Raw genomic sequence first — 51870 nt, forward strand, 5'->3', positions numbered from 1 at the left:
TCGACCCTGCAAGAAACTCCCAAAGGGAGGCCCGGGGCTCTGCCTTTCAGAATCAGCCTGCATCTGTGCAGGATTCCTGTTAAGTCCCCCCTTCAATATATATTAGTAGGGACAGACCTGAATTGCTCCACAATCTTCTGTCAGAAATACCTCTAGCTTCATCGGAGCCCCTACCATACAAGCAGAGTTTATTTCTTATGATGGACAGCTACAAGGTAGCACTAGCTTGAGCAGATGAGGGGCATTTATTGTAATGATAAAAGGATGTCTCCACAAATGTGAATCCCACTGGGTCCTAGGAAGGGTCTTGAGGTGGGAGCTGGAAAACCTTCAGGATTTCTCTATGACTCTGTTTGTATCATTCTTTTTCTTGTATCATTCTTTTTCTGCTTGTATCATTCTTCCCCCCCCCCCCCCAACGCACTGGCCTTCTCTACTTCTCCAACCTATTTCACAAAATATGGCCATCCCAATGCTCCCTTTCTCCCTTACTCCTGTCAGTCTTAGACACTAATACTTTACACTCTAACACTGAACACAGTCAAATTAACAAATCAGGAAACCACCATGTCTCAGTTCAGAGTCTCAAAAGAGGATCTGATTGGTCTGACCCGAGTGCTGTATCTACCACAGAGACCCCTGCCCATGGTGTGGCAGGGATGGGGGCATAGCACAGAGGGGACTGCCAGGGATCTGCTCTCTGGGCAGTGCAGGCAATTCTTAGAAAAGTGAGATTAGGCAGATATTCCAGCAATTATCCTCTACCATGGGGATATTTCCTTTTGGAAAACTCAGCACACAACTCACAAAGTCCCTCCTAGTACTAAAACACTGCGACTAGATGAGTGCCTCTTTCGATCTTAAGAACTTTTCCTCATTTAGCTTTGAATCTCCCACAATGGGTAGTCTGTGTCCTCAATAGATGGCTGCTACTGTATTTCTTTAAAAATTCCTCTAAAAGCAACAAACTCTCCTGATGCAATGAAATCTTTGAATATCAATATTTATGTTAAAAGTAGATGGGGAAAAACTCAGTTGAGGAGGAATTGAAGATAAGGAGAGATATGGAATGCCCAAATGTTAGGGTGTGTGCTAGTTAGATATTAACCAGAAACTTGAATATAACAATATAATATAAACAACTAAAATGTCCGTATTCACATCATGGTATAAAATCTCTATGTATTGGTAATAAATCTCATAATGTTGGAGTAGAGGAACATGTTTCAGAATGATCTTGGCACAATAATATTTACAAAAATGGAAAACATACAGAAGACCATTCTATATATTGTTCATGAGAATATATGTATAAATATACAAATATCTGTATCTATAGGTTTAAATATATATAGATATGAAGGGATAAAAAATGGATTGAATACACGTCAAGTCATAATAATAGTCATAGCCAAGGGAGGATGTTTGGGAAGGAGGATTTATTTTTAATTTGTAACTGTCTAGTATATTTTTATTTAAAAAAATGTTTAACGCTCTAGTATATTTTTAAATGGATTTTTAAAAGGACAGCATATTCATATCGTTTCCTGAATAACTTTTAATGAAAAGTATGTACATAGGAAAAGAATTGGAAGTGAAATGCCACAATATAGGTGGTGAGAATGTGGGTGATTATTTTTTCTTTGTACTTTTTCTGTATTTTTAAATATCTATTTCCATCAACATGCATAGATATTTTAAAAGTATATTTGGGTGAAAAAACAGTTGTAGATTAAGAGCAAAAGTATGATAATATTTATGTAAAAACCCATAAACAATAAAAACAAAACATCAGTTCTCTATAGGTATCTATGTGTGCATATGAATATATGCCAAAAAATCCACATAAATTCACAGCAAAAAATCCAGAAAGATAGATACTAAGCTGGTTACCTCTGTGGATGGGACTTAGGGTCAAAGATAAAAAGAGCATTTCTTATCTGCAAAGTGTGAATATTTTGCAATATTCCACTTACTATTTGAGTAACTAAAAATTAAAACTCATAGCATTTCAGAGTAAACTGCTTACACCAGCTCCCCCTGTTTGGTTTTCGTAGCCCCTAGGGCGAATTACTGCTGAAATCCATCATTTCTACAGAGATACGTGGCTCCTGAGGTCTCCGGGTTAAACAGCCGACCCAGAACACAGATTCTTAAGCTGCTTTTCGCTCTAAACCCTATTTGAAACGAATCTGGGTGTAATTGTTGGAGCAAATGTTTTCTTTTAAAATATATGACACATTTAAAATAAGTCCATCAAAATCAGGCAAAGCACTAGAAACGTCAGTGAAATTTACTCAGTAAAGTATTAAGTAGCTTCCTGGAACAGCACACCGCGAGCAGGGTAGCGTGGCCGAGCGGTCTAAGGCGCTGGATTAAGGCTCCAGTCTCTTCGGGGGCGTGGGTTCGAATCCCACCGCTGCCAGGATGTCTCCCTTTTGTCTTCTCCGCCTTGGCGGGGTGTCCGTTTTCTGTTCTTTTGCCGGATCGTCAGCGCCCCCTGCTGCCAGACCCGGCCAGCGGCCGGCATGAATGGAGCGGCGAGGAGGCGGGTCTGCGCGCGTCGGGGCGGGGCATTGTGGGTAAAAGGAAGCGTGAGGCCCGGCCCCGCTCCCCCCACGTGTCCGCTGGAGTTTCTCCACCAGCAACATGGCCGCTGCCTAAGAGAAGAGCCGGGCCGCCGCCGCCTCTGCAGCCCGCGGGTACCTGGGCCGTTGCCGCCGCCCGCGCGCGGCCCCCGCGGAGAGGTGAGTGGCGAGAAGGCAGCGCACGACTGGTCTGGAGTGGGGCCGCACTCGCGAGGTGGGCCTGGGCTGCGTTGCCGAGTAGGCCGGGAGGCCCGCGCCGCGCCGAGCTCAGGGGCTGGGGGCCTCCTGGGACTCGGGCGGGAGGGATGGGTAGCCGGCTCCCGTAGACCCGGGCCAGCCGCGGGCTCCGACCTCGGCCCGGCCCGGGAGTCGGGGATGTCGCGGCCGAGGCTGCCCGCGGTGACTCAGGGTCCAGCCACCGTGCTCCGCCCGGCCCAGGCGGACGTCCTGCGAGAGCACCTGTCCGAAGGCAGCCGGTGTCCCGCCAGCGCGGCGGCTAGTGGCGATGGCTGCGTGGTGGGCGTGCGAGGGGCCTGACCACCTGCGAGGGAGGCGAAACCCATTGGACAGTGTGGCCCGGGGCTGGCGGCCCGCCCCTCCGGACAGGGCGGGGGGGTACCCAGGCGTGCCCCGGCCCCCTCCTTGGCCTGAGCCAGAGCAGCCTCCGCCAGGCCAGGCCCGGCATTCTTCATTCACCTATTCAGGCCACCATTCAGCGTTCATTGAGAGCCAGCACGGTGCCGCGGGTACGGCCCTGACCGTGGGGTTGGAGGAGGTGTCTGTCAGTAAGCAGTCGAGTCAACCCGTACATAAACAAGGTCGTTCAGTTATGTCAGCTTTAGAATCGGAGGGCGACGAGGAGGTCTTAACAGTCGCCAGCGTTTCTTCATCTGTGAAATGGGGATAATAAAATTAGCTGCCTCGTAGGGTTGTGGGGAGGGCTAAATAGGGTGAGACGCCAGGAGCCCCAGCTTGCAGGGTTTGATTTGTGGCGGCGTTGTGCTCTCCGACATTGGAAGAAAACATGTTGCCAAGTAATAACAAAGCTCTCCGCAGGTTACATTTATTACCTTACTTAATCCTCACCGCAGCCCTTGGGAGGTTGGTACTTTTAATATCCCCATTTTAGGGATGAAAATTGTGAGACTTTTCCAGTCGAAACAATTCTCAGCGGGCCACGGATTGGAGGTAGTTGAGGTGGGATTTGAACCGGTGGCGTCTCATTCTGAGAACCCAGGCTCTTACCCACTATCCCATACTGCCTTTTATTGAAAAGGTGTGCAGCATAGTGGTTAAGAATACGGATGGTTGACATCAGCCAGACCTGGACTTCCTCTCTGGCTCTGCTATTCTCCAGCACAGTGACCTTGGGCAAAATTACCTACTCTCTGAATCTGAGTTTCCTTGTTTCTTAACTGGGAAGGATGAGTCTTGACTTAGAGGACAATTGAGAAGATGAGAACATGTGTGAAGTCCTTGGAGAAGGGTCTGATGCTAGTTAAGGGTTAATGAGTTCTTTTCCTCCAGACTAACGCATTAACCCAGGTGGAAGCTGAGGTGTCCCAGAGTGGGGAGATGTCTTGCCAGAGACACACATAGGCATTTAGAATCCAGGCCTTGAGACTGTTTGCCCTTGGGGCCCTTTCCTCTTAACTGCATTGTACTTTTTCTTTTCCCTCCAGTAGCTAGAGAGACTGTGGAGATGCCTCTGCATTTCCGATTGTCTGACAGGTTAGATTCCCAGCTGCATCGGGATGCACCCAGGTGTGGCACTCAGGTATTTACTTTGCTGTGAACCCCTCCTTCCCTCCACCTGGTGTCCTTGTCTCCTTTCTCTTTGTTGGCAGCTCCCTCCTGGGGGAAATTTCGTGTGCTGAAGGGCACAGGTACTGCCACAGAGTACCATGATGGCCACAGGACACCCAGGTTGGTCACAGGTGGTCACTTCAGTTGGAGAAGCTTGGCTTGTGGCTGGGAGGTCTGTTTCTGCCTGGGTCACAGCCCCTGTCTGTCTGCAAATGTCCGTGAGACCCAAACCATGAGTCCACCAGTGTCTGGATGGGGTGGTGAAGGGTCTGTAACTGCCTGATTTCATGCGCTCATTTATTTGTTCTTTGTACGGTATTGAGCGTCCACTTCATGTCAGGCACTGTTCTAGGTATTGGGAGAACAGCATGGGTTTTAAAAAGAGATAATAATCCTTATAACAACTTGATGAAGTAAGTATGATCATCTCTGCTTTACAGTTGAGGTAACTGCCAGGCCCCTGTGGAGCTTACATTCCAGTGCAGGAGGCAGGTAGCACAAACGCAAACAGACTAGATAGTTCCAGACGGTGAGAACCATGAAGGAAAGAAAACAGAGAGAGGTGGTCGTGACTATGAGCTGGTTGGGAGGGGCTCTTTCAGGTGGGCGGCCAGGGAACTTCTCCCCATCTGGAGGGGGTGGGAGGTGAATATCTAATGAAAAGCAGATGTCATGCAAAGGTCTTGAGACAGACTGGGGACTCACCGTTTGGAGGCCCAGCAGATGGCCACCTGGCCATGTAGATGGTGAGGGAAAGACAGGCGTAAGGCCTTGAGACCATGGAATGGAGTTTGGATTTTATTCTATGTGGCAGGTGAAGGGTTTTGAGCAGGAGAATGAGGTGATTTACTCTTTTGCAAGGACAGCTGTGGCTGTTTCTGGGCGGATTGGAGGTAGAAAGGAGGAATCTCAGGGAGACTTGTTGGAGCAGTAATTTTCGATCACGGATCAAGGTTTATTAGTGAGTGGTGCCTGTCTGGCTCAGTTGGTAGAGCCCGGCGGGGTGTTGAGTTCAAGCCCTACGATCAGCACAGAGATTACGTAAAAATTTTTTTTTATTAGTGGGATGTGAAACCACCTTGGAGGATTGTAACAAGCATGTTTAATTTTAAAGAACGAGGGTAGAAAACCTCACTGCATCACATCTAACAGGGGCACTTAAGCTTGTGTGAAACCTTGATTTAGTTTTGTAATGGTGTGCGTGTTCAGGGTGGCTTATATGCAGTGGATTTCTTTTTTTTTATTTTTTAATTAACATATAATGTATTATTTGCCCCAGGGGTACAGGTCTGTGAATCACTAGGCTTCAACGTTTCATAGCACTCACCATAGCGCATACCTTCCCCAATGTCCATCACCCAGCCACCCTATCCCGTCACCCCCCAGCGACCCTCAGTTTGTTTTGTGAGATTAAGATTAAGAGTCTCTTATGGTTTGTCTCCCTCCTGATCCCATCTTGGGGGCCCCCTGCCCTGCTTTTAAATCCTCATATCAGAGAGATCATATGATAATTGTCTTTCTCTGATTGACTTATTTCGATTACATAATACCCTCTAGTTCCATCCATGTCATTGCAAATGGTCAGATTTCATTTCTTTTGATGGCTGCATAGTATTCAGTTGTGTGTGTGTGTGTGTATATATATATATATCTCACATCTTTTTTTTTTAAGATCTTATTTATTTATGTATTTATTTGACAGACAGAGATCACAGTAGGCAGAGAGGCAGGCAGAGAGAGAGAGAGAGAGAGGAGGAAGCAGGCTCCCCGCTTGAGCAGAGAGCCTGATGCGGGGCTCGATCCCAGGACCCTTAGATCATGACCTGAGCTGGAGGCAGAGGCTTTAACCCACTAAGCCACCCAGGCGCCCCTATATATCACATCTTCTTTATCCATTCATCTGTTGATGGACATCTAGGTTCTTTTCATAGCTTGACTATTGTGGACATTGCTGCTATAAACATTCGGGTGCACGTGCCCCTTCGGATCACTACGTTTGTATCTTTAGGGTAAATACCCAGTAGTGCCATTGCTGGGTCATAGGGTAGCTCTATATTCAACTTTTTGAGGAACCTCCATGCTGTTTTCCAGAGTGCCTGAACCAGCTTGCATTCCCACCAACAGTGTAGGAGGGTTCCCCTTTTTCCGCATCCTCGCCAACATCTGTCATTTCCTGATGTGTTAATTTTAGCCATTCTGACTGGTGTGAGGTGGTATCTCATTGTGGTTTAGATTTGTATCTCCCTGATGCCGAGTGATGTTGAGCACTTTTTCATGTGTCTGTTGGCCATTTGGATGTCTTCTTTGCAGAAATGTCTGTTCATGTCTTTTGCCCAATTCTTGATTGGATTATTTGTTCTTTGGGTGTTGAGTTTGATAAGTTCTTTTTTTTTTTTTTTAAATTATTTATTTGACAGAGAGAAATCACAACTAGGCAGAGAGGCAGGCAGAGAGAGAGGAGGAAGCAGGCTCCCCGCGGAGCAGAGAGCCCGATTCGGGGCTCGATCCCAGGACCCTGGGATCATGACCTGAGGCGAAGGCAGAGGCTTTAACCCACTGAGCCACCCAGGCGCCCCGAGTTTGATAAGTTCTTTATAGATTTTGGATACTAGCCCTTTATCTGATATATCATTTGCAAATATCTTCTCACATTCTGTCAGTTGTCTTTTGGTTTTGTTGACTGTTTCCTTTGCTGTGCAAAAGCTTTTGATCTTTTCTTAATTTTTTTAAAATGTTATTGTTATTTTTTTAAGGCTTTTGATCTTGATGAAGTCCCAATAGTTCATTTTTGCCCTTGTTTTCCTTGCCTTTCGTGATGTTTCTAGGAAGAAGTTCCTGGGGCTGAAGTCACAGAGGTTGCTGCCTGTGTTCTTCTCAAGGATTTTGATGGATTCCTGTCTCACATTGAGGTCTTTCATCCATTTTGAGTCAATTTTCGTGTGTGGTGTAAGGAAATGGTCCAGTTTCATTCTTCTGCATGTGGCCGTCCAATTTTCCCAACACCATTTGTTGAAGAGACTATCTTTTTTCCTTTGGACGTTCTTTCCTGTTTTGTCGAAGATTAGTTAACCATAGAGTTGAGGGTCCATTTCTGGGCTCTCTATTTTGTTCCATTGGTTTATGTGTCTGTTTTTGTGTCAGTACTATATTGTCTTCATGATGACAGCTTTATAATAGAGCTTGAAGTCTGGAATTGTGATGCCACAATTTGGCTTTCTTTTTCAACATTCCTCTGGCTATTCAGAGTCTTTTCTCATTCCATATATATTTTAGGATTATTTGTTCCATTTCTTTGAAAAAAATGGATGGTATTTTGATAGGGATCGCGCTAAATGCATAGATTGCTTTAGGTAGCATAGACATTTTCACAATATTTGTTCTTCCATGAGCATGGAACATTTTTCCATTTCTTTGTGTCTTCCTCAGTTTCTTTCATGAGTACTTTATAGTTTTCTGAGTACAGTTTCTTTGCCTCTTTGGTTAGGTTTATTCCTAGGTATCTTACAGTTTTGGGTACAATTGTAAATGAGATCGACTCCTTTTTTTCTCTTCTGTCTTGCTGTTGGTGTACAGAAATGCAACTGATTTCTGTGCATTGATTTTTATATCCTGACACTTTATTGAATTCCTATGAGAGTTCTTGCAGTTTTGGAGTGGAGGTCTTTCGGGTTTTCCAAATAAAGTATCATATCGTATACAAAGAGTGAGAGTTTGACTTCTTCTTTGCCAATTCGGATTCCTTTTATTCGTTTTTGCTGTCTGATTGCTGAGGCTAGGACTTATAGTACTATGTTGAATAGCAGTGGTGATAGTGGACATTCCCTTCTGTATTCCTGACCTTAGGGGAAAAGCTCTCAGTTTATCCCCATTGACAGTGGTATTCGATGTGGGTTTTTCATAAATGACTTTAATGATAATGAGGTATGAACCTTCTATGCCTACACTGTGAAGAGTTTTTTTTTTTTTTTTTAAGATTTTATTTATTTATTTATTTGAGAGACGGAGATCACAACTAGGCAGAGAAGCAGGCAGAGAGAGAGGAGGAAGCAGGCTCCCTGCTGAGCAGAGAGCCCCATGCGGGGCTCGATCCCTGGACTCTGGGATCATGACCTGAGCCGAAGGCAGAGGCTTAACCACTGAGCCACCCAGGCGTGTGAAGAGTTTTGATCAAGAAAATTGCTGTACTTTGTGAAATGCTTTTTCAGCATCTGTTGAGAGTATCATATGGTTCTTGTTCTTTTTTTTTTTTTTTTAAGATTTTATTTATTTATTTGACACAGAGAGATCACAAGTAGGCAGAGAGGCAGGCAGAGAGAGAGGAGGAAGCAGGCTCCCTGCGGAGCAGAGAGCCCGATGCGGGCCTCGATCCCAGGACCCTGAGATCATGACCTGAGCCGAAGGCAGCGGCTTAATCCACTGAGCCACCCAGGCGCCCTCTTGTTCTTTTTTTTATTAATGTATTCTATCACATTGATTTGCAGATGTTGAACCAACCTTGCTGCCCAGGAATAAATCCCACTTGGTCATGGCGAATAATCCTTTTAATGTACTGTTGGATCCTATTGGCTAGTATTTTGGTGAGAATTTTTGCATCTGTGTTCATCAAGGATATTGGTCTATAATTCTTTTTGATGGGGTCTTTGTCTGGTTTTGGGATCAAGGTAATGCCTCATAAAATGAGTTTGGGGCGCCTGAGTGGCTCAGTGGGTTAAAGCCTCTTCCTTTGGCTCAGGTCATGGTCTCAGAGTCCTGGGATTGAGCCCCGCATCAGGCTTTCTGCTCAGCAGAGAGCCTGCTCCCCCCCACCCCCGCCTGCCTCTCTGCCTACTTGTGATCTCTGTCAAATAAAGTAAAAAATCTTAAAAAAAAAAAAAAAAAGTTTGGAAGTTTTCCTTCCATTGCTGTTTTTTGGAACGGTTTTAGGAGAATAGGTATTAATTCTTTAAACATTTGGTAGAATTCCCCTTGGAAGCCATCTGGCCCTGGGCTCTTGTTATTTGGGAGGTTTTTAAAGACTGCGTCAATCTCCTTACTGGTTATGGGTCTGTTCAGGTTTTCTATTTCTTCCTGATTCAGTTCTGGTAGTTTATAGTCTCTAGGAATGCATCCATTTCTTCCAGATTGTCAAATTTGCTGGTGTATAGTTGGTCATAATATGTTTTTATAATTGTATTTCTTTGGTGTTGGTTGTGATCTCTTCTCTTTCATTCATGATTTTATAATTTGGGTCTTTCCTCTTTTCTTTTCTTTCTTTCCTTTTTTTTTTTTTTTTAAGATTTTATTTATTTATTTGACACAGAGAGAGAGAGAGAGATCACAAGGAGGCAGAGAGGAAGGGAAACAGGCTCCCTGCCGACCAGAGAGCCCGATGTGGGGCTCGATCCCAGGACTCTGGGATCATGACCTGAGCCGAAGGCAGAGGCTTTAACCCACTGAGCCACACAGGCGCCCCTTCTCTTTTCTTTTTGATAAGTCTGGCCAGGGGGTTATCAATCTTATTAATCCTTTCAGAGAACCAGCTCTTAATTTAGTTGATCTTTTCTACTGTTCTTTTGGTTTCTATTTCATTGCTTTCTGCTCTGATCTTTATTATTTCTCTTCTCCTGCTTGGTTTAGGCTTTCTTTGCTGTTCTTTCTCCAGCTCCTTCAGGTTTGGGGTTAGGTTGTGTACTTGAGACCTTTCTTGTTTCTTGAGAAAGGCTTGTATTGATATATACTTTCCTCTCAGGACTGTCTTTACTGTGTCCCAAAGATTTTGAACAGTTGTGTTTTCATTTGTTTCCATGAATTTTTAAAATTCTTTAATATCCTGGTGGACCCATTCATTCCTTAGGATGCTCTTCAGCCTGCATGTATTAAGTTCTTTCTAAATTTCCTCTTGTGATTGAGTTCTAGCTTCATTGTGGTCTGAAAATATGCAGGGAATGATCCCAGTCTTTTGGTACTGGTTGAGACCTGATTTGTGACTCAGGATGTGATCTGTTCTAGAGAATGTTCCATGTGCGTTAGAGAAGAATGTGTTTCTGTTTTGGGATGGAATGTTCTAAATATATCTGTGATGTCCATCTGGTCCAGTGTGTCATTTAAAGCCTTTATTTCCTTGTTGATCTTTTGCTAGATGATCTGTCCATTTCAGTAATGGGGGTGTTAAAATCCACTACTGTTACCGTATTACTGTTGATGTGTTTCTTTGATTTTGTTATTAATTGGTTTATATAATTGGCTGCTCCCATGTTAGGGACATAGATATTTAAAATGGTTAGATCTTTTTGTTGGCAGACCCTTTAAGTATGATATAGTGTCCTTCCTCATCTCTTAATATAGTTTTTGGCTTAAAATCTAATTTATCTAGGGGTGGGGGTGGGAGGTTGGGGGAACCAGGTGGTGGGTAGTAGGGAGGGCACATATTGCATGGAACACTGGGTGTTGTGCAAAAACAATGAATACAGTTACGCTGAAAAAATTAATTAATTAAAAAATCTAATTTATCTAATATAAGGATTGCCACCCCAGCTGTCTTTCGATGTCTATTAGCATGGTAAATTGTTTTCTATCCCCTCACTTTAAATCTGGAGGTGTCTTTGGGTATAAAATGAGTTTCTTGTAGACAGCATATTATGGTTGTTTTTTTTCCCCCCATTCTGATACCTTGTGTCTTTTGATTGGGGCATTTAGCCCTTTTATATTCAGGGTAACTATTGAAAGATATGAATTTAGTTGCCATTGTATTGCCTGTAAGGTGATTGTTACTGTATATTGTCTCTGTTCCTTTCTGGTCTGTTACTTTTAGGCTCTCTCTTTGCTTAGAGGACCCCTTTCAGTATTTCCAGTAGGGCTAGTTTGGTGTTTGCAAATTCTTTTAGTTTTTGTTTGTCCTGGATGCTTTTTATCTCTCCTTCTATTTTCAGTGACAGCCTAGCTGGATATAGTATTCTTGGCTGCATATGTTTCTAGTTTAGTGCTCTGAATATATCATGCTAGTCCTTTCTGGCCTACCAGGTCTCTGTGGATAAGTCTGCTGTCAGTCTAATATTTCTACCATTGTATGTTATAGTCCTCTTGTCCTGAGCTGCTTTCCGGATTTTCTCTTTGTCACTGAGACTTGTAAGTTTTACTGTTTGATGACAGATTGTGGACCTATTTTTATTGATTTTGAGGGGGGTTCTCTATGTTTCCTGGATTTTGATGGTTTTTTCCTTTGGCAGATTAGGGAAATTCTCTGCTATAATTTGCTCCAGTATCCCTTCTGACCTCGTCTCTCTTTCTTCTTCTTCTGGGATCCCAATTATTCTAATACTGTTTCATCTTATGGTATCACTCATCTCTCGAATTCTCCCTTTGTGGTCCCTTAGTTGTTTGTCTCTCTTTTGCTCAGCTTATTTGTTCTCCATCATTTCGTCTTTTATATCACTAATTCTGTCTTCTGCCTCATTTATCCTAGCAGTAAGAGGCTCCATTTTTGATCGCACCTCATTAATAGCTGTTTAAATTTCAACTTGGTTAGATTTTAGTTCTTTTATTTCTCCAGAAAGGGATTTTATTTCTTCAGAAAGTGATTCTCTAATATCTTCCATGCCTTTTTCGAGCCCAGATAGTACCTTGATAATCATCATTCTGAACTCTAGTTCTGACGTATTACTAATGTCCGTATTGATTAGGTCTCTAGCTGTTGGTACTGCCCCTCGTTCTTTCTTTTGTGGTGAGTTTTTCTGCCTTGTCATTTTATCCAGGTAAGAATAGATGAATGAGAGAACAAAATACTAAAAGGGTAGCAACAACCCCAGAAAAATATACACTAACCAAATCAGAAGAGACCCGAGACTGGGGGAGAATGGAGGGGGTAAAAAAGAAAAAAAAATTTATATATATATATATATATATATATATATATATATATATATATATATATTAGACTGGTGAGTAGAACAAAGCCAGAAGCTTGATTTTGGATGTATTTTAGTCTGTTAGAAGAAACTACCTCCCAAAATCTTAGAGAAAAACTCATATATATACACACACAAAAATAAGGGTAAACATGATGAAGGGATGGAATATGACTTTAAAGATGAAAATTTAAAAAGATTCTAAAAAAGGAATTGATAAGGTAAGATGTTGGTTGAAAAAAGAGAAAAAAAAGGAACCAGTGTGATCTAGGAGACTAGAACAAAGCCATGTGCTAGATTTAGGGTATATTTTGATCTATTAGAAGAAATTATATCCTGAAATTTAAAGAAAAAAACCCCTGATATGTATATTAAAAATAAGGTTAAATAAAATTACACTATAAGATACTATAATAATGAAAATTTAAAAATATTTTTTAAAGGTATTGATAAGATAAAATAGTTTAAAATATGTTAAAATAGGAAAGAGGAAAAAGTTTTAAAAATAGAATAAGAAAAAAAAGTTTTTTTAAATTTAACTTTGAAAGACTAAAGGATCATGGGAAAAAAGACATGAATTCTACGTGTTGCTTTCCTCTAGTGCTGGAGTTTCACAGTTCTCGTTGATCTTGGTCTTGCTGGATTTTTTTTTTTTTTTTTAAGATTTTATTTATTTGACAGAGAGATCACAAGTAGGCAGAGAGGCAGGCAGAGGGGGGGGGGGAAGCAGGCTCTCCGCTGAGCATAGAGCCCGATGCGGGGCTTGGTCCCAGGACCCTGAGATCATTACCTGAGCCAAAGGCAGAGGCTTAACCCACTGAGCCACCCAGGTGCCCCTTGGCTGGATGTTCTTGCTGATCTTCTGGGGGAGTGCGCTATTGCAGTGATTCTCTAATGTCTTTGCCCGAGGCAGAGTTGTACCGCCTTTGCCAGGGGCCAGGCTATGTAATCTGCTCGAGTTCGCTCTCGGGAGCATTTGTTCCCTTAACGCTTTCCGCTTTGCGTAGAGCTTTGGAGGAAGGGAATGAAAATGGTGGCCTCCCAATCTCTGCCCGGATTTGCCGAGAACTCCAGGCCCCACTCCTCAGTGCGCCCTCAGAGAAAAGGGGTCAGTCACTCCCCTTTCCCTGGTCTCCCACCATGCTCCATGCTCACTTGGCCTGTGACTGAGCGTTTCTGTCTCTGGTGCCCGACCGTGTTTGGAGTCTCCAAATCCAGCAGATTCCTACAGCGCGCTCCTGCACTGCTCCTCCCAGAGGAGGAAGAGGGAGTCTCCCCGGATCTGCCACTTGTGGGGTCCCTGCTTGAAGAGCAGTGGTCCAGCTGTGCCTTGGATCACGGTTTAAGGTAACCCCGAGCTGAGAGCTCACTGCTCGGCTCTATCTCTGCATCTGGCTTCCCCTCTCCGATACCTGGCAGCTCTGCCAAAGTCAGACACCCCTGGTTGTTCTGTGACCCCGTGGGTCCTGAGACCACACTGTCCCCGTGAGGGCTCCACCCCCTGCTTAGCCTCTGGAATGATGTCCCTCAGCGCAGCAGACCTCTGAAAGTTCTGATTTCAGGAATCAGGAGCCAGCGCCTCCCCCCGCAGTGTATCATCTCGTCACTTCGGATTCACTTTTCCGCACGACTTACCTTCTGGAAAGTGGTTGATTTTCTTTTCCTACAATTACTGCTCTTCTCTTCTATCGCCTGTTGAGTTTGTAGGTGTTCAGAATGGTTTGATGACTATCTAGCTGAACTCCTGGGATCTGATGATATGATGATATTTCGGTCTCTTGCTCCTCCGCCATCTTGCTCCTCCTCTGTGCAGTGGATTTCTTACTATAGGTCTCAGGCTGAAAACTTGGAAAGCCACTGAGTTGGATGATGTTGGTCAGGAGGATGAGGGGAAGTGAGAGCCCTGCGTTACCCTAGTCATGTTCACCGTGGAGAGAGGAGCCACAACTCCAGGTACCTCTTCCTCCCCAAGTTCCTCAGTGGCTGCGGGAGAGGTCAGCAGAGCCCAGTAACAGCTGAGAAAGCCAGTTTCTCAGGAATGATTGCGTCTGGGGAACCTCCCAGGCCACACCTCTTTGTACACATGACCTGTTCCCTGACTTGCATGGAAGTTCCCTGGCCTGCAGAGGGGCTGGGCTCCCTGCGCACCTGTGATCCTTGGCAGCCAGTACAGATGGGGAAAGGCCTGAGACTCTGCCATCCATCCTCCTCTTTCTGGCAGGAGCACGCACCTCGGACTGTCAGTTTAAGGCTTTTGATTCTCATCCTGTCTTCAAGCTTTAACTGCTGGGGCAGCTGGCTTCCCTCTGGTTTGCCTTCTTGCTCCCTCTACATCTTCCTCCACTCAAAAGTCTTTGGTGGCTCCGTGTTAAATAGCCTTTCTGTGGTTCATTTCTTCAGACAGCAGGTGTGGAGTGCCTGCTGCGGGCTCGGGGGAATAGCAAGGGACAAAATAGACCAGAATCTCTGTCTCCATGTGACTTACAGTTTAGTGGCAGTGGGGCTGGGAACAAAATAATAACGGAGGTGTTAACTGTCCTGTGGTGATCCGTGCTTTGGGGAAAACCAGAGCAGGGAAGGGAATTGTAGGAGGGTGTTGCAATTTTGGGTAGGTTAGACAGGGCAGGTCTTAGTGATGAGGTGACACGTGAACAAAAACCTGGAAGAGGTGAGGGAGGGAGCCATGAGGCTCTTGGGGTAGAGTGGTGACTGAGGCCCGAGGTGGGAGGAGAGGAAGGAAGGGGGCCTGTGGGAGATGAGGTCTGGGAGGTGAAGGGGCGGTGGCAGCAGTGGGTAGGCCATAAAGACTCCAGCGCCTGTCCTGAGTGGGACGGGAGGCCCTTGAAGGCAGAGGCGTGGCGAGCTCTGATGGAGCTTTCAGGGCCATCACTGGTGCTGGCTGTGGGGTTGGGTGAAGATCGTCAGGTTGCAGGTGGGGCAGGGAGATTATTTAGGGTGTTGGTGTCATGTAGGCAGGCAGTGGAGCTGGCTGGACTGGGGAGGCGGCCGTGGGGTGGCCGGACCCCAGACCTACCTTCACGGTGGGCCTGACAGGAGTTGCTAGTGTGTGGTGAGGGGAACAGAGGCTCGGGGATGAGGCTGGCATTGGGACTGAGCAGTCTGAGTTGGGAACGTGGATCTGGAACACATGAAAGGATTCCAGGTAGTACAGCTCAGGCAGAGGGCTTAGATGACCTTGAATCCCACCTATGGTGAAGGTATTACTCCCTTTTAAATATTGATTAACTCAGATGTTAAGTAGATAAGACAAAAATCATGATGTTCTAACCCAGAACTAGGGCCCTGGGGGCTGCTGGGCTTCTGAAGGTATCCACGTAACCAGCCCCTCCCTCTGGGACTATGAGGAGTCAGCCCCGCGGAATGATTTCCCCTCTGCCTGGGAGACATGCAGCCTTCTCCCCTCCAGGTGCTTGATGTGTTGCCAGTCCCCTGGGATCCCTCCTACCGTCTGGTGTCATGGCTTGTCCAAATCCTTCTCTCCTTCAGGGTCTAGCCCAGATGCCCCCTCCTACTTCCCGGCAGAAGGCCCTTCCCATCCCTTGGAGCTCCCCAACTGCTGGCTGTTCCCTGAAGTCAGATAGCCTGGCTGGCCTGGCTTTGAAGCCCAGTGCGTCGTTTGCTTGCCCTGTGGCTCTGGCTAGCATGTGCACGGCATCCCTGAGTTCCAGTACCCCCTTAGAAAATGGGGACAGTCGGGCCACCTTGCAGGGTTGGTGTGTTGAATACATTAAAGTCTGTGAAGAAGGTCATTTGTGTCACACACACCAAACAGAATCCTCTCATGGGGGTTGGGCTTGAAGTCTGCTTGAAAGTCAAATACCAGAGACCGAGCCCCCTGGAAAGTCTTGGGACTGCCTGCTCTTCCTGCTGGACGCCAGACTCTTCCTTACTGGTTCCCCGTGGCCTGGTTAGTGCTCAAGTGCTTGCGTCACAGCTGTGGACCAGCCAGCCTCCATCCCCCGGCCTGACAGTGACCTTTTTTCCGTGAGTGGTCGAAAAACCCTTAAAGCTGGTCATTTATTCTTTCCCGTGGGTGTAGCTGACAGTGCTGCCTTGGTGGTTTCACCTTCTTGTTTGGTTCTGGCCACTGGGGTATAGAATGGGCCGTCTCTTGTTTGTTGATTCCAGGAAGGCTGTGGAAAGAAGGTCAGTTTCTGTTTGTCTTAGGCTCCTCCCTCTCAGAGCAGGCCTGTGGCAGCAGAGACACCCAGGGGTGTTGGCGGGATGGCTGACTGACATCTCAGGCCTCTTACTCTCCCTTGCAGATTGAGTCTGAGGATCGTGCGACTGGCTCCCCCTTAGTATGGCCAATGAAGAGGATGACCCAGTCGTACAGGAGGTAACTGCTGTTCCCCACACTCTGCCGGGGCTACCAGGGAGCAGTGCCCGGGTCCAGCGCTGCAGGAAGCAGGGCTGAGGCTCTTCCATCCGTTCTTGCACTGGTCGGGCATCAGCTGGCATCCTAGGGACCCCTAATGCAGGCTGTTCCCTCTGCCTGGAACCCTCTTCCTCCAGATAACTGCCTAGCTGAGGCCTTTGCTTCTTCCCAGTCTCTGATCCAGCATTTCCTTGTCAAAGAGGATTCTCTGACACCACCCCTGCCCCCGAACCCGCCTCATGAACACCCTCCCTGCCCCCCCCCCCCGGCTACATCTTGTGCTTGGTCACAGCACTCCCTGTCCCCTCGACATAATCTCCTTACCCTAGAATGTAAGCTTCATGAGGGATTTTGTTCTTTGACTACTGTGTCCATAAAGCCAAGTTCAGTGCTTGCCACTCAGTAGATATCCAGTGATGATTTGTTGAATGAATGAATGGGTTCGACAACTCCCTCTTCTTCCTGGGCCTACCCAGAAGTCATTCAGCAGTTGTTCGCTGGATCCACTGTGTGCTGGGGGCTATGACAGCTGTGAGCAAGGCAGTGTCCTGCCCTCGGGGAAACTTAGGATCTGACAAAGAAGGAGACCCAAGATGCAGATGGTGGGGAGGTAGGTTCCAGAGTCAGCCCAGATCCAGACACATCCTAGAGCCTCTGGGCCCTTGTACATGCTGCTCCTTCCACCTAGAATGCCCTTCACACAGGCTTCGCCTGCGCTGATGCCCTTCACTCCTCCTTAAGGCCTGGTGGTGGGAGAGAACATGGTTCACACGAAGAGCCAGAAAGCAGGGAGGTAAATGCTGCACGGTGGGGCAGGGGTGGTTAGTACTGAGAGGAAAGAGTTGGGGCGGATCATTCTCAGATGGGCTTACAGACCACCTTGAGGTGGGTGACAGGTCAGTCCAGGGGAGGTGGTGGAGGGCACAGGGAGGAAGTGCAGCAAGTGCATAAGCTCTCCTCTGCCCCGCCTCATCAGAAAAGCATTTGCTCTGGCTCTAGGATGCATTGTGATCTGAGCAGCCCCGGCGGAAGGCCCATTTTTATTGGGTTGCAGCGGACCTAGCAGGGGGCCAGGAACTCTAGCTATAGAGAGGGAGGCTGGAGCCTCGGTTCCCTCTGTTTCTAGCGGTGACTGAGCCTCCTCCCCCACACTACCTCTAGGAGCCATGAGCCCTAACATCCAGGGAGCAGGGGCAGGGCCGCTCAGGCCAGGCACCTGTCTGTCTCCTGTTTAAATCTTCTTCCCTTTTTTCCAGATCGATGTGTACTTGGCCAAAAGTCTGGCAGAGAAGCTCTATCTGTTTCAGGTAATGGTGAGACCAGAGGGTGAAGGGGCCTCCTAGGGTGTGGGGGTGGGGGGTGGGGGGTACTGGGAAACCTCAGCCTCGCTTAGGTTTCTGGACGCCAGAGTGCAGAACGGGTGGTGGGTTGGGGGTGTTCTTTTGGCTTCTGTGGGCCGGTAGGTCAGTGGTCTCTGATACCGACGATGGGGAAACCAAGGCCGCCATGAGGCAGAATAGTGTCGTGGTTCAGGCTCTGGGGAGCGGCAGGCGCGTTGAGGCCCAGTGCCATCGTGACTTAGCTGTGAGTCCCGGGCAAGGTCCTTAAGCTGTCTGTGTCTGTTTGCTCGTTTGCAGAGTGGTGGCAGTTACACTACCCCCCCGAGGCGTCACTGCGCAGGTTTGAAGGACTCGTTGCAAAGTGCTCAGAGCACAGGCCAGCCCAGAGCTCAGCTCTACAGTCCATTTTAGAACAGTTTTGTCCTGTGTCCCTCATTCCTGCCTGCATCCCGAGGCGGCTGTTAAGCTGTTCTCTCGCTCTGTGACCGGCCTGTCCTGGACATTTCACGCACACGGAATCGTGGCATAGGTGGCTTCTCTTACTTAGTGGCATGGTCTCAAGGCTCACTCATGTTACAGCACGTGTCGGTACCGCGCTCCTTTTTATGGACGATGAGCTTACCCACACGCTGGTGGCTGGCTGGGTCGGTTCCCGTCTGGGGCTGTCATGAACAGTGCTGTGGCGAGCATCTCGCACAAGTTTCTCCGTGGACAGGTGTGGACAGGTGTTGTCGTTTCTCTTGGGCACATCCCTAGGAGTGGAATTGCTAGATCTGAAGGAAACATTGTTTCTTGTTTAAAGGGGCAGGCAGACTGCATTTCCAACAAGAAAGTTACGGTTTTAAGTGTTTTGTCTCCATGTTGCGTATGAGAAGGTGAGGCCCAGGGAGGCCAGCTGCTGCACACGGGGCCCAGGACGGGGCAGCAGTGGGGTTGCTCAAAATGTGAGCTGGGAAGAGAGGCCCGGCTGCCCCTGCCCCTGCCCCTGCCCCAGGGTCTCCCTTTACAGGCTCTGGGGCTGGGAGCCTATCCTTCAGGCCTTCCGAACTGGAATCCTTGACTGCCTGCAAATGGCGGGGAGCTGGCGGTGGTGACGGTGACCCCGTGTGTGTTCGCGGTGGACCAGACCCTGTGGCAGTGTCCACTCTCTTTGCCTCATTCCCCGCCCCCGGCAGCCCGGTGAGGTGAGGACGCTCACGCTGCTGGTGGTGAGGAGCTGGCCCAGGTCCATACATTGCAAGAGGCAGAGTTGGGACCAGAACCCGGGCCTGACTCCAGGACCTTGCCCTTTACCACCCCCCCATCCCAGCCTCAGATTGGAAGGTGGCGGAGCTGCAAGGGCTCAGGCCAGACCAGTGGGGCTCCAGACCGTAAGCTTGGCCCGGGAAGCAAGGAGGGTTTGCTGTCTGAGCAAGCTTTTAGGAAGTCACCTTTGCCTTGGGCCGGAACGTAGCAGAGCCAAAGGGCCCCCACACAGAGGGTTCACTGTACGCGCTGCCACGCCTCCAGCAGGCTCCTTCCAGAGTGTGTTGGGATACGGGCACCGCTGGGCGCAGCTTCTCGAGGGCGGGTCCAAACTGTGACTCATCCGTCCACTAGTGTCCATCCGGCGCCAGAGAAAGGGACGGTGTCTCTGTGAGGACTGTTGTGGGAAGATGTCCCCAGCATGTTCAGAACAAACAAGTGACTTCAGAGCAGTATATTTAAGTGTGACATGAAAACGGCTTCTGGCACGGTGACATTGGGGCCCAGATGGGGCTGAGTGGGTCAGTGGCAGCGTTTTATTATGGAAAAGTGTACAGGGTGGCGGAGAGAGAGTGGGCTAACGTTTCCACACCCCCGTTCTCCACCTGCAGCACGGCACTGCTCAGGTCTTCCGTCTCGGCCGCCCGTGGTCTCATGTCCCTTGCCCTTGGCGGGATGTCCCCTGCCTAAACCTCACTCTTGCCTGCCCGGCAGCGCTCTGTGGATTACCAGAGAGGGGCCGTTTGGATTCCTGATGCTTAGCGCTGTTCCTTGTAGGTCAGAGGCCTTCGAAAATTGCCTTTTGGAAGAAAGCTGGGTTGAGCCGATATGAGGGGGACACAGGTGGAGACCAAGAGGTCTCTGCTTGGTGTTGATCCTTGGCTAGAGCCTGGGTTCCCAGCTCTGGGTTGGGCCGGCCTGGGCAGGGTGGACTGACAGCTCCTTTCCCCTCCCCAGTACCCTGTGCGTCCAGCCTCGATGACCTACGATGACATTCCACACCTTTCAGCCAAGATCAAGCCCAAGCAGCAGAAGGTGGGGCTGCCCTCTGACGGAGGAGGGGAGGGGAGGGGGACACAGGTGGGGGCTGATGCAAGTGAGGGGGAGACAGGCCCTTTGGGGACTAGAAGCCCAGAGAAAGAGCAGTTGGAGGGTTGGGAGGAGAACCAGTCACTTGAGCCTGGAAAGCTGAGGAAGGAAAGTTCCCGGAAAGAAAGGGGGTAGGCAGCTCCAGAGAGGCCAAGGGAGAATATGGCTTGGTACGAGTTAGAGACTGGGAATGGGGGGCTCGTGTTCACAGGGGTAAGGCAGGGACTGCCATGTAGCAGCTGCGATAAGCTCGAAGTGCCTCGAAGGGATGGGGTGACGGGTCGGGAGCTCTGGACACGTGTCTTGTCCAAGGTGGCCGCAGCGCCAGCCCCCCATTGCCACTTGCACTGACTTTTCAAGAGAAGTTGGAAATGAGAATTTTTATGAGAAAAATCTCTTGAATTTTAAATGTTGGCACCTAATTTAGATTTTGGAGGGTAGAATGGGGAGGACAAAGAGAATTCTGACCGTCCCCCGCCCCCCCCCCCAAAAAAAGCACTGTGGCCTTTCTGTTGAAATTAGGCTTTGTGACCTTTGATGCAGACTGAACCCTGGGGTCCCTTAGGGAGGGATGCGTGCCCGGCCTGCTCCTGGGCAGGGCTGGGATTGGCAGGGACTGGGGTCAGGACATTGGCTGTGGCCAGGTTGGGGGTGTCCTTGAGTTCCTCATAGCTGGTGGGGGTGCTTGATGCCTGCAGGTAGAGCTTGAGATGGCCATCGACACCCTGAACCCCAACTATTGCCGCAGCAAAGGGGAGCAGATTGCACTCAACGTGGACGGCGCCTGTGCAGATGAGAGCAGCACTTACTCCTCGTGAGTCCCCTGGGCCCAGCCTCCTGGCTTTTTGGAAAATGTTTTTCCTCCTGAGAGGCCCTGTGATGGGAGTGGGGGCTTGACCCACACCCTGTCCTTGGGCCACAAACCAGGCCTTGGGTTTTCTCTTCCCCAGCCTCCCTCCTGAGGCTCACACATGCTGACTTGGGGCTTTGATCTCTGTCCCTGGATGTTGAATTCAGGAGGTGTCTGGGGTGGAGGAGGCCGTGCCTGCCATACCCTGGGCCTGGAGCTTCCTTCCCCTGAAGTCTGTTCTCCCTGTGCTCCCAGGAAGCTGATGGACAAGCAGACGTTCTGCTCCTCCCAGAGCACCAGTAACACAGCCCGATATGCTGCCGCACTCTACAGGCAAGGTACCTGCGCTGGGCAGCCAGGCTGCCGTGGCTCTGGGACGCCGCTTTGTGGGAGGGAAGCAGGATGGGGGCTGGGGTGGGGAGAACCCAGCCTGCTGCTTCCCGAATGCTGGATGCCCAGAGGGGCCAGGCAGATTATAGAAATGACACTGTCGGGGGCTGGAATAGGCCACCTCTAAGGACTTCTGGCTTTTGATGTTGCCTGACCCGATAGACGCAGTGCTTCCAAGGTCACTGTCCTCCTGGGACACAGACATACAGCGTGACTTTTGAGACCGGTTTGAGAATTTTGTTTTAAACACAAGGTACTTGCGGGGCTTCTGGTGGAGCCTCCGACTCTTGATTTTGGCTCAAGTCATGATCTCAGGGTGCTAGAATGGAGCCCCGCGTCAGGCTCCACGCTCAACAGGGCGTCTGCTTGGGATTCTCTCTCTCCCTCTGCCCCTCCCCTTACTCACTCACTCATGCTGTCTCTCTGTCCCTCTCAAAAAAGAAAAAAAATACAAGATACTTCCGCACGAGCAATTTTACTCTTAGACAGCCTCTTCCCAAGAGAAACGAAACGTCCACCCACACAAAACTTGTACGCGGATGTTCGTAGCAGCATTATTCATAGTAGTGACAAGGTAGGAACAGTCCCTAAGTCTGTGAGCGGATGCCTGGATGGCGAGGTGCACTAGGCCGTGCTATTGAATGGTGTTTGGCTACATCAGGAGTGAGGTGCTGACTGTCCCCTGGTGCGCATGAGCCTGGGAACATGATGCCCGGTGAGAGCAGCCGCTCACAGAAGGCCGCGTGGCATAGCTGTCCCGGTCAGGAGGTGTCCCGGAGAGGCAGGTGTAGAGACAGAAAGCAGGTAGTAGTTGCCTGTGGCTGAGAGCAGTGTGGAATGGGGAGTGACTGAGGGTGGTTTGGGGTTTCTTTCTGGGGAGATGAAAACGTTCTTCGCGGGGAGTGGGGGAGGGACAGAGGTAGAGAGAGGATCCCAAGCAGGCTTCACAATCTCATGCCTCTGAGATCATGACCTTAGCTGAAATTGAGAGTTGGACGCTGAACAGACTGAGCCCCCCAGGTTCCTCTGAAAATGTTCTTAAACTGATTGTAGCGCTGGTTGTACAACCGCAGGGATACAGTAGAATACACTGACCGGTGTGCTTTAAATGGTGAGCTTTGCATGGCGTGTGAATTATATCTCAGTAGAGCCATTAAAAAGTAAGTATTTAGAATTCGTAAAGCAGTAAGTAAAACTAATTTGAACACTAAGGAAACAACTAGAATGGACTCAAAGTAGCATCAAATAACTATAGCCTTCTTTTTTTTTTTTTTTCTTTAAGATTTTTTTATTTATTTATTTGACAGAGAGAGATCACAAGTAGGCAGAGAGGCAGGCAGAGAGAGAGAGAGGGAAGCAGGCTCGCTGCTGAGCAGAGAGCCCGATGCGGGACTTGATCCCAGGACCCTTAGATCATGACCCGAGCCGAAGGCAGCGGCTCAACCCACTGAGCCACCCAGGCGCCCCCTATAGCCTTCTTTTTTGAACCCGTGTCTCAAGCCTTGCACCTGGGCTGTTCGTTTCTTTTTATTAATTTTTATTATGGTAAAGTGTACATAACATGAAATGTACCATTTTAACCATTTTTGGGAAAGATTTAGAGAAAACGTGCTTCCGGGGCAGGGGGTGGGGGGCGGGGAGTAGGCTGAGGAAGAGGAGAATCATAAACTGACTCTGTGCTGAGTGCGGGGCTCAGTACAGGGCTTGATCTCACCACCCTGAGATCATGACCTGAACCAAAACCAGTCGGACGCCTGACTGACTGCACCACCCAGGCACCCCCATTGTAACCATTTTTTGGTGTGCGGCTCAGTGATATTGAGGGCGTCTGCGTTGCTGTGCAGTCGTCACCATCGTCCATCTCCAGAACTTGTGCCATCTAGCCAGACGTATTGGCCTGTCCTTTATCTTCTGAGTCTCTTGTGTTGTTTTTTAGGATTCTTTCTCCCATCCTAAGTTCATAAAAAGGTTCTCGTAAAAAAAAAATACTAAAAAAAATTTTATTTGACAGAGAGCGAGTGTGCACAAGCAGGGGGAGGGGCAGAGAGAGAAGCAGACTCTGCCGAGCAGAGAGCCGGATGCGGGGCTCGATTCCAGGACCCTGGGATCATGACCTGGGCCCGAGGCAGACGCTTAACCGACTGAGCTATCCAGGCGCCTCTAAAGTTTTTCCCAGTATTTATAGTATTTTATACCAAAATTTTTAACATTTCTGAAAATTATTCTTGTATGTAGGGTGGTAAGATGATTCCTTTTTAATTTTGTAAATTCCAGTACTATTAATGAACCGTGTTCTGTTAGTGTCAGGTGTACAGTAGAGCGGTTCGGTGATTCTGTCCCTGACTCTGGTCCTCACCACTAGTGTACCCTGAATCCCCGTCACCTCATTCCCCCGTCCCACCCACCAACTTCCCTGTGGTTGCCATCAGTGTGTTTGCTGAGTGACGAGTCTGTGGGTTCTGTGTTTTTGTGTTTTTGTTTTGTTTTTTAAGTAGGCTCCTACCCATGCCTACCCAGCTTGGGCTCAAAGTCATAACCTAGAGATCGAGAATCTCGTGCTCTTCTAGCTGAGCCAGCTGGGAGCCCCAAATCTGTTCTCTGTGTGTGTGTGTGTGTGTGTGTGTGTGCGCGCGCGCGTGCGTGGTTCTTTTGTTTCTTAAATTCCACTTTTTTGTTTTCTTAAATTCCAATTCCATATTTAAATTCTTTTTTTTTTTTTTTATAAATTTTTTTTAAAGATTTTATTTATTCATTTGACAGAGAGAGAGATCACAAGTCGGCAGAGAGGCAGGCAGAGAGAGAGGAGGAAGCAGGCTCCCTGCGGAGCAGAGAGCCCGATGCGGGGCTCGATCCCAGGACCCTGAGATCATGACCCGAGCCCAAGGCTGAAGGCAGCGGCTTAATCCACTGAGCCACCCAGGCGCCCCCATATTTAAATTCTTAAATATGAGTGAAATCATACGGTATTTGTAGGACCATTTGCTTCTGTAGTCCTGACTGCGAGTGTTCCGCTCCCTCTGGAGTCCAGAGGCCCCTTACCAGAGCCTTAGCGTGTCATTTCTTCTCTTTCAAGCCCACATTGACTTGAGAGAAATTGATGGTCTTCACACTGCCTGCCAGTGCTTGGGTCTCATTCACAAGGAAAAGTCCTGACTGCGTCCAGGACCGTGTAGACACTCCCCTAGCTAGCCAGGCGGGGGTGGGGGGGGAGCCACATTTGCACTAGCAGACTTCTGAGCGGTTTGGATGGGGTTTCGACAAGCCAAGCTGGAGGATGAGGACGAGAGGCAGTCTGTGTGGGGAGTGGGCGGTGGGCATTGAGGGTATCCTTGAGTGGCCTGGCCGGGAAGAGCAGGCCGTGTTCGGAGTGGAAAAGTTGCCGTGTGCCAGAGCAAGCCACCGGGGGGAAGGGGTGGTGACCAGGGTCATAAGGGCCTTTGATGCTCATGGAGGAGGGAGTGCAGGCCGGCTTCAAGAACTAGCTTGGAGGGGGGCCTGGGTGGCTCAGTGGGTTGGGCCTCTGCCTTCTGCTCAGGTGGTGGTCTCAGGGTCCTGGGATTGAGCCCTGCATCAGGCTCTCTGCTTGGCGGGGAGCCTGCTTCCCCCCCTTCCCCCCGCCTACCTCTCTGCCTACTTGTGATCTCTCTGTCAAATAAATAAAATCTTAAAAACCAAAAACGAACTGTCTTGAAGCAGAAGAGTCTGGGTTCGTGCTCTGCTGCAACTGTGTGCTTACTGGGCCAGGTGAGGTTGGGAAGGGCCGCAGGCCTGGTGGTCCCAAGGCCCTGGGACTAGGGGCTAGAGCAGAGGGGGCAGGTGGGCAGAGGCCTTTAGGGGAGCGCAGGGCCCTTTGTGACTGCTGTGAGCAGTGGTTTGGCCCCAGCTCCCAGAGTCAAGTCCAAGGCCTTCTTCCTCTGCCAGGTGAGCTGCACCTGACGCCTCTCCATGGCATCCTGCAGCTGCGGCCAAGCTTCTCCTACCTGGATAAGGCGGACGCCAAGCACCGGGAGAGGGAGGCGGCCAATGAGGGTGAGCCCTGGACCCCTAGCCCTTCATTCTGGCTGCATCTTGGGATAGGTTGGCTGTGGGAATAACTGCAGGGGGACAGATTCCAGGATGCTTTGCAGCATCCCCGCTCTTCCCATGGGACGCCGGAGCACTCCCCTGCACCGCTGGACAACCAGACGTCTTCCTGCGTTCCACAGTGGCCCCTGGTGGGCAAAACTGCTGCGGGCTGAAAAGCGCAGCAATGACCTCTGTCTAGAAGAATTCCCAGATACCCCTGCCCGAAGCCTTCTGGGGAATTGGGGGCAGCACCAGAGGCTGCAAGCAGCGTCCGCTTTCTCTTGCAGCAGGAGACTCTTCGCAGGATGAGGCGGAAGAAGATGTGAAGCAGATCACGGTGAGTGAACTCTGGCCCCGAGGAGAGGGGGGTGCCGCCTGGGGCGGCAGCGGAGCCAGCTGGGTAGCTCAGCTGCCTGGAGGCTACATGGGGCGGGAGGGGCTCTGGGGGTGAAACAGGCACCAAAACAGGGGCCCATCCTTCCGAGCCTTCCTGCTGGGCAGCCTAGAGGGCTAACCTGTCTCCACCCTCCCGACTTGTCCCAGCTGAATACAGGATAGCTGCCCGGGGCTTCTGTAGAGCAGGGGCCCTGGGGCGTGGCTGGAACTGGAATTGGGTGGGAGGAGGAAACGGGGGCCTAGGAGGTCCAGGGGACCCACACAGTCTGTGCCATGAAGCCTGTGTCCCAGCGGAGCCAGAATCCCATGTTACTTAACCATGTAATTCTGTCTTTTCAGTGGTGCACAGATGCAACATTCCCCTTTTAATATTTATTCCTGTATTTCATACACTGTGAGAAGAATTTTGACCTTCCATTAATGGCTTGTAGAGTTTCCTCTGTGTAAGCACAGAAAGGTTAAAATGAGTATTTAAGGAAGAAGGCGTAGTGACATGGGCGGCATTCAGACATGGCTTAAGCTGTGAGCCTTTGCGCATCCTTGAAGATGGGGCGATACCGATGTGACCGCTGTGTGGTGGTGGGTGCTCGCCCTGTTCTCTCAGTAGCTTGTTGAATGATCACCCTCCTTCCCTTCTTGGGGACTCAGTTGGCCCTCATTTAACAAGTCATTCTTAGGCCCATGAACTTCAAAGACCCATGTAGAATCCCAGGATTCTGTGGCGCCTGGTCGGCTCAGGCAGTAGAGTATGCAACTCTTGATCTCAGGGTCATGAGTTCAAGGCCCATGTTTGGTGTGGAGCCCACTTTAAAAACAAAAACAAAAAACAAAGGATCCCAGGGTTCTATAATCCACCAGTGCTCCTGCACGGGTCCCCCTCATAAGAGAGATGTGAGGGCCCTGTTCCGTCGGGACACTAAGCAGCAGAAACCCAGATCTACCTGGCATGAGCCCCAAATGGAATGTATTGACCCCTGTTACTGAAAAGTTGAGGGGTAGCTTCAGGTATGGCTGGATTCAGGTGCTCAGACTCTGTCATCGAGACCTGGTTTCTCCCTCCATCTCCAGGTTCTGCCTTCCTCTCTTGGCCTCTTTCTCAGGCAGGGTGTCTGTCCCCAGTGGTACAGAGTTGTCCCAGCTCCAGGCTCACATCCTCCCAGCTTCCAAGACCCCAGGGGAAAAGAAACTTCTTTCTCATTACTTCTAACTAAAGTCCCAGACTGGACTCATTGGCTTGGCCAACCCTGAACCAGCCCCTGTGGCTAAGAGGATTTGGTGCTCGGATTGTCCAGGTCTGAGTCACGTGCCCACTCCTGTGGCTGGGAACGTGTGTGGGGGTGGGGGCCGGGGGAGGGATACTTGTTCCCCTGAGCTGAGGGGGAACTGGGCATTTCCCAAGGAAAGTGGGGGGCGGCTATTACCAGTGGGAGTGGAAATGGATTGGGTGCCGGGCAGGCAGAAGCAAGAGAAAGCTGCTCCCTGGCCTGTGTCGGCAAGTCAGGGACAGAGGGACATGGTTGGAGCTGAATTTAAGAGATGTGTGTCAGGAAACAAGGGGAGGTGGGAGTGGTGCTGGGCTCTCCAGTCTCCTGGGCGCGGGCCGGCAGCCTAGGATGGGTCCAGGCCTGAGGCCGAGACCCCCCGCTTCCCAGGTGCGGTTCTCCCGTCCGGAGTCGGAGCAGGCCCGCCAGCGCCGCGTGCAGTCCTACGAGTTCCTGCAGAAGAAGCACGCCGAGGAGCCGTGGGTGCATCTGCACTACTACGGCTTGCGGGTGAGCTGAGGTCCCGGCCGGCGGCTGACACTGGCCCGGACCAGGGTCCTGGGAGAGGAGCCCAGTCTCACCTGGAACTGGTTTCAGAATGAGTGAGAGCCACTTGGTGGTAGGGAGCCCGGGGAGAGAGGGTGAAGTCCTGGGGACAGTTTGTCCTTTGTTCCAGCCGGTCTACTTAGCGTATGTCCCCCGGGGAACAGGAGACTGAGAAAGGAGCCCACCGTTTCCTGGGGCAGCAGCATCAGCATCCCCCCCCAGGCTCTCCTCCAGTGAGCTTGCTGGCCCCAGGGCGGAGCGGGTGTTTGGTTGCACATTCTCATGCATCGTGGGTCCTGAATGTGGGCCCCTCGATGGAGAACCGGCTGTCTGTCGCAGGCCAGCTTCACCGCGTGTTTGCCGGGGCACTTTGATGATGCTTGGTTTTCATCTCGTGTGCTTAAAACCCAGACCTTGAAACTGTATTGGAGTAAGGGAAGTGATTGAATCAAAGCCAAAGATGCCGTAGGGCCCCCCGACATCTTTCTGGGGGAGGAGCAACTCCTGATTTCTCTGGAACTTCCCTGAAAGAGGTCCATGTGAACAGAGCCTTAGAGTCAGACTTCCAGAAATGGCTCTTTCCTGGTGTAGGACTTTATACAAATTACCTAATGAGATAAGTTGATGTATATATGCAGCCGTTAGACCAGAGCTTGGCCCGTAGTAGGTGCTGAGTGACTGTTAGCTGATCCTCTTACTGTTGGTGATTACTGGCCCTGTGTCCTAGGCACGGCACCTAAGGCATGGGCGCTGGGGCTGGAAACAGTTAAGGCCACCTCACAGAGGCCTTGGATGCCATGCTCAGGTGGTTAGTTGTGATTTTGTGGCTGGCCTTGGGGCAGGACAGTGGGCAGCTGGAGTGGAAGGTGATGCAGAGGTGAAGACTGGATGACAGAGGGGCCCGGGGGGGTGGCGCAGGCCCCGGTGTGGTGGCTGAGGGTCCTCCCACCCTGCTGCTTCCCCAACAGGACAGCCGCTCTGAGCACGAGCGCCAGTACCTGCTGTGCCAGGGTTCCAGTGGGGTCGAGAACACAGAGCTCGTCAAGTCACCCAGGTGGGACCGGCCGGGCCAGGGTGGTTAGCCCTGTGGGCTCCTGAGCCTACCACTGGCCCCAGTAGGGTCCCTTTGGTGTGGGGCCTTCCTGGAGACGTGGTCCCTTCTGAAGCACGGGAAATGGACAAGGGAGGGGGCCCGTCATCCTCTGGAGAGGGCCAGTGGGGGGTGGATGTGGGAAGAGATGGTCGTCCGCTCTCCGCAGGTTTGGGGGAAGCTAGGGGAGGGTGGGCATGGGTCTCAGCCCCCAGCCCTCCCCTGGGGAGGCTTCAGCCTAGGTGTATCCTGGCTTTGCAGGCGGGGGTGGGACAGGGACAGAGCCCAGGAGCTGCTGACCCTCCCCTCTCCCCTGCAGTGAATATCTCATGATGCTGATGCCCCCCAGCCCGGAGGAGGAGAAGTGAGTAGAGCTGGGCTGGACGCCACCCTCCCCACCCCAAAACTCCCCTCTCACCCCCTCCTCTAACCCACCGTCTCTGTTTTCAACAGAGACAAACCCGTGGCCCCCAGCAACGTCCTGTCCATGGCCCAGCTGCGCACTTTGCCCCTGGCTGATCAGATCAAGATCCTGATGAAGAATGGTGGGTGGACACCTGCGTCCCCCAGGGGGCCCTAGGCCTACCACCTCGTGGGGGAACGGAGTGTGGGACAGACTGAGGACTGAGAGGCAAGGCCAGAGGCTCCTGCTTTACAGCTGGGCCTTGCCTGGAAGGATCACACCGCAGAGGTGCGGCGGTTCCCTCAGCTGGGCTTGGGTTCCTGCTCTACGCCCCCTACCCGGCACTCCCCTGCTGGGTGAGCCTGCGAAGGCCGCTGACCCTGCTGCGTCTAAGGAACTAGGAGAGCTCCGGAGGGCTGACCTGCAGCTTAACGGCTTACACAGAGTCTTGCATGTGAACATGAGCTCCGTTCATTCGCTCGCATGACTTTGTGGCGCCCCCGCACACAGCAGGGACAGGTCTCCTTTCTCAGAGGACTCGGAGAGCCAGAACCTGTAGGGCAGACTTGAGCCCTGAGCCTCAGAGCTGAGTCCCGGGCCCCGGGCCCCCTCCGGAGCTGCCACTTCTAGGGTCTCCAGGAGCCTGAGCAGAGGGGCGGGCCCAGCTCCCCCCGGGGCCGCCGGAGTGCCAGGCCACTGGCCTTGCTGCGGAGGACGTGGGGCCTACTCCAGGCCCTTTTTGGGCCCCAGTAGTAATAGTTTTACCTTTTTATTTTTTTCCCCCACCCTGAGTAGGCTCCACACCTAATGTTGGGCTTGAACTCATGACCCTGAGATCTAGAGTCGTATACTATACCAACTAGCCAGCCGGACATCCTGTAATAGTCTTACGGAGCAGCCCTTGGGGTGTTCGCTCCAGGATTCTGTGAGTGCAGGATGCCTGCAGGAGCAAGCAATGGAGTCAGCACTTATTACCTGTCACCAGCGCTGGTCCTGTGCTGGGGGGGGCTATGAGAGCCTGAGGCTGCGTAGACTTGGGGAGGGGGTGCCCAGGCTCTCTTCCCTTGTCTCATGTCTCCTGCGTCCTCAGTGAAGGTCATGCCTTTTGCCAACTTGATGAGCCTCCTCGGCCCCTCCATCGACTCTGTGGCTGTTCTGCGTGGCATCCAGAAGGTGGCGATGTTAGTCCAAGGAAACTGGGTTGTGAAGAGGTAAGTTCTCTGTGTGGGAGTATCTGATCCATTTAAATTCAACTCGATGACTGATATTCTGGGTTTAAGTCTACCATAGCGCTGTCTGTTTGTCCTGCACTTTATATCCATTCTTACCTGCTACTGGATTCTTGTTTTATTATTCCATTTCTCCCTGCCAATCTGGAAATTATCCTTTCTGGGTTCCTCTAGTGAGTACCCTGTAGATTTCAGGGTGCATGGGTGCATTCGTAACTGACTGTGTTTTGTACAAGTTGCTGTTTTACCCTCACCCAGGACAATTCAGAGACCTTAGAATGTTATTTCTCTTCCTCCCAACTCATGGGCCATTGTGTTTATAGTTTTTAGTTGTATCTTAAAACCCACAGAACAGTATCCTATCCAGTCAGTATTCTTCAGATCTGCTCACATACTTTTTATTTTGCTCATCATGAGTCTCTGTCCGAATTCCTATCTGGGATAATTTCCTTCTGCCAGAAACCGCTAGGGTGTTTCCTGTAACGAAGGTCTGCAGGGGAGGAGCTCCCTTGGGTTTCGTATGGTCGGAGACGTCTGTTCCACCTTTGTTGTTAAAGGATATTTCTCCTGTGTGTAGAATTCGAGGTTGATTGTTTTCCTTCCACACGCTGACATGATTTCATTGCATTCTCATTCCTGTTGTTTCTAGTGACGAGTCTACTCTCTTTACCCTTGGTCCCCTCTGGCTCTTTTTGAGATTTTCTCTTGTGGCTTTCCACAGTTCATTAAGATGCGTCTGAGCGTGAGTTTCCTTTCACATGTGCTGTGGGGTTCAGAGCATGTGGCTTGATGCCTTTCAGGAGTTTCTCTCCTGTGATCCCTCCACCAGACTGTCACTTGCAAGGTGGGGAGGGACTTCTGTGTGGACCCTCCTTCCTGTCCCTGGCACTCAGTATAATGCCTGGCACACCTTAGACCCTTGCTTCTAAGTGTGGCTGGATTTTATGTGTACCTGGATTATGTTAATTTAAAATAGTGTAACATAAAATACGCTAATAAAGGCTCACTTTTTAGAAAGTGTGTGTAAGGTGAACAATCTGTCAAAATAGGAATTGTTCAAAATTCTCAAGTACTTCATTGTGGAAACGCCATCGTTTCGGTTAGTTGGCCAAGTGATTGTAAAGGCTATTCACGTTGCTGCCACCTGGTGGCACCCTTGCACTAGGAAACATGTCCAGGGTCTGTCAGTAGGTCGCAGCTGTCCTCTCCAGTCACGTTAAGTGTTTGGTTATAGAAGGCCTTTGGATGGTGCGTCACTTGTTAAATGGGACCACCTAGGTATATTTATGCTACGAATGAGCGAGAGCTAGGAGGGGCCATCCCATCACTCCCGAGGACACTGACCCTGAGATGCAGAGACTTGCCAAACGTCTGGCAGCAAGGCAGCCACCGAGCTGGGGTTGGAGCTCTTTGCCCAGCACCGCCTGTGGCCCTGGCGCTTCTGCCCTTTCAGCCTGGGGTCCGTCCCTGCGACCTGAAGTTAGGGCCTCCCGGGCCTCATGTGTTCTCTCTGCCCCCGTGCTTCAGGTCCTGCCGCGAGCCCTCACTGCCACGCCACGGCCTGGGGGTGGTGCTCCTTCCTCGTGGGTCCCTGTGTGTTCCTGTGAGGAGATGCAGAATTCACACATCGCTCACTAAATCTGTCCCCATGGCGTGCTCTGTGCCCTGTGCTCTGCTGTCATTCACACACCGTCCCCGTCCTCAGATATGTGGGGCGGACATGGGCACCATTACAGATGAGCTCACCGAGTGCAGAGACCCGGGGCACGCACCACGTTCGCCACTCGTTCAGTCCCTTCCTAGCGGCTCCCTTCCCTCTGTGTGGCAGTGATGGTTTCTGTCCCCATAGCACGTTTCTGGGAAGGGAGCGGACACAGAGCTCGACCTGGAAAGAAGAGTATTAGTTGGTTGCCAGGGAGGACTGAGGAGGGGAGGAAAGAGGGCTCCCAGCAGGAGTGGCGCCGGAGAGCAGAGGCTCCTCGGGCACAGGATGGTTGGGTGCGGGGGGGTGTATGACAGGGCCTGTGGCTGAACTTGGTCAAGGTTATACCTGTAATCCTCAGCAACCTGGTCATTTGCCCTTGGGCCCTCAAGTTCTCTGAGCTGGACTGCTGGTCCCATTCGCTCCGAAGGCTTCAGCCCCACTCATGCCTCGGGGTCCATCTAGGTCCCAGCCACTGACCCATCTTGCTCCCACTCGCACTGCCTGTCTGTCCTTTTGGGCAGGTGGTGAAGACCTTGTGTCCTGCTTCCCAGTTAGGCTCTCTAGGCCTCACACCTGCCTTGCATGTGGGACTCACTGTCTTCCCAGAGTCCCAGGCCTGTTTCCGAGCCCCTACCCTCCCTGATTGCCATGGGCCTTGGGGCTGGGCCAGTGTGTGCATGGAAGGTCGTGAAGGGCTGGGAGGAAGGACTCTTGCGGGGGGTGTACAGGAGAAGTGTTTCTTTTCTACATGTGTTCATAGAGCCAGGCTCCACGGTTGAAAGGGCAGCCCCGGGGGCAGCTGTACCAGCCCATGTTGGAGAGGCTGGGGGTGGGGTGCGGCGCGGCAGGCGGCGGAGGGGCTGAGGAATGGGACTGACCCACTGCTCCTGCTCTCATTGGCAGCGACATCCTGTACCCCAAGGACTCCTCTAGCCCTCACAGTGGTGTGCCTGCTGAGGTGCTTTGCCGCGGTCGCGACTTTGTTGTAAGTACCCAGGCTCTCTGGCCTCCGGTCTTCCGACGGGGATCGTGGCAGGGGCTCCACGGGCAGGGCAGGGCAGGGCAGGGCTTTCAGGACCTCGGTTCGGGCAACAGGGGAAGGGCAGGTCTCTGTGGCCAGGGCGAGGGCAGGGTGTGGCTCTGGATGTTTCTTTCTCTTTTGATTTGGAATCCTGGAGTCTTGGGCTTCATAAGAACGTTAGAGTTCCTTTGGCCTGGGGATTACAAACCAGAGGCCCTTAGGTGGACTCTGGCTAAGGAACATGTTTCATTTGGCCTGAGCAGTTTTTTTTTTAACTGTTCACTTGAGGGCACCTGGGTGGCTCAGTGGGTTAAGCATCTGCCTTAGGCTCAGGCCATGACCTGGGATCGAGTCCCAGATCGGGCTCTACCTGCTCAGTGGGAGCCTGCTTCTTCCTCTCCCTCTGCCTGCCACTCCCCTTTCTTGTGCTTTCTCTCTCTGTCAAATAAGTAAAATCTTAAAAAAAAAAAAGTTCACTTGAATTAATGTTTACAACTTAAAATCCTGGTACAAACCAGATTTCTAGCTCATTATGAATAATTGGGCAGTTCGGTACCACCAGGCCCAAACCCCCGAATGGCACCGACTTCGGGTGGGCCCGACAGTGCCAGCATCCCCCACGGTCCCGGGCAGGCTTGCTTCTCTTGTACGTGTTTCCCCCCTAATTGCTGTGGGTCTTGGCAACTCCTAAGCCAGCTCATTCCCCCACTCCGTTGCCCTGTCCTCATCCAGTAAGTCCTGGCCCAGGCGTCCCTCTCAGGGGCTGGGACCCTGGCAGCTGAGATCTGCACTGCCTCCCTTGACCTCAGCTTTGTGCTTCGAGTTTGGGGAAATCAGTCTCCTGAGCTGTCCGCAGTGACCGTGATGTGCGTAGGGCAGCCCCTAAGCTGTTCGAGAGAGGGGCCCTGTTTTCTCTTTGCCTGACTGGATGTCCCAGCTTCTCTGGACAGTTGGAGGCTAGGTGCCCCTGCACTTTTTGTGTCGGCGCCAAAGTGCAGCGGATATCCACGCCTGGGCTCACTCACCGGAGCCCGTGTGCCGTTTGCCTCTGCCCGCCAGCCCGTGTCCATGCGTGCGGACGCTGTCAGAGTCGGGCCTGGGAGGAGGCGGCTGGTCCAGTCTGAGTTCTTGTCGGGGACGGTCTTCCCTCATCCCAGGCCCCCTGGACAACTACAGGGCTCTGGGGGATGGTCTTCGGAGCAATCCGTCTCTGCCTTAACAGGCTGCCTTTTCTCCCTCAGATGTGGAAGTTCACGCAGAGCCGGTGGGTGGTGAGGAAGGAGGTGGCAGCCGTGACTAAAGTAAGTGCTGCTCTCGTGTGGAGGCCTGGGCCCGGCGGCCGCGGCGCTCGGCCTGCGGGCCTCACCTTTGTTGTCTCCCCCAGCTCTGCACGGAGGACGTGAAGGACTTTCTGGAGCACATGGCCGTGGTGAGGATCAACAAAGGCTGGGAGTTCATACTGCCTTACGATGGGGAGTTCATCAAGAAACATCCAGATGTGGTCCAGCGGCAGCACATGCTGTGGACGGGCATCCAGGCCAAGTAAGGGCTTGCTGGGCAGTCCACAGCCGCCTGGCCCCCCAGGCCAAGTGTGGGCCGGGGAAGGCACTCTGGGGCCCTGCATACCCCTTCCTCCACTCCGCATGGACGCTGCGGCTCGATCCCAGAATCCCCCGGCACCGGCCTGGCACAGCCCCCCTCCTGTTCAGAGCTGGCCTGTCTGTTCTGAGGAGCTGGGAGGGGCACCGCCGCCCGCCCCAGCCCGCAGGCTCCCAGGGGGCGTGGGGCCTGTGCGCTGTCGGGAGGGCGGCAGGGCTCCGCGCACCAGCATCTGCAGCCGCCGGCAGATCCTGCCTCGATGGCGGGGCTTGCTGTGGTGAGGCCGGTGACTGGGGACGAGGTGTAAAGTTAAGAGAGTTTGTTTTCTTTTCAGATTAGAAAAAGTGTATAATCTTGTGAAGGAAAGCTTGCCAAAGAAGTCAGATGGACAATCAGGTGGGCAAGGGGCCCCTAAGCCAGCCCTGGCTCCGGGAGGCCTGCTTTGCGGGGGCTTGTCAGGGCTTGGGCTGGAGAGGGGTGTGTGGCTCTCCCCACTGGGTGTCCTTCCTGTGCCGTCCTCCCCCTTCCCCACGGACCTCAGCTTAAGGCTTAGGCCTCGGGGACTGAGGGCTTCTGAACTCTGGGGCTGTGCTGGGTACAGGCCTTCCTGGATCAGCAGAAGGTGGCGGTGGGACAGGAACTGGCAGGGAGGGACTCAACAGTCACCCGTCCTGGTTTGAACCTCCCAGCGTGGGATTCTGGTTTTCCCCGCTTGTTTCTTTCCTCATGGCGGCGGCGGGAGCTCCGTCCCTCCTGGGTCAGGTGGGGGTGAAAGGCAGGAGTGCAGCACCTGCTTCAGCCCCGTCGGGCTGGCAGGGCTCGTCGCTGGGCGAAGGGCCCTTCTCTGCGCTGTCCCGGAGCCCCCACAGCAGCACTGCATCTCCCCACAGGGCCTGCCGCGCTGCTCTCCGGGGACCAGCGGGTCCACGTGGCCAAAAGCAAGGCCCAGCAGAACCACGCCCTGCTGGAGCGGGAGCTGCAGCGGAGGAAGGAGCAGCTGCGGGCCTCCGCGGTCCTGCCCGGCGTGCGGATCAAGGAGGAGCCTGTGAGTGAGGAGGGCGAGGACGAGGACGATCGAGAGGCAGAGGAAGACGAGGAGCCCATGGACACCTCTCTTGCTGGCGGCCTTCACAACAGGCTGGCCAACGGGCTGCCGAGCGGGCGGGTGGCCGGCGGGGACAACTTCAATGGGCACCCGCTGCCGGGCTGCGCCAGCGCCCCGGTGGCCCAGGAACTGAGGGCCTTCGTGGAGGCCACCTTCCAGAGACAGTTCGTGCTCACGCTGAGTGAACTCAAGCGCCTCTTCAACCTGCATTTGGCCAGCCTGCCGCCTGGCCACACACTGTTCAGCGGCATCTCGGACCGCATGCTGCAGGACACGGTGCTGGCCGCCGGCTGCAAGCAGATATTGGTGCCTGTAAGTAGAGCGCGCAGCGCGCCTCCGGGTGGGCGGACACGCAAGGCCGCCCTCTGCCCCTCAGGAGGGCTCCTGGCACGTGGCACCTTTCCCGGCCGGAAGGCAAGTGGGGTCCCTCTGGAGCGGCCTGCATCCTGCTTGCTTTGGGGGAACCAGTTGTTTGGAGGCTGCCTGGGAACTCGGGAGGAGCGTTGGCCTTGGTCTGAATTGGTTCTCACGGGTTGGCTTCGTGTGAGCTTGCGCCCCTTAGACTCTGCACCCTCTTCTGATGGGGCACATGTGGGCTTTGGTACCCTGGGCCTTGGGTGAGGGCCCACTGCGGTGTCCGAAGGCGCTAACCCCTTGCTTGGCCTACAGGAGGGCCTTGGTCCAAGAGGGTCCCTGTCAGCCCCGCCATTTTTCAGGACGAGTTCACTTCTGTCATTTCATCTTTGCAATTTGAAGGTGTAGAAACCGATTTTCAGAGAAGCGAAATGAGCTTGTGTGAAGGTCGTATACCCAGGAGGTGCCGGAGCTGGAAGCCCAGTGTAGCGGCAGCAGGGCTGAAATCTTTCCTCGTTTAACTGATGCGCGGCCCCTTTGACCCAAGCCCACGGCTTGTGCTGCCGCCCGGGCTCTGGCAGGCCTCGGCCGCTGGAGGACCCTGACCAGTGTGCTCAGCGTTTCTGCCGCTGGGCCTGCAGGTGGCAGCGTGAGCCACCCACGGCACCGGCCTTGCAGTGGGAGAAGTACTGGAGTGCTCGCTTCGGCAGCACATACACTAAAATTGGGAGAAAGGCAGGAGCGGAGGGCGTGTTGCAGACCATTTCCCTTAGCCGAGGGTGGGGAGGGCCAGGCTGTGGCTTCAGGAAGTGGTGCTGGGCTCTGCTCAGACCTGGCAGCAGGCAGGTCTGGTGTGGGACTGTGGCTGCCTGTTAAGGGAACATGGACATCTGCAGTTCAAGGTCAGAAGCACCTGTAGCCTCAGGTGATCTGAGGCAAAGGCCATCTTTGTGTGAGACTCACCACCTAGGACGAGAGGCCCTGGATCCCTTGCTGGCCAGGCTGTCCCAGGAGATCTGGCCCTTGTGGCAGAGAGCCTCGTTGGTGCAGTTTCCTATGGAAGGTGCCAGGGTATGGGGGCCCTGCCCTATTTGGAGCCACCCTTGCCCACCCAGCAAATGGGTCTAGTTAGCTCCAGGATCCCTTTGTTGGAGCTGGGCCAGGCAGGGGAAGGGCGCTTGCCCAGGCTTAGCTAGGCCGGCTTGGGGTCTGGGGTTGGATGGGAGAGGGACATGAAGTAGGCTGCTCTTAGGTAGCCCTGCCCTGCTCCTTTGTCTTGGTGGGACTGGTGTCCCCAGGAGACCGTGGCCCCTCTCTGCTGCTCGCGTTGACCTCCCTCTCCGTGATCCTGATGTAGGGACGCTAGAGGATGGTCCCTTCCGAGGAGGAAAAGCCCTCCGATGTGTCCAGCCTCAGGGTGCTGAGGTCCAGGGAGAGTGAGTAGACTCACAGTTCTGCCCCATATTAGATGTATGAGTGGACACCAAGTCAGCGCTGAGCTGGATTCTCCCCCTGGAGAGGGGGAGGCTGCAACACCTTGCTCCCGTCTCTCTGGTTTCTGATCATCAAATGAGATTGTGCAGTTCCGGTCCCTCTGGGGCTTTATGCAGTAGGAGCGACCACTGTTGCTTGTGTTGGGGGGTCAGGACTGGAAACCACTCTACGAGCTAGGCCCCCCTTTCCTTGGTCTGCCTTCGGACCCTGCTGAACCAAGTGGTGTGGGTTGCTTGGGAGTCGGGCAGGGCCTCTCACCTGTAGTGCCATAGCCCTTGAGGGAAGGGGCTGGAAGGAATCCCTAGGATACTCCTAGGGTGGTGTGGGGGTGGGAGTGCTTCTCAGGACACATTTGAGGGCTTATGTTTAGGGTAGGACGATACTGGATGTTGGAGCTGAGCAGAAACCAGATTCCCCTCCTTGTCCAGTGAATCTGGGGGTTCCTGCTCCATCCTACTGCGGCCCTAATGAGTGGTAAGAGCTGGAATTGGAACCCCTGGTCTCACATGGGCTCACTCCCTGGACGGGGCTCACGCAGAATGGGAGGGTGAGGGGCAGGGCGGGTGCACCAGCCGGTAAAGACAAACAGCTCATACCTGGGCCTTGGTTAGTTTCCCCCCCAGACTGCTGCGTCCCCCGATGAGCAGAAGGTGTTCGCCCTCTGGGAGTCTGGAGACATGAGCGATCAGGTAAGGTGACCTCTGCTGCTTTCTCCCCAAGAGCAGGGATTGGGGACGGAGGCCTTTAGGGAGACCCAGATCACAGAATGTACACTTAAGATTTTCCAGCCCCTCCCCATTTTACACATTTTGGCTCTATGTCTCTTGTGTGTTGTTAAAACAGGCTGGACCTGCCTGTCCTTTGAGTTAAAACGATTGGTTCCTGATTACCAGTGTAGGCGAACTTTATTAGAATCCTCTTTATTTATTTATTTGACAGCAATCACAAGCAGAGAGGCAGGCACGGGGGCGGTGGGGGGAAGCAGGCAGAGAGCCCGATGCGGGGCTCGATCCCAGGACCCTGAGATCATGACCTGAGCCGAAGGCAGCGGCTTTAACCCACTGAGCCACCCAGGTGCCCCTACCTGTTCAGATTTTTTTTTTTTTTTTCTTTATTTGACAGAGAGAATCACAACTAGGCAGAGAGGCAGGCAGAGAGAGAGGAGGAAGCAGACTCCCTGTGGAGCAGAGAGCCCGATGTGGGGCTCGATCCCAGGACCCCGGGATCATGACCTGAGCTGAAGGCAGAGGCTTTAACCCACTGAGCCACCCAGGCGCCCCACCTGTTCAGATTTTTAAAGATTTTATTTGAGAGCGGCAGACGGAGAAGCAGACTCCCTGCTCAGCAGGGAGCCTGATGTGGGACTTGATCCCAGGATGCTGGCAGAGGGCAGGTACTTAACCAACTGAGCCACCCAGGCACCCCAACATGTTTATAGATCTTTCCAGAGGATGCTGCCATCCAGCCGGGCTCATGAACCAGTGCCAGTCCATGTTTGTCAGGTGGCCTGTGGCAGTAAGAATCAGAAGGATTTATCAGAGCTCATGTGCTGGTTTAAGTTAGAAAGTGGTCCATTTTGTGTCCTGTCACCCCAGCAGGAAGGGTCCCGAGTGTCCAGTGAGCACAGTAGGAGTCAAACCAGTAGCAGTGTCTGTCTGGTTGTACTCAGGGACCCTAAGGTCCAGAAATTGTTCTTAAATCATGAACTTCCCTCATCTGCCCTTTTCCAGGTCCTACCCTTAAGGTGTGGGGAGAAAGTGGGGGCATCCCATCAGCAGGGGCCCCCACACTAGAGCAGTGCAGGGGCTCTTCCTGAGCCAGCCTCTGTGCTCTTGGCCAGGAGAGGCCTCGGAGTTTTCTAGTCCTCGCAGAGTCGGAAATTCCAAGAATTTGACCATTTTTTTCCCTAATGATCAGATTCAAAGAAGGGCTTATTTTTTAAAATACACGCGACAGAGCTTTCCAGCCCTGTCTTCACACAGCTGACTTAGATGGGGTCTTTCCCTGCTTAATTGTCAGGAAACACCAAGTCTAAACTGCTTGCCCTCTGCTGGCGCGTCCCTGGCTTTTCTTCCTCGTCCTGGGGGTCGCGGGATGACCGGTGGGTCAGGTGTATTCATCTTTAAACAGAAGTCCTGGGTGCGCACGGACTGCGGTGTGGGATTAGGGCCGTAGCTTTGCCTTTCTTGTTTGGGGAGGATTCTCTTTTAGGTGACTGTTTTCCGCAATAACTTATTTTTGCTACTAAAGCACCGACAGGTTTTGCTTGAAATCTTTTCCAAAAATTACCGGGTCCGCCGGAACATGATCCAGTCTCGGCTGACTCAGGAGTGCGGAGAGGATCTGAGCAAGCAGGAGGTGGATAAAGTGCTAAAGGTAGCCCTGCTCCGCGCCGTCAGCCCCTGGCTGGGGGCACCCAGGACTGGCTCCTCCCGGCCCCTCCCCAGCCAGGGTGTCTCTGCAACTGATGCTGGGGGGTGCGGGCAGAGGAATGAGCTGAGTGAGGTGCGGACGCCACCTTCGCAAAGACAACCGGGCCTCTGAGTCCCGACTCGCCTCCCCTTTAGAATCGTGTGCAGCTTGCGCGAGTACCTGTTTCCTCATGTCGTGATGACCTCAGCCATCCGGGCCGTCACCTAGAGCTACTTGTGAGGCACCTTCGTTCTGGGTCTGCTTAGGGACAGTTTTTGGGTTTGTTTTTTTTTAATCTTGTGCTTACCAAGCACATTCATTTATGCACCCCTTTTTGCACCCCCTGAGAGGAGGGGGCCCTGAGGCCCAAATGCTGCTAGCGCCGCGCTGTGAGGAGGCAGATCTTGATTTCCCGTCTGTGTTCTGTCCACGAGTCATAGATTGAGTTGTGGCGTTCTGTATGGGACGGAGTCGCCACCTTTCCTGCTCAATCTGCCCTTAACACCTTTCTCTCTCCCCTCCCAGGACTGCTGTGTAAGCTATGGCGGCATGTGGTACCTTAAAGGGACAGTACAGTCTTGACAATAGTCCCCAACCACTACCCAGTGAATCCAAGCCAAGGAAGGCCGGCAGAGCCAGCAGAGGTGGCGGCGGTCTCACGGCTTCGGAAGACACGGAGCAAGAGGACCTGACCGTGTCATGGCCGGGGCCTTGTGCTGTCTGGCGGACAGCGGGGGTCATCCTCAGCCGGGGGCAGGGGCAGCTGAACTTAGATCGCTCCCAGGAGAGAGGGCAGCCGGGACCTTCATTACAGTATAATTTGAAATTCCTGATGTATTTTGGTTATTATTTGGTTTCATTCTCATAATAAAGAGAGTGTATACTGACCACAGGCAGGCTGATGAAAATCATGGTTTAATATTTTACTTTTCAAACTTAATGCCAACAAGGTCTAAGTTGTTTGTTTACAAGATGAAAACCTCAAGGTTTTAAGTAATTAAAATGCCTAGAAGCCAATCTTTAGTCTTCGATTACCTATCTGCTAAGACTTCCGCCAGTTTCATTAAACCAATCGAATTGTTGCACTGCTGGGTGTCGGGCCAACTTACCTTTTAAGACAACTTTACGTAGCAGGCGGTCTCAGCTGCTTACATGAACCCTAGCAAAAAATCAGAATCAAGTCCCTCTATTAATGTTTGCGTAAGGAAGCAAACCAAACCAGGTAAGTATGGAACAATGTGTAAGTGAGGTTATCACCCTTTGATGTAAAAAATTTGTATTTTGTGTATTTTTAAAATAAATACGAACACTAACTTGGCATCATGGTGCTCCTGTCTTCTAAGGGTGACAGGAAGGCAGTATCGTGTGAGCTCTCAGAGCCTTGCACGGTTTCAGGGAAGGGAGCCGACGGACAGAGGGAGAACTTAGCGCTGCCCAGCAGGATGGCACAGTCATCTAAGATAGTAAAAACAAACTGGTAAAAATATATTTAGCCTAACATAATAGTTAAAATAGCAATATGTAATAAAAATGTTAGTACAAAAAAATGTGAACTACTCCATTTTCAAGATCTGGTACCTTATACTTACGACACTTGCAGTTTGGACCAGCCATGGTTTAAGTGTTCATTTGGGACATGTAGCTAATGCGACCGTAGCAGATCATGCAGCCCTAGAGGACTGGGGGCGGGCAAGATGTGAAATTCTGCTACCTAAACGGTAGGGCACTGGTTTGGGCACTAGAGCCACTATGTGAAGGTTTAGGTGATGGTCTGTGTATGCTGCACAACCAAAAAGAAAAACATCTAGTATTTGGTAATGTAGTTTAATAGGATGGTGGGACATTATGTTCTTGGTGCTGATTGTTAAACATAAGCCTGAAAAGAGTAAAAAAAAATTGCAGAGTTGGCTGAGAGCAGGTCTAGCTCTTGTGCTCCTGATGGTGTACAACAGAGATGGAAAGTAACCAAGCAATAGGGCTCATGGGGAGTCATGCCTGAAACACTCTGGTAAGGATGGAGGAGTTAAACACTGAAATCAAACAGGAAAGTGAATAAACATAAGGAATATAGGAAATAATTTTTTTAAAAAAAGTAAAAATGTAAGGTATACGAACCGATGAAAGAAACTGGATGGAAAGAAAATTACAACAGACCACTTATTAGGAAAGGCCCATGTATTTTCATGGTTGAACTATGATCACATCTTTGTGACAAACCCCATATAATGAGCCTCCAAATACTTCTGACGTAGTGACTTAAAACCTAAGTAGTAAATTGCAGCAGCATGTTAAAAACATAAGCACCTTAAGATGTCTTGCAAAGGGTAAGGATGCTGGGAAGGACTACCGCCACAGAAATGCAAGGGTTGTATGAGGACATGTACAATAAAGCTCATGCCATGAAGAAACCAGATGAGGAAAAAAAAAAAAATCGTCTCAGGGACTGAGATCTACAACTCATTCCAGACACAAGTTCTTAAAATAGGAGTAGATGGATTCTCATTAACCTCATTAAAAAGTTAACCCGCTGCATCAAACACCCCACATACTCCTTAGGATGGAGATACAGGGTTACTCACCATAGTTAAGATCCTGGGTATACAACTTAGAGAAATTAGATGAAGGACTACATTAAAATTAAAAACTTAACAAATTAGTTTTATCTAACAAAAAAGACAAAAAGGAGTCAAAACATTTATTCGGGGTACCTGGCTGGTTTGGTAAAGAGTGTGTGACTCAATCTTGGGGTTGTGAATTCAAGCCCCATGTTGGGTGTGGAGTTAAAACTTTTTTTTTCCTTTCAGATCTACTTTATTTATTTATTTATTTATTTTTTTTTTAAAGATTTTATTTATTTATTTGACAGAGAGAGAGATCACAAGTAGGCAGAGAGGCAGGCAAAGAGAGAGGAGGAAGCAGGCTCCCTGCAGAGCAGAGAGCCCGATGCGGGGCTCGATCCCAGGACCCTGAGATCATGACCTGAGCCGAAGGCAGCAGCTTAATCCACTGAGCCACCCAGGCACCCCTTCAGATCTACTTTAGAATCAACTAAAAGCTACTCTGAAAAACAGTCAATAACTGGAATCAATAGCTTTCCTATATGCAACTATAGTAAGAAAATATAACAGAAGTAGGGTGGCCTGGCGGGCTCAGTTGGAAGAGCATTCCACTCTTTGACCCTGGGGTCATGAGTTCAAGCCCCACAGTGGGTACAGAGATTACTTACATAAAAATAAAACAGTATAGGGGAACCTGTGTCGCTCAGTTGGTTAGGCATCTACCTTCTGCTCAGGTCATGACCTAGAGTCCTGGGGTGAGTCCAAGTTGGGCTCCTTGCTCAGTGCAGAGTGCTTCTCCCTCTCCCCCTGCCTCTCCCACTGCTTATGTGTGCGCGTTCTCAAATAATAAAACACATGCATACACAGATACATACATGTTTTAACAGAAAAGATAATATTCAGGAGGTGCGAACCTTTGAAAATCTGTAGCACCTAACTGATAAAAATTTGGGAAACAGACACAAAGACCACTGAACAACCAGAAAGCATAAACCCTTGTTTTTGGATTGAAGTCTCTGTGTTATAGTCTGTACTTAATTTAACCAATTTTTAAACTTGATCCCAATAACCATTTCCCGGCAAGAACCAGATAAGCTAACTTTAAAGGTCATATGGGGAAAAACGGGGAAAAGGAAATTCTGAAGGAGCAGTGAGGCAATATTCTCTTAACAGGAAAATATCAAGTTATAAGAGCAATTAAAAACTACCACAGAGAACATAAAAGCAAATCCTAGAATAGAAACAGGTTCAAATTCAAATTCACGTAGACCTTTAGTACTGATTCAGGTGATTTAAACTGATGGGAAATAGGTGAAATTTTGGAAGATTCTGGAAAGATGGTAGTGTGAGAAGCACCAGCTATCTCTCCTGACCGAGGCACCGATTGCACAGGCAGAATTTGTCTGATGCAATGACTTTAGAACAGAGTCTAAATAAAGGGTTGTAACTTCCAGGGAGATCCAGGACTGTTAATTGCTGACAATTTTGGTCAATTTTGGCTCCTAGTACAGAAGCAACCACCCCACCACTAGCCATACTCATGGAGCAGCTTGCAACATCTCGCAGGAACCTGCGTGGGCAGAAAGCCCTTTCGAATGTCAGCAATCAGCCCTGATGGCTGCTTCCGGTCAGAGGTGCAGAGGTGGCGGCCGCTGTCACACCACCCCCATTGTTGCAAGCCTCTCCAGTCGAGGCTGAAGTGACCGCCAGGGATCTAATGGACTGGCATGCTCCCCACCCCACCCTCTTCATTTTTCACTTTTTCCCCTTTGGGGAGGCACGAAAAACTAGGATATTTTAAAAAATGATCACATATACAGAGAAAACTAGAAAGTGACTATGCATGCCCAGGGAAAGGCTCAGAAAAGCCCAGGGAAGACCTTAAGTGTACACCTCTGATTCTCGGCACAGACACGGCCGGCAACAGTCTAGAGAAACAAAACAAGAACCAAGAAAACCAGCAGAACCTGGGAAAGGGTGAGAATCTGACTCTCAGTTACCACATTATCAGATTCAAATGTCTGGTGTTCAAAAAATCACGAGGCATACAAACCAGGAAAATAGGGGGCCCTCAGAGGAAAAAAAATAAATCAGAAACTGGCCCTGAAAGACCTAATGGCAGATAGAGTAGACAAAGACTTTAAGACAAATGTGTTTTAAAGATCTCAAAAGAAAAAGAGGATGTAGACAGTCAAAATGTGTGAACAAAATGGAAATGATAGAACTAAAGAGAAAAAATGATTCTGGGGCTGAAAAACAATGGAAATGAAAAATCCACTACAGGGATTCAAAGGCAGATTTGAACAGGTAGACGAATCAGCAAACTTCTATGATGGAAATTATTGTATCTGTGAAGGAAAGTGAGCAGAGCCTAAGGGACCTGTGTGACGCCACCAAAAAGACCAGTATCTACACTACGCGACTCCCAGAAGGATAGAGAAAGGAGCAGAGAATATATGAAGCAATAATGGCTGAAAACTTCTCAAACTTGATGAAAATGCGTAAGGTAAACGTTCAAGCAGCTCGGTTAACTCCAAGTAACAAACTCAGACCCACTGAGACACATTGTAATCAAACTTGGCAAAAGCCAGAGAGAATTCTGAAAAGCCACAGAAAAGCAAATCCTCACACACATGGGATCCTCAATAAGATAATCAAAAGCTGTCTCATTAGAAACTTTGGGGCCCAGAAGACAGTGGGTCAATAGATACAAAGAGGTTCACAAACGGTAAAACAAAAACTGTCAACCAAGAACCCTATATCTGGTAAAACTGTCCCTCCAAAGTGAGGGGGAAGTTAAGACATTCCCAGGTAACCAAAGTTGAGGGAGTTCATGACCACTAGATGTATCCTGCAAGGTGAAACTAAAGGGCACTAGACAGTAACCTGAAGCCCTATTGAGAAACAAAGATTTCAATAAAGGTGAATAAATGTCTAGACGGTTATAAAAGCCAATTTAACCATAACAATGGTTTGTAATAGTACTTTTTGTTTTCTACATGACTTAAGAGACTAATGCATTTGGGGCATCTGGCTGGCTCCGTTGATAGAGCATGTGACTCTTGACTTTGGGGTTGTTTGTTCAGACCCCACACTGGGCATAGAGCTTACTTTAAAAAAGAAAAGAAACTAATACATTTAAAGAAAAAAAATCAGTGTAAAAGTAGTATTATAGCAACTTTGTTTTTTAAAGATTTTTTTGAAAGATTTTACTTTTTTGACAGAGGAAGACAGTGAGAAAGGGAGCACAAGCAGGGGGAGTGGGAGAGGGAGAAGCAGGCTTCCTGCTGAGCAGGGAGCCCAATGTGGGGCTTGATCCAAGAACCCTGGGATCATGACCTGAGCAGACGCTTAACAACTGAGCCACTCAGGCATCCCTGTTTTCTTAAAAATTTTATTTATTCATTTTAGAGAGTAAGCGAGTGAACGAGAACACGGGTGGAGGGAGGGGCAGAAGGAGAGGGAGAGGGACAGAGAGAATCTCAAGAGACTCTGTGCTGAGCGCAGGGCCCAGTGTTGGGCCCAATTCCATGACCCTGAGATCACGACCTGAGCCAAAAGAGTCGGGTGCTCAACCGACTGAGTCACCCAGGTGCCCCCTGTAACTTTGATTTGTATATCCAAATCTGGTCCTCTATGTAATTTTGAGACTGATGCGCTGCCTACTGCGCTAAGGAGGCACCTTCTGGTCTTCTATGTAATTTAAAAGACGAATACGTTAAAAAATATATCCCTATAAGGGATGGGGTCAGAGGTGTAAAGGAACAGAGTTTTTTTGGTTTTGTTTTGTTTTTTTGTTATGGAAGATAAGCTGGTATAAATTCAAATTCTGTTTTAACTTTAGAATGTTAAATGTATTCCCCATGCCAACCAGGAAGAAAGTAGCTCTAGAATATTCACAAAAGGAAATAAGGAATTTTGTTTTGTTTTGTTTTTACAGCCAGAGATCACAAGTAGGCAGAGACGCAGGCAGAGAGAGAGAGAGGAAGAGAAGCAGGCTTCCCGCTGAGCAGAGAGCCCGATGCGGGGCTCAATCCCAGGACCCTGGGATCATGACCTGAGCCAAAGGCAGAGGCTTTAACCCACTGAACCACCCAGGGGCCCCAGAAATAAGGAATTTAAACATCTCATTACAAAAAAAAAAAAAAAAAAAAAATCAGCTAAACCCAGAAGACTATAGGAGTGCAAGAAATGAAGGACAAAAATGTTGTAAGGCCTATAGACAACAAATAGCACAATGAGAGAATTTCCTCATCAAAATTACTTTAAATGTAAATGGTTAAACCTCTCCAATCAGAAGACAGATATGGGCAGAATAGATAAAAACACATCATCCAACATGCATGGACCTAGAGGGCATTATGCTAAGTGAAATAAGCTAAAGAAAGACAAATATCATTATTTCACTCAAATACAGAGTTTAAGAAACAAATGATTAAAGAAACAAATCAGACTAAAATACAGCAAACAAATTGGTGATTGCCAGAGGGGAAGGAAGTGGGAATGGGTGAAAAAGAGAAAGGGAATTAAGAGTACACTTACCTTAAGCACTGAGTAATGTACAGAACTGCTGAATCATTATATTGTACATCTGATACTAATAACACTATGCTATGCTTCAATTTAAACACACACACACACGATCCCACTAGATGCTGTCTTCAAGAGACTCACTTGAGATCCAATGACACAGGGCACCTGCGTGGCTCAGTGGTTTTAAGCGTCTGCCTTCAGCTCAGGTCATGATTGCAGGGTATTGGGATCGAGCCCCACATCGGGCTCCCTGCTCATCTCCCTCTCTTTCTCTGCTACTCCCCCTGCTTGTGTTCTCAAAAAAGCAAATAAACAAATATATCTGTATCTATTTATATCTATAGGAAGAGAGAGCTCTAACAACACAAACAGGTTGAAATTGAAATGATGGAAAAAAGATATTCTAGGGAAATTAGGAGACTTTAATACCCCATTCACAATAATGGAAAGAAAAACCGGGCAGAAGATAACTGAGGAAACAGGATTTAACACAGTAAGGCAACGCGGAAGGCGCACTCTACACAACAGAAGACACATTCTTCTCAAGTGCACATGGGAAATTTTTAAGGAGAGACCATAATCCACAAATTAAGTTTCAACAGATATTAAAAGATATCGTACAAACTATCTTCCTTGATACAAGATGAATTTAAAAGTCAGTAACAAAAAATTGGAAAATTATCAAATTGCGAACATACTTTTATTTTAAGATTTTATTTTATTTATTTGAGAGAGGGAGAGGTAGAAGCAGACTCCCCACTGAGCGGGGAGCCCGATGCGGGGCTCGATCCCAGGCCCCAAGATCATGACCTGAGCTGAAGGCAGACGCTTACGCCATGAGCCACCCAGGCGCCCCAAGAACAACATACTTTTAAACTACCAATGGATCAGAGAAATCAAAAGGAAATTAGAAAGTAATTAAGAGATGAATAAACATGAAAATACAACATCCCGTAACTTACAGAACATAGCAAAAGTAGTGTTGAAGGGGAAATTTTGTGTCATAAATGCTTACCTTAAAGAAGAAGAAAGAAGGGCACGTGGCCGGCGCAGTTGGTGGAGTGTGCGACTCTTCACCGTGGGGTTGTGGGTTTGAGCCCCACGTTGGGTGTAGCAAGTACTCTAAGAAAATATGAAAAAAAAAGATATTAAATCTACAACTCAATTTACACTAAAGTTAAAAAAAAAGGATTAAACCCAAGTGAGGGGAATAATAATGATTATGATAGAGATCAATGAAATACAGAATATAAAAACAATAGGGGGGCTGGAGTGGCTCAGTTGTTTAAGTGTCTGCCATCGGCTCAGGTCACAATCCCAGGGAACTGGGATCGAGCCCCACATCAGGGTCTCTGCTCAGCAGGGAGCCTGCTTCTCCCTCTTCCTCTGCCTTGCTGCTCTGCCTGCCTGTGTGCTGTCTCCTGCATGCTCTGTCAAATAAATTTTCTAAAAAAATCTTTAAAAAGATTTTTTCTATTGAAAAAAATCAATGAAACCAAAAGTGGTTCTTCGAAAAGATTAAACAAAATTAAAAAACCTTTAGCTAGATAGACTAAAAAGACTCAAATTACTAAAATCAGAAAGTGGAGATTTTATAGAAATAAAAAGGACTATAAGCGAGTACAGTAGGCACTAATATACAGAATTGTCAAATTAATATGTTGTACACCTGAAACTAACACATTTTATGTCAATTACACTTCAATTAAAAAAAAAAAAAACAACTGTAGGGGCGCCTGGGTGGCTCAGTGGGTTAAGCCTTTGCCTTCAGCTCAGGTCATGATCCCAGGGTCCTGGGATCGAGTCCCGCATCTGGCTCTCTGCTCAGCAGGGAGCCTGCCTCCTCCTCTCCCTCTGCCTGCCTCTCTGCCTACTTGTGATTTCTGTCAAATAAATAAACAAAATCTCTTAAGAAAACAAAAAAACAACTGTATTGGGTCACCTGGCTGGCTAAGTCAGTGGAGCATTCAACTCTCTGTCTCACAGTTGTGAGTCTGAACCCTGCACTGGGTGTAGAGATTAATTTAAAAAAATAAAAAATTCTTGGGGCACCTGGGTGGCTCAGTGGGTTAAGCCTCTGCCTTCGGCTCAGGTCATGATCCCAGGGTCCTGGGATCGAGCCCCGCATCGGGCTCTCTGCTCAGCAGGGAGCCTGCTTTCTCCTCTCTCTCTCTTTGCCTGCCTCTCTGCCTACTTACGATCTGTGAAATAAAAAAATAAAATCTTTAAAAAATAAATAAATAAAAAAAAATAAAAAAATTAAAAGTTCTTAAAAATTAAAAACCACTATAGACATTGCTATGAGAGAGAGCATGTGTGAGAGAGTGAACTATGAATAACTGTATGCCAACAAGTTAGATAACTTAGGAGAAGGGACAAATTCCTAGAAACAAAAAGCCTACCAAAACTAAATCACAAAGTCAGAAAATCTGAATAGACCTATAAGTAGTAATGAGCTGATCAGTATTGGGGAAAAAAAAAAGCTCCTCTGGACCAAATGGCTTCGCTGTGGATTTAAGCAAACATTTAAAGAACTAATATCAATCCTTCCCAACCTTTAATAAAAAAAACAAACAAACCAAAAAAAAAAAAAAAAAAGCCCCAAAACAAAAAACACTGAGGTAGGAACACTTCCTAATTTTCAGTCTATGAAGCCAGCATTACCCTGATATTAAAGCCAAAGACACTACAAGGAAACTACTTATGAACAATATCCCTTATGAACACTGATGCAAAAAATCCTCAACAAAATACCAGTAAATAGAATTCAGCAGCACATTGAAAGGATTACACGTCACGACAATGTGGAGTTTATTCCTGGAATGCAAGGATGGTACAACATATAAAAATTATCAACAAGGATACCTGTGTGGCTCAGTTGGTTGGGCGTCTGCCTTTAGCTTGGGTCATGATCCCAGGGTCCTGGGACTGAGTCCCACGTTGAACTCCTTGCTCAGTAGGAAGCCTGCTTCTTCCTCTGCCTGCTCTGCCTGCCACTCCCCCTGCTTGTGCTCTCTCTCTCTGACAAATAAAATAAAAAACAAATAAAAACAAAAAATTGATCAATACAATATGCCACAGAATACAATAGTCAACAGAATGAAGGAAAAACCACATCATCATCATCTTAAATAATGCAGAGAAAGCATATAGCAAAATACTACATCTTCTCATGGTTAAAAGAAAAAAAAAAAACCTCAATGAATTAGGAAGACAACTACTCCAACACAATAAAAGCCACATATGAAAAATCAACAGTGAATATCATACTCAATATTGAAAAAATGAAAATCTACTCACAGTTCAGGAACAAGGCAAAGATATCTGCTTTAATGACTTTTGATTTAACAGTACTGAAAGTTCTAGTCAAAGCAATTAGGCAAGAAAAACAAATAGAAGTAAGATTGGGAAAGAAGTAGTAAAATTTTCTACTTGCAGATGATATGATCTTTTATGTAGAAAATGCTAAAGACTCCACAAAAAAACAAAACAAAACTGTGAGCATAAATGAATTCAGCAGAATAGCTGCATACAAAGTCAACACACAAAAAATAATTGCACTTCTATACACTAGCAATGAACAATCCAAAAGGAAATTAAAAAAAAAATTCTGTTTAAAATGGCATCGAAAGAAATACTAAGTAGTTTTTTAAAGTTTATTTATTAACTTAAGTAGGCTCTACACCCAACATGGAGCTTGAACTCACAACCCCAAGATCCAGAGTCACACCCCTCCAAATGAGCCATCCAAGCATCCTGAAATACCTTGTCATTAGTTCAACCAAAGAAGTGAAAGATTCAAACAACAAAAACAAAACATTGCTTAAAGAAATTAAGACATAAATAAGTGGAAACACATCTCATTCTCATAGACTGGAGCAGTTAATATTGCTAAAATGTCAATATTATTCAGTAATCTACAGATTTGACACAATCTCTATCCAAATCACAGTTCTTGCAGAAACTATCTTAAAATTCATATGGAATCTCAAGGGACAGTGAATAGCCAAAACAATCTTGAAAAATAAAAAAAAGTATAAAACTGGAGGACTCACACTTCCTGATTTCAATACTTAAACTACAAAGCTACCATAATCAAAACAGTGTGGTACTAAAAAAAAACAAAAACAAAAAAAACAGTGTGGTTTTAAAGAAAGTGAGCTTGTTGTCCCTGACCTCCCATAATGAGAGACACATGGAGCAATGGAATACAGAGAGCCTAAAAACAAACTCTCACACATATGGTCAAATGATTTTTTTTTTTTTAAAGATTTTATTTATTTATTTGTCAGAGAGGGAGAGGGAGAGAGAGCAAGCACAGGCAGGCAGAGAGGCAGGCAGAGGCAGAGGGAGAAGCAGGCTCCCCACAGAGCAAGGAGCCCGATGTGGGACTCGATCCCAGGACCCTGGGATCATGACCTGAGCCAAAGGCAGCCGCTTAACTGACTGAGCCACCCAGGCATCCCTGGTCAAATGATTTTTGACAAGCGTTCCAAGACCTTAACGGG

General features: G+C 49.5%; 1 protein-coding gene and 1 non-coding gene across 4 annotated transcripts; both read left to right on the forward strand.

Annotated features, from left to right (window-relative positions):
* The first annotated feature begins 2343 nt into the window (after positions 1-2343).
* Positions 2344-2425, forward strand: TRNAL-AAG. The gene has a single exon. It is a non-coding gene; the product is annotated as a tRNA-Leu (tRNA).
* A 205-nt stretch (positions 2426-2630) lies between these two features.
* POLR3E (RNA polymerase III subunit E) lies at positions 2631-41356 on the forward strand. 3 transcript variants are annotated; one of them, XM_045993549.1, is made up of 21 exons: positions 2631-2747; positions 16564-16637; positions 17933-17983; positions 20219-20296; positions 21049-21164; positions 21456-21538; positions 25512-25619; positions 25943-25992; positions 27704-27823; positions 28828-28913; positions 29269-29313; positions 29403-29494; positions 30443-30563; positions 33190-33271; positions 34549-34608; positions 34692-34849; positions 35241-35302; positions 35797-36323; positions 38471-38548; positions 40110-40235; positions 40797-41356. In XM_045993549.1, exons 2-21 carry the CDS (start codon positions 16602-16604, stop codon positions 40851-40853), a joined length of 2136 nt encoding a protein of 711 aa, XP_045849505.1. In that variant the 5' UTR covers positions 2631-2747; positions 16564-16601; the 3' UTR covers positions 40854-41356. The 3 variants fall into 3 exon arrangements, with proteins under 3 accessions (XP_045849505.1, XP_045849504.1, XP_045849503.1); XM_045993548.1 differs by lacking the exon at positions 40797-41356 and having other exon boundaries at positions 25946-25992; positions 40110-40789; XM_045993547.1 differs by lacking the exon at positions 40797-41356 and having other exon boundaries at positions 40110-40788.
* Positions 41357-51870: the final 10514 nt, after the last annotated feature.

Source organism: Meles meles, chromosome 21 (genome assembly GCF_922984935.1).
Source record: "Meles meles chromosome 21, mMelMel3.1 paternal haplotype, whole genome shotgun sequence".
NCBI lineage: Eukaryota > Metazoa > Chordata > Mammalia > Carnivora > Mustelidae > Meles > Meles meles.

Bases quoted from the DNA above. Each gene is read 5' to 3' on its own strand.
- POLR3E (XM_045993547.1), top strand. From the start codon at position 16,602: ATGGCCAATGAAGAGGATGACCCAGTCGTACAGGAG. The intron at 17,984-20,218 runs GTAATGGTGAGA...TCCCCTCCCCAG, and splicing joins AGAAGCTCTATCTGTTTCAG to TACCCTGTGCGTCCAGCCTC. The intron at 29,495-30,442 runs GTGGGTGGACAC...CTGCGTCCTCAG, and splicing joins CAAGATCCTGATGAAGAATG to TGAAGGTCATGCCTTTTGCC.